Here is a 72,089-nt window from a genome sequence, read left to right on the forward strand (position 1 = left end):
AGAGATTGCGGCACTGCACTCCAGCCTGGGTGACAGAGCGAGACTCCGTCTCAAAAACAAAACAAAACAAAACAAAACAAGAAACAATAAGGTTTAATAGTGTTGAATGTTTTGGGGACTACCAGATTTCACATCCTAACTTAAATTTTCTGACCTGTATGAGCCTCCACGCATTAAGATGGTAACCCCAACTCACTATCATGTTGTTTCTTATTTTTTAATTATTTATTTTATTTTATTTTATTTTATTTTATTTTATTTTATTTTATTTATTTATTTGACAGTGTCTCACTCTGTCTCCCAGGCTGGAGTGCAATGGCATGATCTCAGGTCACTGCAACCTCCACCTCCCGGGTTCAATTAATTCTCTTGCCTCAGCTTCCTCAGTAGCTGGAATTACAGGTGTGCACCAACACGTTCAGCTAATTTTTGTATGTTTAGTAGAGACGGGGTTTCGCCATGTTGGCCAGGATGGTCTCAAACTCCTGACCTCTGGTGATCCACCCACCTCGGCTTCCCAAAGTGCTGGGATTACAGGCATGAGCCACTGCACCCAGCCCATGTTGTTTCTTTAGTGGGTATATCTTAATACCCTAGAAAGGACAGGGAAGGAATAAATCAGTTTCATGATATGAGTTTAATTAAATTTAGGAATAATCTGATCCTGTAATTTGTAAAGTGCTTCTGATGATTAAGAGCAATTGGCATGCTGACTAATATGACAGATCAGTCTTGCGATCCCAATTTAAACTTTATAACTGTAATTTATTTTAGTCACGTTGATTGAAATACATAAAAAACTTTGCTAACTTTGTACATAATACTAAAGCATTTAAGAAAAGTTAAAGTTTTCTACAGTTATGTTGAATGTATTAGGTCTATTATGTTGGAGAAGCTTTGTTTGTTAGTGACAATTAGAAAATTGAGCATGTTAAATTTATAAATGCATTTAAAAATATTTAGTAGAATTTACTTATGTTGATTGAATAATCAAAGACTTCTTTCAACATACTTGTCAAAATTTACCAGATTTTTATGAATAGAATAATACAATTTTTAAATATCTATAATGTTCAGAGAAAAAGCTGACATTTAAGTTTGTCATTATCATTTATTAATTTATTAAAAAAAGTTAGTGAGGGTCTTCCATGACTATTCTGTGTGCTGGAGACAGGGCAGTGACCAAAGTACTTGCTCTCAAATGACTTACATTCTCCTGGAATGACAGACATAAACAGAAAGTGTAATCTGTAGCATGGCAGAAGATGAAAAGTTCAATAGAGAAAGGTAAGTCAAGGCAAGGGGGATGGGGCTTGCTGGACAGATAAGCTGGGGTAAAGGTGGGGTCTGTTGTTTTTATATAAAAGGGTGAGAGATGGCCCCACTGATTGGGTGGCATTTGAAGAGAAACTCTAGGAGTTGAGGAAGGGAACTGACAGAATTAACAGGTATCCAGTGGAAAAGCTTTTCAAGGCAAGGCACCCCAAGGGGACAAGAGGGGCTCCGGGAAGGGAGTCCCTTCACAGAAAGCCACACTGATTTCATCCTTAGAGCACACGCACATGGCATACCCTAGAGAGGGCAGAGCCAGACTACAGCCTTCCAGTGACTCATCTTGTCCTGGCTTCCTAAACGCACAACTCTCCAGAGACTTTGACCCCTCCAACTCCCCAGCAGTTTTTTTCTGAAAAATCTAGATTGCACTTGTGCCTTTCACCCTTCTAAAAACAGATTCTACATTATTGTCACCTTATTATTATTACATGTGTAAGCTTACCTTTCCTAAAGAGTTATAAGAAACTTGTAAGAGAATCTGATCTTAAGGTCGGGAGAGTGGCTCACGCCTGTAATCCCAGCACTTTGGGAGGTCAAGGTGAGTGGATCACCTGAAGTCAGGAGTTTCAGACAAGCCTGGCCAACATGGTGAAACCCCATCTCAACTAAAAATACAAAAATTAGCTGGGCGTGATGGTGGGTGCCTATAATTTCAGCCACTCAGGAGACTGAGGTGGGAGAATCACTTGAACCCAGGAGGTGGAGGTTGCAGTGAGCCAAGATAGTGCCATTGCACTCCAGCCTGGGTGACAAAGTGAGACTCCGTCTCAAAAAAAAAAAAGAAAAAAAAAAAGAATCAGGTCTTAAGTCACTAAATGTATGAGATGGGATAGAATGATCTCTTCAGCAGTAACATTTGCTACAGGATAATGGCTGATACTGATGGAGAACAGGTGAGCCCCAAAATTGGAGCTTAGTACAGTAGGGTTCTTGGCTTTGCCAAGGGAAAGAATTCCAGGGCAAGCAGGTGGTGTTAGACAGCAATCTTTGACTGAATTGTATTGTTACCAGAAAAAGGTGCCAATCCAGACCCCAAGAATAGGTTCTCGGGTCTCATGCAAGAAAGAATTTGGGGTGAGTACATAGAATAAAATGAAAGCAAGTTTATTAAGAAAGTAAAGGAATAAAGAATGGCTACAATAGGCAGAGCAGCAGCACGGACTGCTCAGCTGCTTATACTTATCGTTACTTCTTGATTATATGCTAAACAAGGGGTGGATTATTCATAAGTTTTCTGGGAAAAGGGTGGGCAATTCCTGGAACTGAGGAATTCTCCCCCTTTTAGACCACATAGGGTAACTTCCAGACATTGCCATGGCATCAGTAAACTGTCATGGCACTGGTGGGAGTGTCTTTTAGCACGCTAATGTATTATAATTAGCATATGAGCAGTGAGAATGACCAGAGGTCACTTTTGTCACCATCTTGGTTTTGGTGGGATTTGACCAGCTTCTTTACTGCATACTGTTTTATCAGCAAGGTGTTCGTGACCTGTATCTTGTGCAGACATCCTATCTCATCCTGTGACTAAGAATGCTTTAACCTCCTGGGAATACAGCCCAGTAGGTCTCAGCCTTATTTTACCCAGGCCCTATTCCAGATGGAGTCACTCTGATTCAAATGCCTCTGACAGCACTGCTCCTTGTGAAGCAGGACTAACTCCATAGGCAATACACCTACAGTCAGCAGTCCATGGGCTCTTGGCAACTCTGTACCTTCTTATACCCACTTTCATTTACATGCAAATGAAGGGGTGTATTAATGCAAATTGAGGGGTGGATTACTTCAAACGTTCTAGGAAAAGAATGGTAACTTCCAGGTCATTGCCATGGTAAAGAGTGGTAACTTCCAGTCATTGCCATGGCATTTGTAAACGGTCAGGGTACTGGTGGGAATGTCTAATATTAATGAGCAACGAGGGTGGCTAGGGATCACTTTTGTGTCTGCCTATCCGTTCCCACCCATTTCTTCACTTTATCCTGTTTAGACTAGATCCTATTTTGGTCAGCAGGGTTGACCAGAAAACAAGTCCTGCTGGTCTCCTACCTCAATGCTACTGAAGGGTGCAGTTGTACCACAAGACTTGGCATTTACTCGATTCTAAGGCAATCAGCAAAATACATTCATCATTTTACCCAGCAAATACTAATACTTGCTTTGAACTATGGATGACTGTAGGCTTTGAAAGTTGGTTTATCAACGGCATCTTTAAAGGCGAGGTCACTTTGCTATGTAAATAAAAGCTAAACAGAGTTTTTTAAAATTATTTTTAACTGACAAAGATTGTATATATTAATTATGTACAACATAATGTTTTGAAATATGTATTCATTGTGGAATGGCTGCATTGATCTAATTCACATATGCACTAATTCACATATTTTTGTGGTGAGAACACTGAAAATCTGCTCACTTAGTGATTTTCAAATATATAAGTCATCAACTATAGTCAGTATGTTGTACAATACATCTCTTGGGCTTATTCCAGTTGCCTAACTGAAATTTTGCATCCTTTGACCAATATCTCCCCAACCCCCTCAGTCACTCACCCCCAGGCCCCGGTAGCCACCATTCTATTCTCTGCTTCTATGAGTTTGACTTCTTTAGATTCAACATACAAGTGAGATTATGCAGTATTTATCTCTCTGTGCCCGGCTTATTGCACTAAATATGATGTCCTCCATGTTCATCCATGTTATCACAAATGACAAGATTTCCTTCCTTTTACAGGCTGAATAGTATTCCATTGTGCATATATACCACATTTTCTTCATCCAGTCATTCGTTGATGGATGCTTAGCTTGATTGTATACCATGGCTTCTGTGAAAAATGCTGGAATGAAATTTTTTTAAAGAAAGATTTTCTGCATGAATGTTGTTTATATAACATTCACTAAAACTTATCTTTCTCAACTCTTGATGCTGTCCATTTTTCTCATCATTGGCAGCCGTCTGCACCAATGAATGTGTTTGGGGAAAAGACTGTGGGTTACTCTTACCCTTCTGGGAGTCAGCCATGCCAGGACAGCTCTAAAAACTATTTGTTGCTAGTAAATATTATTTCCTGAACAACAACAACAAAAAATCCCTTTTTTATTTACTGCCCACTTTAGTTTAATGACTTGAACAGTAGATTATAAGTAGTGATTCTGGCAGGCTCTATTCTTATGCTTTTGCCTCAAACTCCCAAACCCTCATTGGCAATGGAGCTTGCTCAAATTGCCCTGACCATTTTTCCTTTTAATTAGAGCTTTCACAGAATGAAATAAATTGTTTTCTAAAGAGGATCATAGGAGGGACAGGAAAGTAAGAAAGACATGTTGCTGCATTAGAAATTAGTAGAACAAATGTCAATGCTCTCTAACCAGCATCTCCATTTGCTGCTGCGTGGACTATAAAATCTTTTAACAGCAGTGGGAAGTGAGTTCAGAATGACTAACCTTTCACCGTGTGTCACTATCGAGGGAGGTTATAGCAGATTCCATTCCCATTAAATGATATTATAGTGACATTCCATGGTCATTAACTAAATGTGCTAAATGTTGTTTTCCAAGACTGAGTTTGAAGGTACAGGAGAGAAGTTATCTTCTCTAGAGATAATTAAATGATATCCAATGATGTAAACTTGCCTGCCATTTGACCAATGGATGCTTGTCAAGTAAACTGAGATCAGGAAATGTTCTCTAGATGAAAAATATGTCCAAAAAAACCCACTCTCTAATCTCCCTTGTTTTTAATTGGCCTGTTTTTTTTTTTCTGACTTGAATTACAGTATAAAGACTTGCCACTAATTTCCATGTATATCTTTTGGTTAAACAGATTAGAGTAGCAAATAATTAGTGACACATTATATCCAAATATGTACATTTTACCAGAATATTTTTGTAGAAACATGTCCCCTTTTACAGATTTAGCATTTTTAAAGTTATTTTTCATAACATTAATATCACCTTTTTTAGATGGGGAGAGGTGAGATTCTATGAAGTAGAATAGCTGATGAATCTGATTACATGTCTTTTGTACTTTTTCCCAATTCCAATCCAACTATAAATGATTTTGCTTGAGTGTGGCGTTGTTAGAACAAAGTCAGGAGGCTCCTAGGGAGTGTTTGCAGAGTGAAAGCTTCTGTCCTTCCATCCATGGGTTGGCACAGAGCTTGCTGTGTATAAGTATAGGGAAAGCAGCACAAGACAGTGACCCCTCTAGGCCTCTTAAGAGTCAGGAGCCTGGCCGCGTGTGGTAACTCACGCCTGTAATCCCAGCACTTTGGGAGGCCAAAGCAGGCAGATCATTTGAGGTCAGGAGTTCGAGACCAGCCTGACAAACATGGTGAAACCCCATCTCTACTGAAAAATACAAAAAAATTAGCTGGGTGTGGTGGCAGTGCCTGTAATCTCAGGTACTCAGGAGGCTGAAGCAGGAGAATCACTTGAACCCAGAAGGAGGAGGTTGCAAGTGAGCTGAGATCACGCCATTGCACTGCAGTCTGGGTGACAGAGCAAGACTCAAGAAAAAAAAAAAAAAAAAAGAGTCAAGAGTCTTCCAGAGGGGAAGAATTTAAGCATGAATTTTGCTGGGAAGAGCTTCACCTAAGAAGATCCATATACTCTATTAGTGCGTTGAATGGTGCTCCATGCCAAAAGATATGTCAATATCCAAATTCCTGGAACCTGTAGATGTTACCTTACTTGGGAAAAAGTCTGTACATATGATTAAGTCAAGGATCTTGAGATAAGAACACGCTGGATTACTCAGGTGGCCCCTAAACTTGCAGACAAGGAGAGACAGAAGAGAAGACACAGACACACAGAGCAGAAGGCAATGTGAAGACAGCAGTAGAGATTGGAGTGATGAGGCCACAAGTTATGGAAGCCAAGGAATACCAACAGCCATGAAAAGCTAGAATAGACAAGGGAGGATTTTCTCCTAGAATCCCAAGGATGTATGACCCTGCTGACACCTTCATTTCAGATATCTGGCCTCTTCTGGAGAATGAGTTTTTATTTCATTAAGCCACCCAGTTTGTGGGAATTGGTTATTGCAGCCCTGGAAACCAATACATATCCCAAAGCAAAGGGCAGCCCAAGAGACCCGTGGCTACAAAGGAGCTGCAAAGATCTGAAACATCAAGTAGTTAAGCTTCCCCCTTAAATCCAAGGCCCTGCAGCTAAGGAAACCAGGGGAGCAGGCAAGGTTGTCCTGGGGCCCCTGCGGGGACCAGAAACTTAACAGCTGGTACATTACCAGCTAAATGGAGAAGAGACTTAAATACCCTCTACTATGCTCTGGGCCCCCAAACTCCACCTCAAAGTACTTGGGGAACTGTGCCCCAAGAGGAAATACAGTGATGTATGGATGTCTTCAGTTGAGTTCTCTGGAAACAGACTCTCAGATGGACAATTGTATTCTGAAGATTTACTGAAGAGAGCTCTTGAGAAACACATTTATGTAAAGGAAAGGAAGCCAGGAAAGGGAAGAGGGAAAATCTCATCCTCAATGTGGTTTCAACTGGCCACATCTTACGGAAGCCCAAACCTGGGCTGACCCTTCGGAGTTGTCCCAGATTGAGGCAAGAGCATCAGACCTTCCTTATACCAGCGAATTCTTGGCCTTGGGCTTCCCATAATTTTGATCAAAGCAATTCTTTGTTGCTGCGTGTAACTCCAGGTGAGGGATGTGGCTGGAAGCCAGCAGCAGCCAAAAGGTGAACATGATGGCCCTAAAGAGAGGATCTGGGTAAAGCATGCAGCATCCAGTAAAACAGACAACAGGAAGCGATAGCACAGGTAAGAAGGCTCAGCAGCCTTAGAGGGGAAGAGCTGCCAGAGCTCTCAACGCAGGGCACTGGGATAGAACAGGACGGTTGGGGCAGGACCTGGCAACTTTAACATAAACATAATGACAAAGTCATTTAAAATGTACAAAATAAAAATAGAAAGACTTTGTACGGCTTAAACTTGGTTTTCAGATTTTAAATTCTGTAGATGAATTGAAGGAGAGTGCATGTGACCCAAAGATCAAATGAAAGAAATGGCTTAAAACATGAAGCAAATATGGAGGAAAAAGAATCCAAACACAGAAATGTTGAGCAAAAATATTAAAGTCTTGGAGGGTAGATCTGACAGGCCTCGCCTGAACACTAGACGTCTTTGAAAAAGAAATGTATAGATAGAAACAAAGCAATAACTAAACAAACAATGTAAGAAAAGTTATCTGAGCATGAAGAGCTTAATCTGCACATAAAAGGCCTCATTAGGCTTTACATGCAATTAGTTTTATTTAAAAAATAAAACCATACATCCAAGACATAGCCTTATAGTATCTCTGAATTCCAAAGATAAAAGAAATAATTCGCAAGCTTCTAGACCAAAAGAGAAAGAATCAGAGGGCATTGAAGTTCATGCTTACAACACTGGAACTTGGAAATTAGTATAAGGACCTGTACATGCTGAAAAAAAAAAAGTTGCAATTTTAAAATGCTATTCCCAGACAGGCATTGTTCTCCAGGGGGAGGGGATCACTTGTAGAAATGAAAAGATGTATGTGACCCACTGATATTGTTTAGCTGTGCCCCCACCCAAATCTTATCTTGAATTGTAGCTTCCATAATCCCCATGTGTCATGGGAGAGACTCAGTGGGAGCTAATTGAATCATGAGTCGGGTTTTTCCCATGCTGTTCTCGTAATAGTGAATAAGTCTCAGGAGATCTGATGGTTTTATAAAAAACAGTTCCCCTGCACATGCTCTCTTGCCTGCTGCCATGTAAGACACGGCTTTGCTTCGCCTTCACCTTCCACCATGATTGTGAGGCCTCCCCAGCCGTGTGGAACTCTGAGTCCATTAAACCTCTTTTTCTTTATAAATTACCCAGCCTTGAGTATTTCTTCATAGCAGTATGAAAATGGACTAATACAGCAAATTGGTACTGGTAGATTGGGGTATTGCTGTTAAGATACCTGAAAATGTGGAAGCAACTTTGGAACTGGGTAACAGGCTGTATTAGCCAGGGTTCTCTACAGGGACAGAACTAATAGAATATATATATAATATATTAATGTATGTAATGTATTATATATAATATATTAATGTATGTAATATATATAATATATATTCTATAGAATATATTTATATGGGGGGGTTATTAAGTATTAACTCACACAGTCACAGTGTCCCACAATAGGCTGTCTGCAAGCTGAGGAGCAAGGAAAGCCAATCTGAATCCCAAAACTGAAGAACTTGAAGTGCAATGTTTGAGGGCAGGAAGGGTCCAGCACAGGAGAGAGATGTAGGCTGGATGGCTAGACCAGTGTAGTCTTTTCACATTTTTCTGCCTGCTTTATATTCTAGCCATGCTGGCAGCTGATTAGACAGTCTGCCTTTCCCAGCCCACTGACTCAAATGTTAAGCTCCTTTGGCAACACCCTCAGAAACACACCCAGGATCAACACTTTGCATCCTTCAATCCAGTCAGGTTGACACTTGTATTAATCATCACACAGGCAGAGGTGTGAACAACTTGGAGGGCTCAGAAATAGACAGAAAGATGTAGGAAAGTTTGGAGCTTCCTAGAGACTTATTGATTGGTTTTGCTAAAAGAAGTCCAGGCTGCAGAGGTCTCAGATGGAGATGAGGAAGTTATTGGGGACTGGAGCAAAGGTGATTCTTGCTATGCTTTAGCAGAGAGGCTGGCAGCATTGTGCCCCTGCCCTAGACATCTGTGGAACTTTGAACTTGAGAGAGATGATTTACAGTATCTGGTGAAAGAAATTTCTAAGCAGCAAAGCATTCAAGACATGACTTGGGTGCTTTTAAAAGCATTCAGTTTTATTCATTCATAAAAATATGGTTTGGAATTGGGACTTATGTTTAAAAGGGAAGCAGAGCATAAAAGTTCCAAAAATTTGCAGCCTGACAATGTGAAAAACCCATTTTCTAAGGAGAAATTCAAGCCAGCTGAAGAAATTTGCATAAGTAACAAGGAGCTAAATATTAATCACCAAGACAATGGGAAAAATGTCTCCAGGGCATGTCAGAGGTCTTCCCTGCAGCCCCTCCCATCACAGGCATGGAGGCCTAGGAGGAAAAAATGGTTTCATGGGATGGGCCCAGGGCCTTGCTGCTTTGTGCAGCCTCGAGACTTGGTGCCCTGCATCCCAACCATGGCTAAAATGGAAAAAATACTGCTTAGGCTGTTGCTTCAGAGGGTAAAAGCCCCAAGCCTTGGCAGCTTACATGTGATGTTAGGCCTGCGAGTGCTCAAGAATTGAGATTTGGGAACCTCTGCCTAGATTGCAGAGGATGTATGGAAGTGCCTGGGTATCCAGGCAGAGGTGTGCTGCAGGGGCACAGCCCTCATGGAGAACCTCTGCTAGGCCAGTGTGGAAGGGAAAAATGGTGTCAGAGCCCCCACACGGCCACTGCCTAGTGGAGGTGTGAGAAGAAGGCCACAGTCCTCCAGACCCCAGAATGGTAGATCAACCTACAGCTTCCACTATGCACCCAGAAAAGCCATAGACACTCAACACCAGCCTGTAAAAGCAGCTGGGAGTGGGGGCTGTGCCCTGCGAAACTGCAGGGGCAGAGCTGCCCAAGACCATGGGAATCAACCTCTTGCATCTGCATTACCTGGATCTGAGACATGGAGTCAAAGGAGATCATTTTGGAGCTTTAAGATTTGACTGCCCCACAAGATTTCAGACTTTCATAGGGGCTGTAGCCCCTTCATTTTGATCAATTTCTTCCATTTGGAATGGGCGTATTTACCCAATGCCTGTACCCCCATTGTATCTAGGAAGTAACTAACTTGCTTTGATTTTACAGGCTCATAGGCAGAAGGGGTTTGCCTCAGATGAGACTTTGAACTTTGGACTTTTGAGTTAATGCTGAAATGAGTTAAGACTTTGAGGGATTGTCAGGAAGGCATGATTGGTTTTGAAATGTGAGGACATGAGATTTGGGAGGGGCCAAGGGTGGAATGATATGGTTTGGCTGTGTCCCCACTCAAATCTCATACTGAAGTATAGTTCCCATAATTCCCACGTGTTATGGGAGGAACGGGGTGGGAAGTGACTGAATCATGAGGGTGGATTTTTCCTGTGCTGTTTTCATGATAGTGAATAAGTCTCATGAGGTCTAATGGTTTTATAAAGGGCAGTTCTCCTACACATGCACTCTTGCCTGCCACCATGTAAAATGTACCTTTGCTCCTCCTTCATGTTGCACCATGATTGTGAGGCCTCCCAGCCATGTGGAACTATGAGTCTTTATAAACTCTCTTTTTTTCTTTATAAATTACCAAGTCTTGGGTATTTCTTCATAGCAGTATGAAAATGGACTGATACACCCACATACTCCATCTGTGGAAAATACCTCTAAAAGTATTTTAATCAAAAAAACAAGTGAATTAGAACAGCGGCCTTCAGATGGCGAAGACGATAAGTGACAAAAACCTACACTTGTGTATAGTTAAATCCAAACAGGGAGTAATAGAATGACAGGCGGTTTGTAATACTTATTAATTAGGGTTCTTAAGCTAGGCATGCTGCAAAGGGAAGCCTCCAAATCATCAGGGACTGAACACATTGAACTACGTATTTCAAACCTAGCAGTTGTGGGGCCAGGGTTATGGTGTGGAGAAAAAGGAAGTAAAACTATTCTAAAGTTTCATGTTTCCAAGGAAGCAGATATGGAAACGATCTGGGAAGCGAGTACCCAGGAGGAATAAAAGTTGATATTTTGTTTTTATGTAGTACTAAGATCTAATAGCAAGTGTGTTGAATATGGGAAGGTAGCAATCAGTGGAAAGGAAATGTATCATAAACTTCCAATTTAACAAGGAGAAAAAAAAAAGAAAGGAGTGAATAATTTGACCAATAAGCAAAAATGAGGAAAAAAAAACTAAGAGAAAGCACTGAATGAAAATAACCAGTTGATGTAAAATAAAACGGGAAGTATAATACTAAGAGTCACTAACTAAAGGTAGGAGAGCAAATTTCACCCATAAAAAGACAGAGATTGTTGAAATGAGTCACACACGGAGAGCAGTCCATGACAAACACACTGTGTGAGGTCCCTTTCACTTGCTCTTGCAGGTCTGTCTATTTCTTTCTCCACCCTGTGATCTGCTCTGAGTAGCTGGCCTGTAGGGGTCCCTTTTCTCCTGGTTTCCACTTAGGTTCAGCCAGTGAGGATCACTGAGGGAGAGACAAGGAGGAGGGAGGAGAATGAGATTCTTCCTTATGTGAACAGCCTGGACCGGCTGTGTTCCCCAGTGAAAATCCCTTGCTCCTCCCAAGATAATTGACTATACTCAAGTCTCTCTCTTTCCAGATTCCAGTAACCTCTCTCTCCCCTTGTCCCTCTGGCCTTAGGGGTGGTAACAGCTCCAATTCTCCTAGCACCAGGTCTGCACACTATCCTTGTGATTCCCTTACACCTACACTTCATAAAGAGTTTGCCATCTGTTTTCCTATCTGGAATTATCCTATTTTGAGAGTGCCATCTGTTTTCTGTTGGGACTTGGCTGATAATTGGTTCCAGAAGTGGCCCCAGGAAAGAAGTTTTCAAAATGAGATTCTGGAATTGGGTTGGATGTATATGCAAGGAGTGAATGTTCCATTTTACTTGTTGAGTAAACACAGAATATGAGTAACCTGTGATATTCAGTCATTCAAATTATCACTGGTGGACAGAGCAAGATAAAATACAGGGAGTGTAAGGAGAGGGAAGGGTGCTGGGAGTTCATCAGCCTGTGACACTGATTTCTTGTGGCGAAATTGAAATAATAAATATTACGAAGACACCTGGCATCTTCTTAGGCCTATGAAGAGAGTGCATAGAGAAGAAAAGAAATTAAATACCATGAGCACACAATCGAGGACATGCATGGAAAATCAGAAGTCTCCATGTCAGCATTAAAGGATCCTTTCCTTCTCCTGTGACCTTAGGGGAGGTGAGGCCCAGGGTATGAGGGTGAAGGTACAGCTCCAAGTGGACGCTCAACCCCACCACACCTCTTAGGCTATGGTAAAGACACTAGTGAGGAAAACTGGGAACCTGAGACCTGGGTTGAGGACATTTGAGCAGACATAGATACACCTAAGAATTTGGAATATTATTCCTTTGAACTTGTCTTTGCATGAAGAGGATGCCTCTCTCCCTCCCCAATATCAAAGAACTGGCTTTTACCTGCATAAAAGCCTTTCAGTTTCTGCACATGGGGCAGGCCTTATAACACGATGTCTATTCTCTCAGCACCCACATCTAGGATGAACAACTTGTCCCAGTTTGCTCATGACTTTCTTAGTCTTAGCACTGAAAATCCTAGGCCCAAGGGACTCCCTCAATTGCTGAAAGCTGGAACAATAGTCACCCTACTCATAGCAACATCTCTCATTGCTTCTAGCTCCATAAAGCTAGTTAGAGTCCTCCCAGCCCAGATGTAGAGGTGAAAGGCTTGCTCCAGAAAAGACAGTTTACTGTTCAAGAAAGCAACAAATTTTTGCTAATGTGAATCAGCAGAAGCCTAGGGGACGTGTGTGGTAGTGGATCCCAAGAGTGTTAAGCCAAAAGGAAACACAAATTGAATTTGGATCCTGCAGAATTTCCTGACATAGATGTTATCACCCAGATCTGGGGATTTTGTGGGTTGATTCACACTAAAGCCCCACATTGCAAATGCATTAATAGTTGCTAGGTTGCCTAATCAAACCTTGAATGTGATGAAGAACTTGAAATGCCACTGCATTCCTAGTATGTGGTAGGAAGGAGTCTAGAGGCCTGGAAAAATGGGTTATGTTAGAGGAGCCTATTTTATATGACTTCCTCGGTCTCCCCAGCCCATCATACCTCTAGGAGGGCCCGTGGACACTCTCTTCACCTTTCTGATTACATAAGCACAGAAAATTATTTAGTAGGGCACTTAATAGGTTATTAACATGAGTTCCCTGGAGTGGGATGGATTAAAAGAATAGAGGAAGAGCAGAGGTTAAGCAAAACAAACAAAACAATCACCATCTACAGCAACAAAAAGCATATGATCTTATGTTTGTAAAAGAGTATGTGGATGTTTACAAACATAAAAGAATGTTATTTCGAATTTTCTTATTCTAATTTGTATCTTTTGGCTGTTTACAGAGAACATGTGTTTTGTAATCAGAAAAAAAAATGTTTTACTGTGTTAGTTTTTTTAGACAGAAGAGATATGAGAGAAGAAGATGGGGAGAGCAGTGTAAGACATCACAAATATTATTAGGTAAGTTTTAAGAAGACAAGGTTTTTGTAGGTGATGATTCGGGGATTGCCTGAGAGGACAAGCCAGGGAAATTTATGGAGATAAAGGAAGGAGAAGACAGCAATAAATGGAGTCTAGGCATGGGGAGATGATGAGTTGATAGGACACCCCCATGGGAAATACCCAATTCTAGGGGAAAGGGGGTTGTTGGTATAATAGATAACTTTGGCAGCCTAAGAGCTCCATAATATCCTCTCTTTCATTATTAGGGGTTAGGGCATGAGGACTGACACAGAGGAGAGAAATGTAGAATCCTATGTTAGATAAATATCTGAACCAAAAAGAAAAGGGAAAGCAAGGAAAGGAGACCCTTGGAGTCAGCCAACCATGTTAGTCCTGCACTTGGTCAAAAAGGAAAAGGACATGCTTAAGAAGCCCATAGAACTCTTACAAACTCTGTTGGACCTCTGAAAATGAAACACCAGTCATAGTGCTGGGTTGTAGAATTTCCATGCTGATATATCTGGGTCCGGAGGATTCAAAGGTTGAGAGAAAACAAGTTTGGTGGAACTTGTAGCAGAAGCCACAGTGGTTCACCTGGGGACACCCATAACACAGATATTTAAAGCATGAACAGTTTCAGTTTAAAAAGTTATGGAGAGAGATGGTCCTGTGGAAACAAACCTAAGGCTGAGGGCAAAGTGCTTCCCGGAAGTTGTTTTCACAAGCTTTAAAAATTCCGAAGCAAAGACTAATGCTCATAGACACGTAGCACGGAACTCACAGGCCTTGGGACCTGGCTGGAGATGTAGTAAGGAAGGAGAACAGGAGGTCAGAAGAGTAAAAGCAGCAATTCCACGCATGCTTCAATTTCCCAACCACTAACTATGAAGAATCCTCCGCACAAGAAAGGATGGGAGATTTGTCAACAAAAATTGACAAAACTAAGTTCAGCACTCAGGTGCTGAGAATAATATTCAAAGGAAAATAGAAATTGCAGGGTCCACAAAGTCCATGATGGAGCCTAAAGGAAGAAAGGACACTCTAAATAAGACATAGTGACTCAGACCAGCACCATAGCAGATTTTGCAAGATAGAAACATCTTGAATACTACCTCCTCCAAAATACCAAAATAGGGGATGGAAGGTGCTGGAATTACTTGATGGGAGATTTCTCGACACTATTTTAAGTTTGTTGGCTTTGGAGTTTGTACACCCAACACAAGAATCTGACTGGCATCTTGGAACCTGAGATTTCAATTCTTTTCTTTTCTTTTCTTTTTTTTCTTTTTAACTTTTCTTTGTCTGTACTCCTTTTTCAATAGATCATTCAGTCTTTACTGGAACCAGGTACTAAGTTCCAGAAACATAATTTCATGGCAGGTAATTGCTAGAGGGCAAGGGTGATTCTTGTCAATTTCCTTAGACTTTTATGGTGGATCAGGATCTGTGATCCCTTATAAGTCCCATTGACCCTCCAACATTATGAATGTAGGACGTATGAGAATCTTTGGTTTATTTTGCTTTAGATTAAATTTTTACTCAATTTGGTGGAAGATAGTAAATGTTACAAATGCTGGAAAAGGAATCCTGACTTAACCTAGACATTACAAAGGAAGCAGCTGGGAATGAACAGAAAATAAAAATTCAGAGGACAAAAATTTCCATTTGTTTATTTCTGTGAGATTTAATTTGAAACTTTAATTTCTCCTTAAAAAGTGGGAAGGTGGTCATATCTGGTCATATTCAAGGCTTTTGTTTTGCTTTCTTTTGCTCTGTTGTTCAATATTTTAGTCACTGAATTATTTGGATAGCTTTGGTATTCTTTGGTACCCATTTCATAACTCCTTTAGGGGATTCAGGTGAATTATATTGGACAGCGTGACAAAGAATAACAGATTCACTGAACACAAAATAATCACCTTTATGGTTGATACTATTTGTTTTTATTTATTATCAGTTAGCTTCACTTTCAGGGTTGGCTCATGTGTTATCATATATTGCATTTTTCCTACTATATTACATTCTCTTTATGGCAAGAATATGTTTTGTGTGTGTGTGTGGTTTTGTAACCCTAAAATGTATCACAGTACCATCCACTAAACAGTGGTCAGTAGGTAAAATGAAGAGCCTGGAGTGCCTGAGACAATGCTTGGCACATGGCGAGTGCTTCAACACAGTAGACTGGACGGGTCTTCTGTTGATGATGATGAGCCCAAGCAGCAGTGATGATGATAGTAGCTGGTGACAGACACAGCTGGGAAAATAAGATTCAGCTGGAAAAACAGTCCAATGAGTAGTCAGCTAGAGACACAGACATACTGTTTGCTTATGGTTGAACGATATTTCCAGCATCTGAGCAGGAACCTTACCTCCCACTCTTCATATGCCTTCTCTTTCCATCATTTGTCACACACAGGAGGCACAGGCTTCAGACTTACCTGCCATGCTTAATTCACTTAAACGCTAGGATGAGGCTCCAGCATCTTGCTGTACCCACTGGCAAATAGAGACTCGGGGGGAGAGGGGAGGAGAGGGAATTTTGGCAGTATTTCACTTAAAAATGTGCAGAGAGCTTTATAATATTTTTCTTGGCCCTGCCACTCAGTAGTTGCCTTTAAATTTACTTTATGTGAAACCAGAGAAACCTTACCCTGAATAACCATTTCAGGTAAAGTTCAAGCTCACAGTTTTGTCTTACCTAAACAGTCTGTCCACAAACCCTCCCCCAAACTATTGGTCAAACTACCACCTGTGTTTCTGACCCTTCGAAGCCTCTTTTTCTTTTTCCCCCATGTACATATCTAATATATATGATAGATATCATGTATATCTGCAAATATAAGGTGATTATCCAATGTCCCAATGAGAATATTGAAGAAAATAAAATGTTGGTCAATTAAAATGTTAGTGATATAGGTGAAAAAATAAAATCCCTATGCCCAATAATTAATTAGGTACTATGATATTTAAAAATACATACTATATAAAATAATCTTTTAATTTGAAAATTTATTCTTTCAAATTTATGTTTAGCGAGAAATGTTTTTCAGATTTTTCCCACGCATCAAAGTCTTCCTCATCATTAAACCACTTCTCTTGAGTCATCAAACGTGGTTTCCCAGAAAACAGCATTTCTGCTTCCTTTTTGAGATAAAGTACCCTTTTAAGCTGTGTCTAATGATGACACTTATATTTTTGCCGCAGGCCACAAGTTCCAATTTTCGTAGCATAAGGACAGTTTTTTGTTTATTTTCCCACTCACCCTTGAGTGGTTTATGTGTGGTCTCTGAAATATATTCACTTACTATTTGACTTTTAAAAATAATACTCTATATAAATGGCTTGATTGAAAAAAAATCTGATACCCCCAGGAATAATTACTGGATCTGTTTAAATTTCTTTGCGTCTTTTTTTTTTTTCAAATAAATTATATCAAGTCCTCCACTATAAAGATCCAAAATTAGCTGTTTCGGGTTTATGTGTCTTTCCCAAATTGTATGTTGCTGTTCAAATTAAAGTGATTGAGAAAGCAAATACAGTATTGGAGAATTTGTGAGGATTTGAAAATAACACAACCCCATCTTTTTTAACTGATAATTTTTTTGGGGAAAATAAAAACGATGCTTTATATTCATTGATATGTATATGTAAGTTTCATTTACATAAAACCTAAGACATATCTATCACAAGGGAATTAGCTCTTATTTAGTCAGGGATGTTGGCTTCTAAGACAGACACTTTACTCATATCAAGAAAACATATACAGAGACTTAGTGGGTCATATACACAAAGGACAAGAATGAAGTGGGTTCAGTACTGATCAAATCCAAGGACTAAAAGAAAGTGGTACTCACTTTTCCTTTTCCTCTCACTCTTGACTAGTCTCTTTGGCAACTCATCTCTCTTACCTCTACTTTTCTATATATTGGGGTTATTTTTCTCTTCTTTCATCAAGTTCTTTGTGACGAGGGAAAACACACAGAACAAGCAACGGTAGCCTTACACCATCCTCAATTAGCAACTGCAGAGAAAGGAAAAAAGGCAAAGCTGTTTCTCCAAACGCTTGACATATAAAAAGTCCCAAAAGAGGACCTGAGATTCCTTGTCCATTTCTTGGACTCTTAGCCTTATCTGATCTTGTGAGTTATTTTAACTGACCTTGCCTAGATGGATCATCTGCCTCTAAAGCTGGTATTGTGCAACCGCTGGCTCCTCAAGAAGGTTTCCTGAAGTAAGGGGGAGTAAGCTTTACGGAAAAGACTGGGAAGGGAATTCCGAACCTACCCAAACCACAGAAGTCTACTGTGAACATTTTAGCATTTTAGATTTTTTTAAAAGCAAACTAAGCAAAAGATAAGATATTTTAAATACAGTATTTGGAAATTGCTTTATCTTTTAAATAATTAATACACTACTTAATGCACTTCTTTTTTTTTTTTTTTTGAGACAGAGTCTTGCTCTGTTACCCAGGCTGGAGTGCAGTGGCACAATCTCAGCTCACTGCAACCTCCACCTCCCGGGTTCAAGCAATTCTCCTGCCTCAGCCTCCCAAGTAGCTGGGATTACAGGCATGCACCACCACACCTGGCTAATTTTTGTATTTTTAGTAGAGATGGGGTTTCACCATGCTGGCCAGACTGGTGTCAAACTCCTGACCTCATGATCCGCCTGCCTCGGCCTCCCAAAGTGCTGTGTCTACGTCTGAGCTTGCAGACCAGGAAAGACCAAGTAATCCGTCATTCACTTTGTTCTATTTAACCATTTCTATTGTCATCATATGTGATTATGTGATTTTTTTTTTTTTTTTTTGAGACGGTGTCTCGCTCTGTTGTCCAGGCTGGAGTGCAGTGGTGCGATCTTGGCTCACTGTAAGTTCCACCTCCCAGGTTCACTCCATTCTCCTGCCTCAGCCTCCCAAGTAGCTGGGAGTACAGGCACCTGCCACCACGACCGGCTAATTTTTTGTGTTTTTAGTAGAGACGGGGTTTCACCGTGTTAGCCAGGATGGTCTCCATCTCCTGACCTCGTGGTCTGCCCACCTTGGCCTCCCAAAGTGCTGGGATTACAGGCGTGAGCCACTGCGCCTGGCCCATATGTGATTTTTAAAAACTTTTCTGTTGTCCTATTATTCTTTACAGCCTGTAAGAGATGCAAAATCCACAAGTTCTCAGAATCTAGAGCAGGAACTAAGTCATAATCAATATTTTAGCATACCTGTAATCAAAGCTTTGGATTTTCCTTAATCTATGAATGATTATGCTTCACAATGAAATATCTTTCTTTCCTCCTGCTCTTTGCAAAAGGCTTCTAACAGCCTCCCTCACCTACCTTCGACTGCTTTTCCCAGCTGCAGGGGATTAAACAAGTTACGAGATTTTCCTAGCAGTAAACTTTCTGAACAAATAGAACAGTACCTAACAGTTTTCCATTGTTGTATTAGGGAATTTTTCAAAGCTTTAATTTTTTTTTTTTTTAGTTCTTTTCCATTAGGTTTTAATTGGGAAAGTTTTATAAGCAAAATTAAGCAGGAAAATTAGATTTTCACTTATAAAATTTCCAATTAGAAAAGCTTAATTAAACAATCCGGCTCTTGCCTCCTTCTTTCCCTTTACATGATCTGGGTGCAGGTATTCCAAAAAGGAGATGGGAGGGCTTAAAAAATCAGAAGATGTAAAATTTCAACATCTGCAACAGTGCTAATTGTGTAAAATGAGTATAGTGCAATTTTTTTATGAGTTCCAAATTCCAGCTACTACTCAGTCAGTTGGGACAGTGGGATGAGCAACTCTCTTGTTCCTGAAAGTTACAAAAGAAAACCTTTGTTTCAAGTAGAAAATCTGAAAGAAAACCTCAGCTTTCCAAGAAAAGAAATTGCTTTAAAAGTGTCAAAATCAGGAGGCCGAGGCGGGTGGATTGCTTGAGCTCAGGAGTTCGAGACCAGCCTGGGCAACAGGGTGAAACCCCATCTGTACTTAAAAAATACAAAAAAATTAGCCTGGTGTGGTGGCGGGTGCCTGTAATCCCAGCTACTCAAGAGACTGAGGCAGGAGAATTGCTTGAACCTGGGAGGCGGAGGTTGCAGTGAACCGAGATCAGGCCACCACACTCAATCCTGGGCGACAGAGTGAGACTCCATCTCAAAAAAAAAAAAAAAAAAGGAAAGAAAAGTGTCAAAGTCAAAATAAAAACGAAGAGATGAATCTCTATATTTAATATTTTATTTAAGAAGAATGAATTGCAGTTCAGGATATACACACCCACTAGGTGTCTTCACTATGTCCAAACAACAAAGAGAAGGTTGGGTATTATAAAAGAGACACGTTCTGTCTTGCTCTTTGAGAAAGTTTATTGGCACTAGTAAGGACTTGGGGAGCTGGCAAGTTTGGTTGGTGCGTGACAGCAGTGGGTAAAGTTAGTTTTAGAGTTGTAGCAGCTTCAGAAGTCATTAGGTAAAACTGGTTTCAGGTTGCAGCAGGTGGTTTCAGCAGCCAGGCTTGCAGAGAATGACACTTCGGGAGCAATGTTATGTGTCCTGAGTGCTTTTGCCTCTTGGTTTCTCGATTGTTTTAGTTGGGTGTGACAATAATGACTCAATTCATATGATCAACTGTCACAGAAGCTACTTTGAAAAGCTTACAGCTATCAGAAATTCCACCATGCTGATCACCTCACATCCTTTTTGTTGTTCACTCTGCCTAGAATTCTCTTCTCTCAGGTGCTCACATAACCAAGGTTGCCAGATTTTGCAAATAAAAATGCAGGATGCTCAGTTACATTTGAATTTCAGATAAACAACAAGTACATTTTTGCTATGCATGCTATATACTGACACTAAAAATTATTTGTTGTTTATCTGAAATTCAATTGTAGCTGAGTATCTGCATGAGTTTTCTGAAGCTGTCATAACCAAGTACCACAGACTGGAGGGCCTCAACAACAGAAATTTATTTTCTCACCATTCTGGAGGCTGGAAGTCCATTGTCAAGGAGTTGGCAGGTTTGGTTTCTCCTGAGGTCTCTCTCCTGGGCTTGTTGACGGCCGCCTTCTTGCTGTGTCCTCACATGGTTTTTTTCTCTGTGTTTTTCTCTGCACATGTTTTTCTCTGCACATTCCTCCCTGGTGTCTCTTTCTCTTCTTCAAAAGCCACCAGTCTTATTGTATTAGGGTCCCACCTTTGTGACTTTATTTAATATTAATCGCCTCGTGGAAGGACCTATCTTTAAATAGGGTCACTTGGAAGTTAGGGCTTCAATACATGATTGTTGCCAGGGGATACACAATTCAGTCCATAACAGCCAACTTATTTTATCAGGTAACCGTGCAGAAGGCTTGTGTCTTCCCCTTCATGAGATCACAACTCAGAAGCCGTCTTCTCAGGGCTGCCTTCCCAGGCCCCCTATTTAAAATTACAACCCCCCCCCCCACCCAGCCCCATCCCTCCTTCCCTCCTTTCCGGATTCATTTTCTCCTCCCAGTTACCACCCTTGGTTTTACTTGGTTATGGCTTCTCTCCTCCCACTTGAAGGTTAGCTTCCTGAGGGCAGGTAGTTTTATGTAAACTTTTTTTCTACTGTATATGCAAACCAGTACCTACTACATGGTACTGAAACTGGTTTGGATCTGTGTCTCCACCCAAATCTCCTTCCAAATCCCCAATGTTGAAGTGGCGCCTGGTGGGAGGTGATTGCATTATGGGAGCAGTTTCTCATGGTTTAACATTACCCACCTTGGTGTTGTCACAGCAAGAGTGAGTTATCGTGAGTTCTGGTTGTTTAAAAGTGTGTAGCACCTCCCCCCATCTCCTACTCTTCCTCTGGCCATATAGGAGGTGCCTGCTTCCCCTTCACCTCTGCCACGATTGTAAGTTTCCTGAGGCCTCTCCAGAAGCAGAAGCTGCTATGCTTCCTGTACTGTCTGCAGAACAGTAAGCCAATTAAACCTCTTTTCTTTATAAATTACCCAGTCTCATGTATGTCTTTATAACAATGCAAGAATGAACTAATACAGGCACTGATCAATGTTTCTTCAATAAATCAACAGGCAACAAGTGGGAAGGAGGAAACCACTGTCTATGGCTCTCGCAGTTAACAGGCCCATGGAGAAGAGCAAAATTTTGGTAAGAAGATTTGATAAGAAGATTCCAGAGCTGCCTCTATATCCAGATCATTGTGCTGTGAAATACTTGAGCAGTTATCTAACTTTCATGGACCTGGGCCACTCGCTAATAATACAAGCTCCTGGGCCTCATCCTCAAGCAGCTGACTCAATTAGACAAGGGCTGGAGATAGAAATCTGCATATTCAACCAACATCTCAGATGATCCTGATATGTGGACAATTCACTGGAAAAGATAATTCTAAAATCAGCTCCAAAACCAGTTTGGATCAGACAAAAGGAATATAAGAATTGAGGAAGAAGGTACTTCTTGAATTACAAAACCTTTGGTTCACTAAAACTTTTTAATGGTTGCTTATGCCCAGAGCTTGTTACTGAAACTCTACTCGAAATCATTAATCTGGATTTCTATTGCAACTTTGCTTGGGTTGCTGCCCTCGTTTTCCCAAGCTTTATTCCTGGGGCCCAACCTTAGATCCTATGCTGAGGAGCCACATCTGGACCTGGAAGTAGATAGGATGGGTCTTCACCTGTAGGCTGAGCTATGAGGGGCTAGGGCCTGCATTAGGGGCCAGGAGAGGTTATCCAATGAAGGAAGTCCCTGAAAGTGGACACAGAGCAAACCAACATCCAAGGGGACCATACATGAGCGTGCTTGGGAGCCTCAGGGCAAAGCCAGGAGAGCCATTGAGGCAGGGCGGTGAGCAGAAAGGGAAGGAGCTATCAGCGACCTGGATCTGGCTGACATGTCCCAGGCTCTGAAGCTGTGGTCTGCCTCACTCCACACCAGGAAGTCCGTATCCCTCTGCATCGGTTTCTTTGCTTGACACAGCACTCCTGCCTGTCGAGTTGCAGGATTCAGCCTTATCTCATCTTACTTTGGGCAAGACTGGAAGCCCTGGCTCCCGACACGTGCCAGCGTAGCCTTTGCCCATTTCTCTGACTTAACGTCATCTTTCTTCTTTACTCCTTTGTATTAGTGTACTCCTCTCTTTTAGTCCATATCTCAGGTCTGCCCAGCCCTGGTACACTTTGACATGGATTTGTTTTCTGAGAAGTTCTTTACTTTTCAACAAGATGACTGTGTTGAAGAAGGACAAAAAGACATTCCTCTCTGATTTAGTCTAACCTGCTGGTAGTAGATCTTATAAAACTGTGGGCAAGCACTTTGGGAGGCCGAGGCGGGCGGATCACGAGGTCAGGAGATCGAGACCACAGTGAAACCCCGTCTCTACTAAAAATAAAAAAATTAGCCGGGCGTGGTGGCGGGCGCCTGTAGTCCCAGCTACTCGGAGAGGCTGAGGCAGGAGAATGGCGTGAACCCGGGAGGCGGAGCTTGCAGTGAGCCGAGATTGCGCCACTGCACTCCAGCCTGGGCGACAGAGCAAGACTCCGTCTCAAAAAAAAAAAAAAAAAAAAAAACTGTGGGCAAACAATTTAAAGTCTCCACATTTCTCCAGAAAATACAAATGCTTTCATATACAACCCTGGATCATTTCTTTCTTGTAACATTTCCAATCATGCTTTTTTATTTTAATTAAACTCTGCCACTTATCAAAAAGAATTTATACCAGCTTCCTAATCATTTTTGGAATACCTGTCTTCCTAATAGATGTCTAACCTGAGATACTTGCATAAATATTATATTTTCTTCTCCACCGTTATTCTATTTGGAATAAGTCAAGAATAATATTTTAATTTCGTGTATTAAATTGTTTCTTGCCATATTCTGTTTTTTTTTTCAGCTGGCACTAAATTAAGTCTGCAATTTGTGAAAACTTTTTTAAAGTAGTAATTCAAAATTCACATATATTATAAAACTAACCAAGTTTTTTAAAAATTCAAAATCGTGTTCAGTCTCACTTCAAAAGTGGCACTAGTAAATGCTCAAGAACTATTTGTTGAATTAATAAAATGAAGGAAATGAAAGTATCAGGAGGTTAACCACTCAACCACTAAATTGCTTTATGATTTGGGGTTAGTTGGGTAACTTTGAGCCTCTGTTATTGCTCTCACAATATCTTATAAGCATCAAGTGCCATAAATATTCAGGAAATGCCTTGAAAACATTAAGTTGCAAATATAAGTAGTAGTATTTTTTGCAGAAGCAGAGAGACTAGTTTCTACACTTGTGCTAATAGCTGGCCTCTCTGTCCCTCTTTTTCTTGCTACATGTGAGATTACCTTCGAATCTACATATCAGCCACAATGACAATCTTGGCATGAGGTTTTGCAGGAATGCCAAGTGACATGGGTCCAAGGGTCCTGGAGCTAATGAGAAATGGCTGTTGAGGACGAAGAGATGCAATTCTGTTGACCACAGTGTTCTTCTTCTGATGTCAAAACTCCCATTCCTGTTACTTCCACAAGATCACTGTTTGCTCATCCGGATCAAGGCAGCAAACATGCCCTAAAAGCAACCTGTGTCCACTTGAAAAAGATGGACGCATCCTGCCTCACCTCTGTCTGTGAACGGCAAACTGGAAAGGAACCGACCTGAGGTCTTTTCTTTCATGCTGGGCTGCACACACTGTTTCTGTGTTCCCTGTTATGGGCAAGCTATGATGGAAGGCTGAAAAACCTCACCATGGCGTGTTCAGTCATTCAACCACGCACAAACAATTAGCTACTGTGTGATGTGTGTCTTTCTGTTTTTTTTTTTTTTTAAAAATCCATTTTGTGTGGATTCAGATTCCACTGTCAATTTTCAGTGGTGATATAGAAATCTGCACATATGACTATAATATTTAAAAAACGAATATCAGAAACAGAAAGCCTATTAGATGCTAACTTTGAAGAGAGGGTCCAAGGGGAAAAATAGGGGTGATGCTTTGGAGAGAAAAAAGTTACAGATAATGAGAAAAAGCTGAGAAGAGAGATCCCTTTTTCTTGCTGTATCAGTTAGCTATGCTGCCTAACAAATCATCCCAAAACCCAGTGACTTAAAACAGTGAGCATTTATTATTTCTTGCTACTTTGCTCATCAGCTGGGCACACCTGCCAGTTTGTGCCAGGCTTACTCATGCAGATCAGGTAAGGCCAGGTTTAGGCCATTGAGAGGCAGATGTAGGGTGGCCTCACACGTCTGTGGTTGGTTGGCTGTTCCTGGGGCAACAGACAGACTAGGCCATGTGTCTCCCAACACCCAGCAGGCTAACCCAGGCTTGTATATATGACTGTAGATTTCCAAATGAGTAGAAGCATACAAGGTCTTTGGAAGCCAGTGATTGGGTTCAGAACATGCTACCCCACAATATAGCGCCTTAGAATTTGAGAAAATAGCAGAAGTAAGCAGGTCGCTCTCACCTTCCTCTCAATGCTTCTCCCTTGAAGCTGACCTTCTCCTGAAGTAGATCATAAAACCTTCGTTCCAGAGGTGCCCTCCCTATACCTGGAGGAAAGAAACATACTTATCCTTGAGGACATGAAGAAATCAAGAAGGATCTAAACAAACAGGCTTTGCTAAGTTTTCCCCCGTTTATTACTATCAGGTCATACCCCCATTGTCCAATCATACTTCTGCACAATTGTTTACTCTTTATCAAAGCTAAACATAAAAATAGTTTTTTCTCTTTCTTTGAATCTTCATTTCTGAAGCCTCCCATGTAATGTAAAACTTCATTAAATTGTTACGCTTTTCTCTTGATGATCTGTTTTTTGTTATAATGTGTCTCAACCACAATCCTAGCAATGGATGAGAAAATAAATCTTCTTTCCTACAATGGCCATGGTACAGTATCACCTCTGCTGCAAGCAACTGGCCAAAGCAAATCATAAGGCAGGCCACATTCAAGGGATAGGATATCAATTCTGTGCCCTCCTGGGAGGAGCTCTGTAGTCTCTTTGCATAGGATATGGATTCAGGGAGGCCTGGAAAATTGTTCCCTTGGCCGCAGTCAATATACTACGCTTGCCTTTCATGAACTTGTGAAAGTCCTACATGAGTGTGGATGTGTTTTTGGTAGAGTGCACAAAACTGGAGGTAAGGGTTCCTGTGTCACCCTTGGATTCCCGAAAGGCATGTGAAGCAGACTGTGGCAGAAGCCTCTGGAAAATCCCCCCAATATTAAAAATCCCATAACCTTCACTTGTCCATAATTAAGCCTAGTGCTCAAATGTCAGCCAACAGATATTTATTGAGCATCCAGCCATGTCTGGCACTGGAGGGTGTAGGGATGAACCACAAGGACACAGTTCCTGACTTCAAGCTAACAGAGAAAGCAGACCGTAAATGATTCCATGTGTGTTAAGTAAAGCACAGGGCCTGCCACTTCTCCAGCACTAACCCTCAGCATTTCTGTCTCAGATAGATGTACTCGCATTTTCTCACTGCATTTCCTTGCTGTTTGGGCCTCTGGGCCTCTCTACAGACTGGTTCCTTTGCTGGAAGTGTTCTCTCTCTACTGACAGCTTACAGCTTATCTTCACCCCTCCAGCTGAGCTCCCACCCACCCCTCAGGCTCCAGCTTCGATATCACTTCTTCTGGGAGGTCCTCCTTTTATCTGCTGTGAACTCCAGGATTCTCTGTCATCACAGTGTAAGTCTTATCTTGTCTCTCCCTGTAACCCTGCCTCTCTCTCCCAGGAGTCTCAGACTATGCCCCAGTGACATAAGAATCATTTAGAGCTGAAGACTTCTGGGAATCAACAGCTGCAGGAAGAGGCCTTTCTGAACACCCTTTATCTCCCTAAAAGCAAAGCCTCTCCAAAGAATTCATTTGTCATAAATTCCCTCCCCAGGAGTTTCACAACCAGAGAAAACGGACTCTTATCACTAGAGATGAGAAGTCACGTCAGCTCCTGAATAAGAAATCACCTAAACAGACATTGTCATAAAACAACCAGAACTCCCATATATTCTCCTAAGGGCCCATTTATTTTTCCTAAAGTCATGTGGACTCCCAGAATTGCCCCTCTGCCCTTCTTCATCCCCTATTAAGATGCTATTTAAGCCCCACATTTCCAACTCATCTCTGACTCACATTTTTTGGCGAAACCCTGTGTGTGCCTGTGTAATTATATCTGGGATTTCTTCCCCCTTTTGCTAAACTGTCTTTTGTCAGTTTAATTGTCAGTTTAATCCTCCAAAAACTGAACCTAAGAAGGTAGAGGACAAGTCTTTTTTGTCCCTGACACTCTAAAACTGATGCAAGGGAGATTCTCTTTCTGTCCACTATAATATTTCCGAAATCTATCATAGGGTCTAGAGAAGAGGTGGGCTCAGTAAACGTGGATTGAATTCTCGGATTACAATAGCTACTTGACTGGCCTTTCTAAATTTCAGTTCTTACTCTCTACAGAGAAAGGAAAGTGAGCATAGTTTTTGTTTATTTTCTCCAAATGCTTTAAAATGACACATCCTCTAAGCCAAGAGTTGGCAAACTACAGACCCACATGCCAGATCCAGGCCACCACCTTTTTTTGTAAATAAAGTTTTATTGGAACACAGCCCTGCCCATTCAATTATGTATCTTCTAGGGCTGCTATTGTGCTACTGAGGCCATATGGTCCACCCAGCCTGCAGTATTTGCTGTTTGTCTTTTTGCAGAAAAAGTGTGAGCAGAGAGGAAGAGTGTCCAGGGACTACAGGAATTTAATCAACTTGAGCAATCAGACTGTTTTACATCCTCCCAGCTGACAGCCTGTTTTTCCCCAAATTCTGTGTGGAATGCGGTCACATCGTCTATTGAAACCAGCTCCTGACAGACCCCAACAACTTATAGATGAACCTAAGAAGTGAACTATCCTCAGTTCCATGCTAAATTCTCCGCCGTGGGAGGGGCTAGAGCTTCATTAGCATAACGTGAGACCCATGTTGCTGGCAGGATGACTCCCTACATCTGCACAAATGGGGACTGTCCTCTATATGTGATGACGCACCCTTTCCTCTCTCACTCCCATAAAACCCTCCTGTCACTTCCCTTGGGGAGACACCGCTTTCGAGAACACTTGTAGTGCTCTCCTTACTTGTGACAAGTAATAAAACTCCTATTGATTAAAATCTGCATTCTCATGTTACTCGCCAGGCAAATAAACCCTGTTTTTTCTTGAGTGACAAACTTTTAACAGACTTCTGATCTAACTAGCTTCTATCTGAAGGGATCTTCATTCAGCAAACATTTTGTAAGTGACTACTCTGTTTCTCACACTGTTAGGCATTGAGAACACAACGATAAATGCAACCCTTGCCTGAAAAAATTGATATGCATAACATGCCATTTGAGGAGCCAGAAAATTTCCAGATTTTGAAAAGTCCCTTTATAATATTTACAGACAAATTTTAAACTGGTAGTTATTAAATTCTCTGTCAGAGAGTTGGTAAATGGTGAAATGTCAAGAGAAACAAACCAAACAAAGGATTTTTATGCTTGAAAATGTGGAAAAAAGAATGAAAGACAGAACTGAGCTAATTCTAGGTTCTAAGGTTTTATTGTAAAGGGTACAGCCTGGGTGCGGTGGCTCACGCCTATAATCCCAGCACTTTGGGAGGCCGAGGCAGGTAGATCACGAGGTCAAGAGATCGAGACCATCCTGGCCAACATGGTGAAATCCCATCTCTACTGAACATACAAAAATTAGCTGGGCGTGGTGGCATGCACTTGTAGTCCCAGAGTCCCAGTTACTTGGGAGGCTGAGGCAAGAGAATTGCTTGAACCTGGGAGACAGAGGGTGTAGTGAGCTGAGATTGCACCACTGTACTCCAGCCTGGCGACAGAGCAAGACTCTGTCTCAAAAAAAAAAAAAAAAAAAAAGATACAAGAGGAAATAGTAAAATGAAAAGGATAAAAGACGAAGGAAAAAATGTAAAGAAACCAGCTGGAGGAGGGGTATTGATCTGAAGGTCTTGAGGCAGGAGTAAGGACTCACTGTCCATGGGCGTCGGGCGGGAAACCTAAATGAATAAGGCAGACAGGGTGTAGGGAAAGCCAGTGTGCCTCTTGGCCATCTTTCATTCTCCCACTTTTTATGGAGACATAAGTGTAGGAAGATACTTCTCTACAAGAAGAAAAGGAAATTAATTCCAAGACAATGATAATGGAGAGTTATACAGCCTCAGGGGTGGGGGGAACTGGAGCCCAGGAGAAACGGGGGCACATGCCCCTCCAAAGAGGGTGGCTGTTCCTCAGAGTCTGCTGATCCCAGTCTCCTGAGAAAATAGGAAGACACGACTAGTTTTGTGCCATCTTCCTAGTTTCCAAGTGAAGCTAGGGATCCACTTCTTTCTGTGAAATATCTTTTTTAAATATTGGCTTGAGCTTCCTAAGAGCCATAATGAAGGGAAAACAGGTCCCAAATGTGAGCAAACATTGAGGCTCCAATAGAAAGGACCTTGTTGGTCAGGAGTTCGAGACCACCCTGGCCAAGATGGTGAAAGCCAGTCTCTACTAAAAATACGAAAATTAGCTAGGCGTGGTGGTTTACACCTGTAGTCCCAGCTACTCTGGAGGCTGAGGCAGAAGAATTGCTTGAACCTGGGGGGTGGAGGTTGCAGTGAGCCAAGATTGAGCCACTGCACTCCAGCCTGGGCGACAGAGAGAGACTGTCTCAAAGAAGAAAATTAAAAAAAAGAAAAAAGAAAAAAGAAAGGACCTTGTTATGTATAAGACAGTGTATGTACAATATTATTTACAATTATTTCAACAATAGAAGTTTTTTCAGAAGAAGTGGTAGCTACTCAGACATGGCAATCTCTGGTATTTATTTACACTGATGGGAGAAAGAGATTTGCTTTGAAGTGACTTGACTGGCTTGATTGGCAAAGCTGTAGAGACTGATAATGTTGTACTTGTTATCTTCACTCTGCAATTCTTCAGCCTGGGCCCTCATTTCAACAGGCACCGATACAGGTCCCAGCTGGAGATCAGCTAATTATGTCCAAAGACATTAACTGATAATGGCTTTAAAGCCTTACATTTGCAAGAGTTATTTAAATTTTAAATAAGAACTCAAAGATGGAAACTCCATCTTCTTTCTTACCAATCCTTTTACCAAGAACCAAAGCATTATTAAACAACAAAGCATGAAACAAATGAATTGAAAGCCCTCAATAGATCATAGATGACACGGCACATTTTAGATTTCAAGTGGCATCAATTAATTAATTTAATAAAAATGAAGCTTATCTTTAGTTCTGGAGGTTATTAGGAGTCCCTCTTGGTACTCTTTATGACATTCCAGCATCCTTAAGGAAATAAATCTAATTAATGGGAATAAATGAGAAATTTCAAGAGAAAAAGAAAGTGTGTTTTTTATTTTTTTTCTTTTTCTTTTTTTTTTTTTTTTTTTTAGCTAGGACCACTGGATCTGTTTACTGGAAAGATTCTATTTTAATGTTGGCCACTCACACAGCTGAACTTGATTATGAAGAGAGAAATTGTTTGGTTCATTAGGCTTTAATTATAGAGATGAATTATTATGGATAAAAGAGGAAGCCACAGAATTATGGAGATTGAATTCCAGTTCAATAAACAACTTCAAATATCTTGACTGGAGACATAAACTAGTCATGTTCTTTTTTTCCCAGTTTAATTTGATGTCTGTTGACAAATGATATTGGAATGTCCCTGGAAAAAAAATCTTCATATTTACAGTGTGTTAGAAGCTATCATTTAAATTACACTTCCTTCCCTAATTATATTTTCTGATGGTGTATGGAGATAGATAGGTGTTGCTTCCACATCAATTTACTTTGTATAATAATGACAAAATGTTGCATTTCTGTTTTGCCACTATTCATGTCATCAGATTGCATTTATAATAGCTCAAAAGCCCTCCATTGGAACCCCGATGTATAAAAAGACAGGCTAAAAACCCTGAGCTTGAGATTTAAGGACTTTCAGAATCACATCCAACTCAAATACTTAATATTATCACTCAGTATTTTGTTGTAAAGGTGCAAAGCTTCTGCTGTAACAAGCGTTCTATTCACCATCTCACAAATAGTCCTTACATATTCCTGCTTCTGAGATTTTAGGCACATCTCTTCCTAGTCTGAATTTGCCCTTTTAAATTCTACTTACCTAATGCCTAAATGTCAGGCCCAGTTAAAAATTATGCTTCCTTTGGCCTTCTGAGCATAGGACTCAGTGGATGTTGATACCACTCTCTGATTTTATAAAATACTTAATATCTATAACATTCTTCTTAAAGCCTCATACATTCTTGATAGTCTTTTACTCTGAAGTCAGTCAGATTTTCAGCTCCAGACACATAATTTCTTATTACCTTAACATGATAGTTCTATCAAAACATTGTTTAAAAAAGTAATACCTATATGGCAATAGAAAATCTGAAAGTTGTCTATTTGATGATATCAAAGAACTATTCTGAAACTCTTAAGTGTGATAGTATTATGGTGGTTATGTGGTTGGGTTTTTTTTAAGAACTTCTTTTGTAGTAGTTATGCATAAAGTAATGTAATGTCTAGAATTTGCTTAAAATTAATATGGGAGAGAGGTAATTTAGGGTATAGACAATATGTAGGGGAAGAAAAATATCTTTCTGCTATTCCTAGGTTTGTGGCTAAAGCCACTTGAACAAAAGACAGATTAACAAAAGAAAGCATACAAATGTATTTAACGTACATTTTATGTGACATGGGGGCCTCCATAAGGGAGTGAAGACCAGACAAACCTGAGCTAGGCTTGTTGAAGAATAGAGAGTCGTGGAGAAATAAGACTCTCCGTGAGAGTAGGATCCAATGGTAATAAACTGAGGGGACTTAGTAGGGCCTGTTTGTTCAGATTTTTTCCGTGTCCCTATATGTTCAGAGAGAAAGATGCTCATTTCCTCCAGGTATATGGAGGGCACCTCTCACATTTGGGTCTTGTGATCTACTTCCAGAGAAGGTCACAAAATCCTTCCTAGGTTCTATAAGTTGCTTCAGGGGAGAAGAGCAAGGGAAGGTCAGAAGGATGTTCCTGCTTCAGCTGTTTTCTCACTTTATGCCAAAGTGCAGTATATTGGGGGAGCGTGTTCTGAACCCCATCAGCAACGAGAATGACCAATCGTCATTGATAGTTGTTGAATTTCAGGATTATGGGAGTTGATATACTATGCTATCTACTTTTATTATATATGTTTAACTTCCCTTCCTTCCTCCCTCCCTCCCTTCTTTTTCTTTCTTCCTTTCTTTCTTTCTTTCTTTCTTTCTTTCTTTCTTTCTTTCTTTCTTTCTTTCTCTTTCTTTTTTTCTTTCTTTCCTTCTCTTTCTTTCTTTTTCTTTCTTTCTCTCTCTTTCTTTCTCTCTCTTTCTCTTTGTTTTTCTTTCTTTCTCTCTCTTTCTTTCTTTCTCTCTCTCTCTTTCTTTCTTTCTCTCCTTTCTTTTTTTTTTTTTTCCACAGTCTCACTCTGTTGCCCAGGCTGGAGTGCAGTGGCACAATCTCAGCTCACTGCAACCTCTGCCTACCAGGTTCAAGCGATTCTCCTGCCTCAGCCTCCTGAGTAGCTGGGATGACAGGGGTGCACCACCATGACTGACTGATTTTTGTATTTTTGGTAGATATGGGTTTCACCCTGTTGGCCAGGCTGGCCTTGAACTCCTGGCCTCAATTGATGCACCCGCCTCTGCTTCTCAAAGTGCTGGGATTGCAGGTGTGAGCCATTGTGCCTGGCCTAATTTTTCACCATATAAAAAGTTTTCATTTTGGGAGGCCTAGATGGGTGGATCACTTGAGCCCGAGAGTTTGAGACCAGCCTGGGCAACATGATGAAGCCTCATTTCTACCAAAAATAAAAATTAGCAGGGCATGGTGGCACATTCCTGTAGCCCCAGCTACTCGGGAGGCTGAGACGAGGGATGGCTTAAGCCCAGGAGGTGGAGGTTGCAGCGAGCTGAAATTGCACTGTGGTATTCCAGCTTGGGTGACAGAGCCAGATTGTGCCTCAAAAAAAAAAAAAAAAAAAAAAAAGGTTGTCTTTTTTTTTTTTTTGGTGATTTAATAAAACAAAATAATAGGCCAGGCACAGTGGCTCATTCCAGCACTTTGGGAGGCTGAGTTGAGAGGATTATTTCAGGGCCAGGAGTTTCGAGACCAGCTTGGGCAACATAGCAAGTCATAAATTAAACAGATATGGTAGCACATGCATATAGTTCCAGGTACTTGGGAGGAAGGGGAGGGAGGATCATTTGAGCCCAGGAGGTAGAGGCTGCAGTGAGCTGAGATTGTGCCACTGCACTCCAGCCTGGGTGACAGTGACCCTGTCTCTAAATAAACAATAATAATAAAACAAGGACTCTTAGAGGCAGCATGAGAGTCCTGGGAGAAGGTACTACTCTCAAAACGGAACAGCCACTTGGTCTTGGGTAAGTCACTTCGCCTTTCTGAAGCTTCAGTTTCACTCTCTCAAGATGTTCCAGCGAATGCCCCAACCTCAGCCACTTTCAGCTCTAAAGTGCTGTGAATGTAGGCATTTAGGAGTCAAAGATAGATTTTTTTGAAAATGAGAGAATATATAAACTCTCCAGAGTGATCACTTTAACACCAACCAAGTATAGTCCCTCTCGGGAGGGAAATAAAACACACATAAACTCAACAGGGGAGAAGGGGAAGAAAGGTGGAATGAGGCCACAAGATAATGAAACTTCCATTCCAGGGTTTGTTTTGAGAGCAGTGACTTGGTAAGAAAATGTCCTCTCCTAAGATCTGCAAGCCTTAAAGGCCCAGAGGGACTTGGAGTTTCAGCCTCAGTTCAGCCCAGATTGGGTTTACAAAGTCACTCTGGACACATGGTTGGTTTGAATCAGGGAATTGAAATAAATATGAAATCACAGAGTGTGAAAAAGACCAAGGAAAATAGGTTAGGCAGGTGAAGGCCAATCCAACCAGAACCGGGCTGTATTTTATGGTAGGAAAGTGCCGGGTCTAAACATTCTGTAGTCTATTCCAGCATATTTTCGCTCAGTGACCAAGATCTAAATATTCTGTAGTTTATTCCAGCGTATTTTCTTCATGTGCAATTGAAATTTTTCCTTTCAACAGGGGTCCTGGGGTCCATGTCTCATTACCGAGTCCTCTGTAGGTAGAGAGAATAAATAATGTTTCATCAAAAGCCCTTCAAATAGTTGAAGGCAGAGAACAAGTTATCTTGAGCCTTGCTATGGTTAACTAGCCTCTTCAAGAAAGGCAATTCACACAGATAAACTGGAGTGGGGAGAAAAGCACTTAAAACTTCTCTGGATGATCAGAATGGAGGTATTTGCATTTTACTGAGCACAAGTGTCAGACATCTGGGGGCAGTGATACTCTACTTGTTAGCCTGGTTGACTTTCATTGATCCCAAGCCTTGATTATTACAACAGGTGGCTCCTTTGATATGTGAGTTATTACTGCAATGTGTTGCTGAAGCTGGATATCATATACTAAGATTATGGGAAAACAAAGCAAAATAAAATCCATTCTTTTAACTTTGAATATGTCAGCAACTAATAGGAGAAGAAACAACTCTAATTTGTTGAGTACTTGCAGTTATGCCAAAGGCCTTTCAAAAACTGTTTGTATTATAATCACCTCAATAAAAAAGATATTTCTCTATATAACAATTGAGGAAATGTAGAGTGACAGAGTTGGAATTCAGAACAGATGACACCTAAAGCTATTTCCACGCTTAGTAGTTTCTCTACCTCGGCTGCACATTAGAATCACCTGAGGAGGTTCAAAGAAGGCTGAGGCCCTACCCCTCTGAGATTTTAACTCAATTTGCTTTGGGTGAGGCATCGGTACTTTTTTTATTTTTTATTTTTCTGGAGATGGAGTCTAGCTCGGTCACCTAGGCTGGAGTGCAGTAGTGCAATCTCGGTTCACTGCAACCTCCGCCTCCCAGGATCAAACAATTCTCCTGCCTCAGCCTCCCAAGTGGCCAGGATTACTACTAGTTTTTTATTTTGTTTTATTTTATTACGAGTAGCTAGGTGGCATACACCACCATGGCCAGCTAATTATATTTGTATTTTTGTAGAGACAGGGTTTCACCATGATGGCTAGGCTGGTCTCGAACTCCTGACCTCAGGTGATCCGCCTGCCTCAGCCTCCCAAAGTGCTGGGATTACAGGCATGAGCCACTGTGCCCGGTGGCATCAGTATTTTGTATTTGGGGGTTGCCCAACACACATTGAGAGAATCATCTGCCAGTAGGAAGTCGCTTTCTCTCTCTTCCCCTTGGTCCGAATAACAAGGAGCTTGGTCTGATATATCTGTAAGGTAAAGAAGCAGTTTAGTGGATAAGCATGCAGGCTCTAGAAGCCACCTGCTGGGGTTCAAGTCCCCTCTCTGCCACTTGCTAGCCTTCTGGGACTCTGTTAACATGCCTCCAAAATAGGGTTACGACCAGTACCTATCACATACAGTTGTGTTGGGAGAATAAGTGTAAAGTGTTTAAAGTTACTGCTATTATCAGTGGTTGGCCCATCTCACTATGAGCCATCCAAGAGCCCAGACTCAGACGTCTTCTTCATGCGCTCTTTGAAGACAGAATTTCACTGCTGATATTCTTCTGCTTCCCTGGGTCTAACCTGTCGCCTCCCACTTCCCTGATCTTCACTGTTTTCCTATTTCCCGATTGTAATCTTTGCCTAAAACTTTGATTCCAGCAAGCTCAGGGGTTCATTATTCTATTGTACCTACTTCTCATCAGTTTTAAATTTTCCATTTTAAATAGCTAAAATTGTTTTAATAAAATAAAATAATAAAATGAGCCTAAACTGTCTCTTCTATCTAGTGCATGCACCATCTGGTTTCCAAAATGTTTACCAGTGGCTTCTGTCTCACATTTATTATTGTATGTTATTATTAATAAATCCATTATGAGACCTCATTGTTTATCTGCATGAATGCCTATTCACCTGGATATACCATTTAATCATTCAGAATAACCCTTCTGGGGAATGTGTTGCTTTTTCTAACATTAACACGCAATCTTTAGTCTATGTCCCAAGAATGCAGACTGCTAAGTTTAAACGTATTTGCTATATATCACTGTTCCTGTCTTAGATAGTCAGGCACTTTTCGCTAAGGGTCTCATTATCTACAAGGCTTTGATTGTTTATTGTGTTGTTATCTTGAGGAGTATTATCAGCCTCCTCTCTGGATGCCTTGGTAACATGCATAATGAGAATGATGGTGGATACTTCAGGTTTAGAGTAATAACACTTAACAACTCTTAGAACGGTATAATATTTAATCTATAGGAATCTTAATGATCTTCTAGGCCAACCCCTCATTTTGCAGATATGGAAACTGAGGCCCCAAAAGTGGCTGCACTTGCCTGAAGTCCCACAGCTACTGAAGAGCACAAACTCTTTCTTACTCTCAGACATCTTTCCTAGTCAATATCTGTGATGAAAGAGAATGTAGTGAGGGCAGAGTGGAGGGCAGAGTGGAGAGCAGAGTGAGGATCATGTGAGTGTGGGGGAATTGCTTTCAAAAAGTAAAAGTTGCAACTGGCCTAGCTTCAACAAATTTCTTCGGTTGGTTCTCAAACCTTACAGTGCATCAGAATTACCTGGAGGGCTTATTAAAACACAGATTGCTGGGACCTTGCCCCAGAGTCTCTGATTCAGATAGCCATGGAGCGTGAGCATTTGCATTTTTAACAAAGGGACTACCCTTTGAGAACCAGAGTCTTAGGTGGGTACAACAGAACTCATGTTCCTGACTCCCAATTATTATAATTGTTGTTGTTAATCATTACTGTTATTATTCTCAAGTCCAGTGCTCTTCCCAACACATGGCTGTGCTTCCTTGCAAGGTGGTTTATGTTGGCATCCGCACACCAGGTTTTCTCCCTCTTCTCCTTTTCACTGTTATCCTTCTTCCTCTGTCATCACTGAGGCTCCTGTTATCTGTCTAATGATGAATAACGCTCTGCTTGAGTGACATAGACGAGCTACCATGCTAGAGTGGTCGCTCTATGTACTCAAGCACTGTTGGTGGCTACAACCTCAATGAGGTCATTTCAGCTCTGCAATGTGGTGGGAGAGGTAGGCAATCATTTGCATTTACAATCTCCAGGCAAGAGAAGCCAAGAGAATGCTTTCATATTCTTGATAAGTTATTTTTTCTGACTCACTCATAACTCCAGTCGTGACTCAGTATCAAAGGAGTAATGCTTGAATGGCTTATGCAGAGTTGTTAGAACACTGATCACAAGCCAGATACCAGATACCAGGACTGCTTTCCCTTGATAATAGCTTCTGAACCTCTTTCCCTTATAATAATGACTCAGGTCGAAATGCCTCGTGCAACTGATACATGTGTTGACTACATAGCATAAGAAATTCTATGCTGAAAATAAGAGGCATATTGCTATCCACGTTATATATGCTAATGCACGTGGGATTGTGTTCCCACTAATAGTGAATCATGCATTTCAATTTGAGCCAGTATTTTATGATGTCTGTCCATAGGAAATATGATAACATGTTCCAGAAGTTGTGAAAGGACCTTTCTTTTATCCATTGCTACAAAAATTGTTGCAGAAACACATGCCGAGCAGATGAGAAAGGGACAGATTCAATCTCCTGAGGAAAAACATGCTGCATTCAAACCCATTGATAAGAAAAACTTCAGTCTCTAAAGCCATAAATACTTAAGGATTCCTAATACCTGGATAATCTGGTTCTTCTACAGTGCCTTGACTTCTCAACTTTCCTTATTGAGGAATGGTTCAGTCTTGTTTGATTTTTATTTTTAATATATTGCTCCCATTACAATTTATAATTGTAACAAAGCATTACATCTATGGTGTTACGTTAAGAAGATGAAGAAAAAAGACGATGCCTTTATGAATTGAGTAAAATAGTTGCTCTTGGGACCTGGATAAGTTATCAGCTCACGAACAGTTATACTAAACATTGTTCTAACTGGGATGTTAGTGTATTTGCCTGTATTCTAAGGTGGACATTCAGGAGGACAATCAGACAACATATTCCTTTGTGTTGCTTTCAGAGAGAGGACAAGGTGGTGATTAGACCATGGAGCATTTCAAACTGAAGACTGCATGAAATCTGCTGGGCTGTGATCCAATTAATAACAAAGCAATTCAACATAATTGACCCCCAAATAGTAAAGCCATTTCATTGATTCTATTTTCACTCAACTAAGTTGCACCTTACTAGGTCTTTGCCGTGGTTGCAATGTACTTGAACAAATAAATGAGAACACAGGTAAGATCTATGCAGGTGTGGGGTCTGAAACAGAGGATGCCCAGGGACAGCAGGAGGGGTCGCTCAAAACAGAGCTCCTTCCCTCCTTTCCCTGCCAAGCCAAGGCTATTACCATGTAGTACATTGTATCATTCTGTCATTTTTCAGTTCTCTAATTTTTTCCAGCTGTGAGCCAATCAGATTGCTGACACCCCTTTCATGTCTCTTGCAGCATTATCTAGGGATTCATTATTTAAGAAGCCATTTTACCCACGTGTGTATGTGTGTACACACAGAGAATAAAGTCCCTCTTGTACTGTTGGTATGATGTCAGGGGCAGTTTCTCACTCCCTTCTACAAAGCTTTCCTTCTTCTGATGCAGCAATTAGTCGACTATTAATAAAAAGACATTAGGTTATGCTTATTTATTTTTAAAGAATGACATCATTCCCGGCCTTAATATGTAGCAATGGAGCAATTCACAGGTCTTTCCATTTATTACATCATGGAAGCTGATTGAACTTGGCAATTACCTTGCTGTTTTCACAACAGAGTTACGGAGGCGCTGAAAAGGGACTTGGTTGCAAGGGGCTGAATAAACATATATGTGGCTGTATGTCCTCTTATTTAGTTAAGTGAGTTTGTGCCCAGTGAAAAGTACCCACAGAGCCTAGTTTAGAGTATAGATATCCTCAATTTATTCCATAGCAAATCTACAACTCTCAGTCTGAGAGGTTTCGAATAAAGTCGTGTTAATCTTTAATTAGTTTGCTGGCCATCAGAGACTATCAGAAAACAAGGGCTGCTAACTAAAAGCTACAAACCTCCCATTTCTAAATTGAGCCATTATAGGAGCATACCAGCTGAAACACTCATAGATTCATAGAATTTTGAAAATGAAAAGGAGTTTGAGGTTCAACTTTAGACATAGGGGAATTGAATCCTAAATTTCTGAGGAGCTTGATTAATTCTGCACAGTTAGCAAGTGGGAACACTGGTTTTATTTCCACGATGTGATAATACCCCCTCTTAAACATGCTACCGCTCTAGAATATGGCAGATTCTCTTTCCATAAGTAGAACTTATGATATTTTACTTCAATTTACCTGGTTCTTTGTATTGATTTTTTTTTTTTACAAAAATAATCATCTTGTTGCAAGAATACTCAAGCCATAAGGATGCTTCCCATGTTGAATGACTTTATACCATAATTCAAGACTCAATGCCAGGACGGTTCAAATCATTGATGCTCGTGAACAACTGGAATCATGACACCTCCCTCTTTCCAAAAGACTTCACAATTTAAGGACACCGATTAGTCTTCAGCAACAAAATCAATTTTTTTCCTCAACTTTCATTATGGTCAAGCCCAAAGCAGTGGTTTTATCAATAAAGGATTTGATTATGTCAGTCATTAAGAAGATAATCAGATCTATTATTACTCAGTGATGGAACTGCCAAAGGCCTAACTAATTGAATATAAGGACATGGCCTTTGACCAAAGCCAGTCAAGGGAAACTTCTTTTTCCACACTCACAGCTTCTGCTTATAATAAGGCCTCGGCATGACAGATAATGAAAAGACTCAGAAACTGACCATTGAAGTTACCAATATGTATGTGTTTCCAGAATCAAGATTCAGATTTACAACAAAGATGAGACTATTTATCCAAGGTTGTAAGCAATTAGGCTCCATCCATGAATACACTTAAAAGATTGTCATCCAACTCAAGATATGGGTTTCAAAGGTTTGCAGAGTTTTGAATACTTCTGCGTGTTTTCAGGACGGAAGACCATTGTGAAATGACAGCACAGAAATATGACTGTTTCGTGTGAGGATATTTCTTTGGTTGTTTTTTTTTTTTTTTTTTTTTTGTCTTGCTCTGTCACCCAGGCTGGAGTGCAGTGGCGAGATCTCGGCTCACTGCAAGCTCCGCCTCCTGGGTTCACACCATTCTCCTGCCTCAGCCTCCCGAGTAGCTGGGACAACAGGCGCCAACCACCACGCCCAGCTAATTTTTTGTATTTTGTAGTAGAGACGGGGTTTCACCATGTTAGTCAGGATGGTCTCGATCTCCTGACCTCGTGATCCACCTGCCTTGGCCTCCTAAAGTGCTGGGATTACAAGCGTGAGCCACCGCGCTTGGCCGAGGATATTTATTCTGACATTTATAGTGATTGTCCCATCCATAGGAGAGTTAAGTACAGCACCTCCCATGAAGTGGACCATCAGGTGTGTTTACCAACAAAAAATGGACTGTGTTACTCAGCCCCAGACTCTGGGAAGAAAACTCCAGGAAGAAAATATAATTAGTTGGACAATATGATTGGTGCAGCAACACGAATGCCATAAATACACACCAGCCTTACCACTGTAGGGGCAGAAAAGTGTGAAGCCTTCCTTCACCCATCACAGGGGTCATAGTTGACACTCCTATAATAAGAGACAAGGTAACAAGAGAAATGCATAATAATCTTATTTTATCAAAGTCTTACTTGACACAGAGCTTTTTGAACCGAAGACCCAAAGACCTAGAGAAAACTATCTATTTTTATGCTTAGGTTCAATGAAGAATGCACAGCCATATAGAAATCTGGTTGGACAAAAGGGTATGATCTCATGGTAATAGATTGGGGACAGGATGGACCCAGCAAGGTTCATCTGTTCAGATTCTTCTTGGTCTCTCAATGTTGTGTCCCTTCCCCAAGATACAGGACAGGACCCCTCTGGAATTAGGCCTTCAAGGGAGATGACAGAAAGGAAGAGTGACATTTCTGGGTTTTATGACTTGCTTTGGGGAGAAGAGTTCAAGTTTCTTTTCTTTTTCTTTTTTTTTTTTTTTTGAGACAGAGTCTTGCTCTGTCGCCCACGCTGGAGTGCTGTGGTGCAATCTCGGCTTACTGCAGCCTCCGCCTCCCGGATTCAAGCAATTCTCCTGCCTCAACCTCCTGAATAGCTGGGATTATAGGCACGCGCCCCCATGTCCGGCTAATTTTTTGTATTTTTAGTAGAGTCGGGGTTTCACCATGTTGATCAGGCTGGTCTCAAACTCCTGACCTTGTGATCCACCAGCCTCGGCCTCCCAAAGTGCTGGGATTACAGACGTGAGCCACCATGCTCAGTGAAGAGTTCTAGTTTACTTAATGTGCCTTGGGAAGAGGAATTCTGGATTCTATGACTTGCTCCAGGGGAGAATGAGGGACAGGAGAGGGGAGGGAAGAAGAATATCAGAGAAACCTCGCTTCTGAGACCTTCCAGTCCTCTTTTTCAAAGTACTCAGTGGGTCAAGTTGCCGTAGTTTGAGATATCATGTTCTGAGCCACAGCCCCACAGATTCCAGCATAGGATCCTAACAGTTCCTATACTATATGCATGGCCAATGACACCAGGTATTGGACAATTTATGTATCCACTAGACTTTGTTACTTAATGAGAGGCACCCCCAGCATCGACATTGCTGGAAGCGTGCCAAAGAAACAGAGTCTTGGGCTCCCACCAAGGCCCACTAAATGAGAATCTACACTCAAACAAGATCCCTAGGTGACTCATTTGCAAATTAAAGTTTGAGAAACAATGTTTTACAGAAGTAGTTACCACAACTTGGACACACGTTGGAATAATGGAGAGTTTTAGAAAAGACAAATGCCTGAGTCTGACCCCTAGATATTCTGATTTAATTAATATGAGGGTACAACTTGGGCCCTGGGATTTTAATGTGTAGCAGTTTGCCAACCTCTCCTCTAGAGCAGTTTCTCAAGCTTCATTGATAAAAATCTCCAGGAAATGCATGTTATAGTTTCAAATTCTCAGGATTCCTCCTGGACTCATGATTTCAGTATCTCCAAGAGCCAGGTTTTGGAGGCTGCATGTTTACCAGCACCCTAGGTGACTCTTCATCAGGAACGTTTGGAAAACACTGTTTCAGAGTAGTTCAAAGACATAGAACCCAGAAAAGAAGGAGTATCTATCAAAGCGATGTGCTTCTTGACTCTCCTAATACATGGCATTACTTTGTGGGTCATCATAGAAATGCTCATTCGTGAGGCACAATTATGAATTTATTGTGCTTGATTCACTAATGAATCATGTTGACTAGTAATCTCTATATTTTAGAACAGGATCTTTAAATTCATCATTTACTCATTCATTCATTCCAAAAATATTTATTGAAGGCTGTAAGTACCAGACCATGTTCTAATTACAGTAGACCCTTGAACAACATGGGCGTTAGGGGTACTGACCCCCACACCATTAAAAACCCACATGTAACTTTTGACTCCTCCAAAACTTAACTACTAATAGCCTACTGTTGACTAAAAGCCTTACCAATCAACACATGTTTTGTGTGTTATGTGTATCATATGCTGTATTGTTAAAATAAAGTAAGTTAGAGAAAAGAAAATGTTATTAAGAAAAGAGAAAATATATTTACTATTCATTAAGGAGGCATGGATCATCATAAAGGTCTTTATCCTTGTTGTCTTCACTTTGAGTAGGCGGACGAGGAGGAGAAAAAGGGGGCTTGGTCTTGCCGTCCCATTGATGGCAAAGGTGGAAGGAAATTTGCAATAAGCAGGCTCATGTAGGTCAAATCCATGTTGCTCAAGGGTCAATGGTACCGAGGATACAATGCTGAACGAATAGAAGTCCCTACTACCTGGCATCTCTATTCTAATAAGAGACTAAATAGTAAAAAAAAAAAAAAGTAGTACACAGGATAACCTAGTTATATATTTGAGGTGTTGCGAAAGAATAAAACTCATTAAATAGTAGAAACTGGCTAAGAGTAAAGAGTAGTCTGCGTTAGACAGGCTAAAGGGGCTTAGACTTATTAATAAACTATGAGAACCTCTTAAAAAAAAAAACTCAAAAAAGTGTGCTCCAGACAGAGGAATAGCAAGTGCAAAAGGCCTGAGCTGGAGCAAGCTCAGCGTGTTCTAAGAATAGAATATCAGTGTAGTGGTTTCATAGAGAACAGGAATGTTTCAAGGTGAGGTTGCAGAAACAAGCATGGAATCAAGTCATGCAGGATCTTGTGGGCCCTGATAAAGGGGCTGGGTTTGACTCTAAGAAGAGTTGAAAGTCATTGGAAGATTTTGACAGGGAAGTGATATATTTTGGAGGCTTTTTGGAGAATGAACTTTGGTGGTCAGAGTGGAAGCCTATCGGGCAGCTATTATAGTTGTCCAGGTAAGAGATGAAGGTTTTTTGGCATGGAGAAAGTTCACCCATTCCCCAGTGTATGTTCTATTGAATTATTTCTATCAGTTGATTTTCTTCCCGTTTAAGGAAAAATAAAAAGAAAAACAGATTTTTTTCCCCGTGGTTTTTCTATGTTTTATAGAAGTCTGTTTTTGTCTTTGTACATCCAACCAGAACAAGTGAATTCTTACCAATTTTGGGGTGAGACTGGGGGAGGACTGTTCACCCATTCCTGATGAGCCTTTTACTAAGGTTTAGGTAAAGATTTTTATTCATAAATCTCTAGAGTATTTGCTTTTCATGACTTTTTTTCTAACTTTGGTTTTGAAGCCCCTTTAATGCACTTTGTCAATTGTGCAATGCTTTCCATGTGAGTGGAAGGAGAACTCATACCATTTCGAGTGGTTAAGTGCCTTTAAATGATTTAAAATGCTGGGAAGATATTTAAGTCTTTGGCAGGGAGATTTGGAGAGCATGTTATTTCCAGCTGTGGGTTAGGTCCATATTTGGACGGAGAAATTCTTAGCATCAAGAATATCACAGAATACATCCAGGTGTTTTTAAGAGCTGCAAAAATGTCACAGCTAAGAAGAATCTTTCATTGTTCCTTCAAGATATCACACTGCCACACTCCTTTCTCAAAGAAAATGAATACCATGAATCGTGCTTCTGAAAGCGCTCTTGGATTCATTCCAGGAGGCTAGGAGGAAAGAGGGCTTTGGAGAACATTAAAAGCAGGAAACTGGAGCAGGAGAGTGTGGGCACTTGCGAAGGTGCTAAAGATGAACAGGACTTAGCTTTGTAAAGAAAGTGGTTGGGGGTAGGTGGTAGAAAATTCCATTCTGGAAGAGTAAGAGTTATAAAGAATGGGAATTGGGAGGGGAACTTGAAAAGTAATAAAGCATTACATTTATGGTGTTAGCTTAAGAAGAAGAAAAAAGACTATGTCTTTATGAATTGAGTACAATAGTTGCTCTTGGGACCTGGATAAGTTATCAGTTCACAAACAGTTATACTAAACATTGTTCTAACTGAGATGTTAGTATATTTGCCTGTATTTTAAGGTTGACATTCAGGAGGACAATCAGACAACATATTCCTTTGTGTTGCTTTCAGAGAGAGGACAAGGTGGTGATTAGACCATGGAGCATTTCAAACTGAAGACTGCATGAAATCTGCTGGGCTGTGATCCAATTAATAGCAAAGCAATTCAACATAATTGATCCCCAAATAGTTGACTCAGTGACACATGGATAGAGCTTTGACAACTTAGCAGTGAGATCAGGAAAGGAAATTAATATGTGATTTAAGTAAATTCAGGAATCTGGTAGTTTAATGGACTTAGACACTTTCACCCTTTGTTATTGAATTGAATCTGGCCCAGTTAGGAGTTATTGAAAAATTGATTGTAATAAACTGGCGTCTGTGATATGCTTCTTCCTGGATCACCTGGGGGAAATGATTCAACAACAACACAGGCACACACTCACACACTTAACTTACACAGACCCACCTTGTGTTTCTTCCTAGCAGGGTGGGTGTAAAGTGTGATAAATGGTGAAAAGGTTTGGAACCAAAAGTAGGACTTATGAATGCCAGAAAAACCAGGGTTGGACATAGTTCAAGCAACACATTTTTAATTAAAAGAAAAAATTGGTCTTAAGCTTGTTTCTTCTAGATTCAAGTCTCACATTTAACCTAACATTTTCATGGCTGCTGTAAGGACTTGGGTTTGTTGCTAAATTCTCCCTTGAAATACCTGTTTGTTCATTGGGTTTTAGACTCTGTGCTGCTGTGACTCTTCCCCCACCACTTTATCTATGCATGTGCGGGTATATGTGTCACGATATAATATATGTGAAGACAGCAGTTTTAAATTTTTCATTAGTTTGTTAGTGCAGAAGGAATACATAATTATAAAACTTTAAACCATTAAGTGAAATAACTCAGAAACAGAAAATCAAATACGGCATGTTCTCACTTATAAGGAGGAGCTAAATAATGTGAACACATGGACACATAGAGCAGTATAATAGACACTGGAGACTCAGAAAGGTGGGATAGTGGATAGTGGGAGGGGTTGGTGAGAGACAAGAAATTACCTAATGGGTACAATGTACACTATGTGGATGATAGTTACACTGAAAGCCCAAATTTCTCCAGTGCGCAATATAACCATGTAAGAAAACTGCACTTGCACCCAACAATCTATTTTTTTAAATTTTAAATGTAAATAAAATAAAATTAAATTTCAAATTATATGAAAGTATTTGAAGCAAAAGGTAAAAGAATATTTTAAATTTAAATAGACATTGTCAAATAGTCTTACACACAAAGCTTGTGCCAATTTATACTCTCGCAAACAGCATATGAGAAATCCCTTTTTTTTATTCCTTTGCATAGTTTGTATAATAGTTTAGTATGTGTGTCTCAGTGTAAACTTGAGGGTTTATGAATATGGAGTTCGGGGTTTGTTTTCATTTCACAAAATGATGTTGCTTACTGTTCTCCAGGCTCCCTGTCTGCTTCATATTCCTCTCAAACAGCAAGCTCCAGCCAGGGCCAGGTCTATATCCTTACTCCTTCCTTGGCCTGGGAGACTTCCTTGATTCTTCTGAGTTGTCATCTTTTCATCTTCCAAGCCTTAGCTCAAACAAAACTTTCCCTACAGAATTTCCCTCTCCACTGTTATAGAGAAATCCCAATTCACTCCAAAGTAACCATCGGTATCACACTTCTCTATTTATTTCCCTAAAAGAATGTATCAGAATCTGAAATACCCTTGACCATGTATTTATTTGTTTTATCTCTCTCTGTCTTAGTCCATTCTGACACTGCTAATAAAGACATACCTGAGATTGGATAATTTGTAAAGGCAAGAGGTTTAATTTTCTCACAGTTCTGCAGAGCTGGGGGGGCCTCAGGAAAATTACAAACATGATGGAAGGGGAAGCAAACATGTCCTTCTTCACATGGTGGCAGAAAGGAGAAGAATGAGTGTCCAGTGAAGGGGGAAGCCTCTTACAAAGCCACCAGATCTCATGAGAACTCACTATCACAAGAACAGGATGGGAGAAATCACCCTCATGATTTAATTATCTCCACCTGGTCCCTCTCATGACACGTGGGGATTATAGGAACCACAATTCAAGATGAGATTTGGGTAGGGACACAGCCAAACCATATCATTCCATCCCTGGCTCCTCCCAAATCTTATGTCTTCACAATTCAAAACATAACATACCCTTCCAACAGAAGGCTTAACTCATTCCAGCATTAACTCAAAAGTCCAAGTCCAAAGTCTTATCTGAGACAAGGCAAGTCCCTTCTCTCTATGAGACTATAAAATCAAAAGCAAGTTAGTTTCTTCCTAGATACAATGGAGGTGCAGGTATTGGGTAAATACACCCATTCCAAATGGGAGAAACTGACAAAACAAAGGAGCTACAGGACCCATGCAAGTCTGAAATCCAATAGGGCAGTCATTAAATCTTAAAGTTCTAAAATGATTTCCTTTGACTCCATGTCTCACATCCAGCTCATGCTGATGCAACAGGTGGGTTATTATGGTCTTGGGTAGCTCCATCCCTGTGGCTTTGCAGGGTACAGCCCTCCTCTAGTCTGCTTTCATGAGCTGGTGTTCAGTGCCTGTGCCTTTTCCAGGCACATGGGTGCAAGCTGCAGGTGGATCTACCATTCTGGGATCTAGAGGACTGTGGCCTTCTTCTCACAGCTCCACTAGTCAGTGCCCCAGTGGGGACTCTGCACTGGGGCTCCAACCCCACATTTCCCTTCCACACTGCGCTAGTGGAGGTTCTTCTTGAGGGCTCTGCCCCTGCAGCCAACTTCTGCCTAGACATCCAGGTGTTTCCATACATCCTCTTAAATCTAATGAAGGTTCCATAACCTCAATTATTGACTTCTGTGCACTTGCTCAACACTATGTGGAAGCTACCAAGTCTTGGGGATTGCACCCTCTGAAGCCATGGCCTGAGCTGTACCTTGGCCCCTTTTAGCCATGGCTGGAGAAGCTGGGACACAGGGCACCAAGTCCCTAGGCTTAAGACAGCAGAAGAACCCTGGGCCTGGCCCAGGAAACCATTTTCTTCTCCTATGCCTCAGGGCTTGTGAGGGGAGGGGCTGTCATGAAGGTCTTTAACATGCCCTAGGGACATTTTTCCCACTGTCTTAGTGTTAACATTTGGCTCCTTGTTACTTATGCAAATTTCTCCAGCCAGCTTGTATTCCTGCCCAGAAAATGGGGTTTTCTGTTCTATCACATTGTCAGGCTGCAAATTTTCCAAACTTTTATGCTGTGTTTCCTCTTGAATGCTTTGTTGCTTACTTCCACCAGACACCCTAAATCATCCCTCTCAAATTTAAAGTTCCATAGATCTCTAGGGCAGGGACAAAATGCCACCACTCTCTTTGCATAGCAAGAGTAAGCTTTACTCCAGTTCCCAACAAGTTCCTCATCTCCATCTGAGACCACCTGAACCTGGACTTCATTGTCCATTTCACTATCAGCATTTTGGTCAAAGTCAGTCAATAAGTCTCTAGGAAGTTCAAAACTTTCCCACATTTTCCTGACTTCTGAGCCCTCCGAGTCTCTAGGAAGTTCCAAACTTTACCACACTTTCCTGTCTTCTTCTGAGCCCTCCAAACTGTTTCAACCTCTGCCTGTTACTGAGTTCCAAAGTTATTCCCACATTTTTGGGTATCCTTAGAGCAGCACCCCACTTCTGGTACCAATTTACTATATTAGTCCTTTCTCAACATGCTGCTAATAAAGACACACCCAAGACTGGGTAATTTATAAAGGAAAGAACTTTAATTGACTTACAGTTCTGCAGGGCTGGGGAGGCCTCAAGAAACTTACAATCATGGAGGGAGGGGAAGTCAAACACATCCTTATTCACATAGCAGCAGGAAGGAGAAGAATGAGTGCCCAGTGAAGGGGAAGCCCCTTATAAAATCATCAGATCTCGGCGGATCACGAGGTGAGGAGATCGAGACCATCCTGGCTAACATGGTGAAACCCGTCTCTACTAAAAAATACAAAAAATTAGCCAGGCGTGCTGGTGGGTGCCTGTAGTCCCAGCTCCTTGGGAGGCTGAGGCAGGAGAATGGTGTGAACCCAGGAGGTGGAACTTGCAGTGTGCCGAGATCACACCACTGCATTCCAGCATGGGTGACAGAGTGAGACTCCATGTCAAAAAAAAAAAAAAATCATCAGATCTCAGGAGAACTAACTCACTATCACAAGAACAAGATGGGGGAAACTGCCCCCATGATTCAATTATCTCCACCTGGTCCCTTGCACAACACATGGGGATTGTAGGAATTACAATTCAACACAAGATTTGAGTGGAGACACAGCCAAACCATATCACTGGTGGAGCACCAGTGTCTTGAGATCAGAGATTTGTGTGTCTTTTACTGTACTCTTTCTCCAACCTGGCCTAGTGGCTGTCAGATAATAAAGTTGAATTTGTTGTATTGATGGATTAACAGCTCCTCCATGGTCCTGGATGGATTAACAGGCCCTGAATAGAGAGGAGGGAGGTAGATAGACATGATGTCTGACATCTCCACTGATGTTACAGCTTCACACCCAATGGTTCTTTTAAGATAAACATGATATTCCCCATTAAACTGGTGAACTGTAAATAAACAAGAGAGGGCTTTTTTTCTCCAGGTTCTCCTTTTGAGATGAAACTGTAGAAAATCTACCACATTTGAAATTATTGCTCATGTTTTTCTATTTAGTTAAACTTATTTTCCAAATTATAATTTGGGTCATAAATACCAAAATAAGTTGCTTGGTTTTTTTGGGAAAACAGTATATTAATTTATCTGATTTTTGATTTTTTCTACTTCTAAGAAAAAACAGGAGACATTCACGGCAATGTGATATGACAGGAGATTGTCCTGTTGGTAGTGATGGTTTGTTTTTTTCTGGATTGCCCACCCATTGTAGAGCATTCAGAGAATTCTGAAAGTATAAAGAAGGAATTGTAATCCTTAAATTACCTTTTATTGTCAAAATAAGCATTTTTTTCTTGAGCTGGATTTCTCAAAAGCAAACACTGAGAGAATTGGCATGCAAATTATTTATTTTGGAAGTAACCTCAAGATCACCTGTAGGAGAGTGGGGAAGTAAGAGGAGGAAGGAAGGTATTCAATAGAAAGTGTGTTAAAGAGCAGATCACCATCATAAGCAATGGGCTTAATCCTGCTGGGGATGTCTGTGAGGCTATATAATATAGACCTCTGAGTTGTCCCACCTCAGTTACAAGTAAATTGATGTATTCATATGCTATTTCCAGCCCATGATTGGTTGAAGGCTGCTGCTAGGGATGTTAACTTGCTGGGCACCCACTCGTGTCTTCTGGTCCTGCTCCAAGCACAGACTGAGGAAGTTACCATGGCCAAAGAAAGCCCTTAGGCTGAGACTCAGGGGAAGGTACATTAAAAACAGAGCATGCACCAGAACAGTGTGTGGTACAGAGGCACAGGAGGGCATGGACAGTGCCTCCCACACAATCATTAGAGACTGGCTGGCATAGACCCAATCTACCACCAAGTTCTACCGTCCCCTACAAACAGGCAGTGCTTAATGGATACAGCAGTAACAGAAACACTAGTTTAGGAAAATCAAATTCAAGACTGAACATACGAACAAGTCACCTTTAGTGGTTGTGGCAGTGACCCAAGGCTCCAAACATGCTTGCATCAGTTGACTTGGTCTCTTGTGTTCCTATCATTCACCAGGAGGAGAACGTGCACCCAGGTAGTTACTGGTCCAAGGAGAGTGTGAAGTGGGGCAAACCTGAATCCAACCCACATGCAGAAGCCCAGCCCAGCTAAATGCCACCTAGAGTAGAATCACCTTAGTCTGCAGATCTGTGAGCAAGAAAAATAAATGCTTATCATTGTCAGTCACTACTTCTCAGGATTGTTTGTTATGCAGCATTATTGCAACAATAGCTGACTGACACAATAATCCAGGGAACAGATTTAATAGAGTAATGAGAACAATAGTTTAAATTTTTAATTGCAATCTTCACAGACATAGAGTGGATATTACAGACCTTTTTAAAAAGGAAGAGAGAATCAATGAGACAGCTTGTGAATTATAAATGCTATCATTAAAATTAAAATCTCAGAAATGAGGACTAAATGGTATCATGGATACAGACAAAGAAGAATAAATTCATGAGTTATTAGATAGAGCCTAAAACTTGACCTGATGTTTAGCACAAAGAAAGAAAAAGAGAATTATAAATCTTGATAAATGATGGATAGATCCGAGAAAGGAGGAAAGCAAATGTGGGAAGTAGTGATGGGAAAAAATATCCAAGAATTAAGAGCTCATCAAATATTTGAGAAGGAATGAATGAAAAAGGGCCATCACTGAGATACATTGTGGCAAATTTTTATTACAGTAATAAAATTTGAGAGCGAGAAAAGGATACCTATGAGGGAAAAAAACTGAATTAACACCAATGCTCTCATCAGCAATGTTGGATTTAAAAATTAAAATTAAAAAAAGGTTTGATAAATTGGAAACAGAGGGAAATTTTACTAACTCACTAAATGGTAACCCTAGGAACCTATAGCAAACATCATACTTAATGGTGAAACAATTAAATTATTCTTTTTATAGTTTGTCAATTTTAATTTTTCAATTTCAAATATGTCATACATAACTTTTCCAGCTAAATTGATATAGATCTATACAAAGAGTGTGAAGCGTTGCATACTATTTCATTCTATACCTGATGTGCTCTAATGTATTTAATCAGTCCCTCTTTTGTAGGGGATTGATGATGTCTAATTTATAATTGAAAAATGTGCAGGATAGTTGAAAATTCCTCTACCCTCTCTAAATCTGATTGGATATTGCCGATATCTTTAATCTTGACTAAATTAATGACAAAAAAATACATCTTCTGGGTTTATTAAAGTATTCTTTTACAAGTACTACTCTGCAGTGTATATGCTGTGGAAATTTGAAAAATACAAGTACTACTCAGCTCAAGAGGCTAAGATGGAAGGATCGCTTGAGTCTGGGAGGCGAAAGTTGCAGTGAGCCAAGTTCATGACACTGCACGCCAGTCTAGGCAACAAACTTCTCTCAAAACAAGCAAACAAAAGAAAGTGCTACTAAAGCTAAAGATCCTCTTATATTTTTTCATTCAATATGAATGACTGGTGAATATGTGCACCAGGTCTTTCCTGAGCAATCGGAATACATCACTGAACCAAATGCAATTCACTGCCTTCAAGAACCCCGTGTCTTTCTTCTTTTACCAGCTGTCTGTTAATCTACTCAGCTGGTCTTCTTGCTCCTTTTGATTTTTTACAAACCATTCATGCATTAGAGTAGTAATCCTTTGTCATGTGTGTTACAAAAACTTTTAGCATGCTGTTTATGTTTTAGCTCTTTAGAGTTCTTTTGTGGAATCTCAGGGAAGTTTTGACTTTATGTACACACGTTTTTTATGTTTCCCTATTTTTCTTTCTATTTATCCCAGGACTGAAGAAGTAGTCCCCTACATTTTCTTCTAATATTTTTATAATTATTGAGCTTTTAACTGAAACTTTTAACTTACCAAGTCATATGTAAAACAGATTTATTCCCTGCCTGGGCATGACTTAAGAATCATATATACCATGTATAATCTAGAGTGCATTGTTTGGTAATGAAAGAGTGCTTTCACATATTAAAGGTTATGCTTTTACTCCTGCATCAGATTCTCCTGTGTTAAAACATGGTGATGTCATCAGAACAGTATCAAATCACCCAAGTCAAAATGTTCTTCTTGGAAGCAGTTAATGCCTTTAGAATAAGGTCCAAAATCCTTAACATGGCTTACACAGCCTTTCACCACAGGCCTCCCTAGCCTCTCTCCAGCGCAGCTCACCCTCCTCTTCCTGGCCCCTGCACCTACTTCAGTCGCAGCTCCCTGCACGTGTCATGCCCTCTCCCCTAGAGCCCTCCTGCCTGACCTGGTTGCTTCTCACTTAGCTAACTTCTATTTATCCCTCAGGTGTAAGTTTCCACGTTCCCTGCTCAAGGAAAGGCTGACAGTCAGTTTATAAGTATTTCTTGGGCCACCTACTAAATGCCAGATCAATGATCACCCTCATTCCTCAACCAAGGCTGAAGAGGTATTAATCCTATGTACGGCATATCAGCCATCACAACAACTTACAACAGCCTCGTGGCTTGATGGTAACAAATTGCTAGGTAGCAAGCATCTTGAGGGTAAGGACCTTGTCTTTTTCACTAGCGTTGCAGCAGCTGACATAAAAATCCAAGTGAATACGGACAAAACAGTAAACCAATGAGAGCCAGGAGGAAAGTATGATACAATTTCATTTCCTGGAAAGTGAATAGGGCAAGAGAAAATATGCTTGTTGTTCAAATACCTGTGCCATGGGTGGCTTTGAAAGAACACTGACTTTGAAGTCAGGAGAACTTGCTTCAACTTGTGGTGGCATCCAGTCCCAACCCTATGACCCTGGATGAGTAAACTTTTTCAGCTCTGGTTTCCTCATCTATTAATCAGCATAACGCCTATGCTACCCAAATCTCAGGGTTATTACATTTCCTGAGCTCTTATGATGTGCCACACATTGCAATTATTTCATTAATTTTATTACCTTGCTTAATCTTCATGCTGCATGGTGGAGATATTATTATTCTCACCAATAAGTTGGAGAGTCTAAAGACACTGAGCCCACATGAAGAAATTACAGAGGGTTACTTAGTGTAGGAAGAGTGCTTAGAGTTTATTTAGTGTCGTCTGAACCTTGGAGAGGTTAAATGAGCTAACCAAGTTCACACAGCTTCAAAATGGTAGAGCTGAGATTCTGACCCAGGACTGCTCGACACCTGAGCAAGAGCACTTAATCACTGCTTAAGGCTCACTCATGTCAGAACAAGAGAGTTTGTAAGTGGACAGGCTTTGTAAACTGTCAAGCACAAGGGAAATGCTGGTGATGAGGAGCAAGTCATTTGTACAACAAGGAAGGCAGCGGTATCATCTGGACGTATGTTTGCCTTCAGGGAGGGATGAATGCCTGGGATTTCAGATCTGATCAAAGTTCAATGTGTCTGGCCCAAGGTTATTTTTGATTCAAGGCCACTGTGTCCTGGTTTCTATCAACACTGAAATAAACACCGCTTTGCAATCTGCGCCTTTTATTAATGGTGTGACTCACTTAATGAGGGCTTTGCTGACTCACATCAATCTTCCTTGTAGAAGAGGCCCATCAAGGAATTGTAGACAGCTGTCAGCCTGGATCTACTCTGTGTCAGTGTTTGGCAAGTTCAGCCACCCTGCAAACACCTTCTTGCTTCAGAAGAGGGGAAAGAGTGAAGCTTCAAGGCTCAAGATCAGCATAACACACACACACACACACAGACACACATTTAAAAGCCTATTTTATTGGGTTTATCTGGATATTGTTGTTGTTGTTTTAAGTTCCAGGCAGCCAAGCAGCCGTGGATGGATTACTCTTAAAACCTGATCATAAAATATTGTCCACATGGGCAAAGGCACTAATCAAAACTGTGAAAGGAAAGGTTTGAATTAAGGAAAAAGTTCAATGAGACACAAGGGATTTTTTCATTGCAGTTTCTCCAATTTTGTATCCCAGGCTGACCTGTAAAGGAACAAAATATTCTGCCTTGATGACAACATGTGACTTAGTGTAGTCCGTATTACAGAATGGCCACAGCTTGAAGATGGCAGCATGGTTTCCCCAGAGTCTGGAGCAGAACTTGTAGTTTTGTCTACACACAATGACCCATTGACCATTTTTTCCTGAGGAATTGCTTTTTTTTGTTATGTGAAAAAGCCTTGCCCAATCTGCTAGTTCTTAGGTCTGTTTTTTGTCACTATCCACACAGAGTTCTTGGAAAACAATATGGGCTAACCTCAAGTTTGGTTGTGAATTTCTTCCATAATAACCCACACGTCTTGTTTTACATGTAAGTTGCTTGCTGTGTCCTTCTCTCCTTGCCCTCCCTATGAGTCACCCACTTAGGTTGGGAGCGTCTAGATAATGATGCCCCTTCCAGGACCAGCATCCATCCCTTTTCCACCCACACAGTCCTGCCTGGACTGAAGAAGGAAACCTAAAAACATGGAAAGTTTTCATAAGCATTGCAATAAAAGGAATGGTGCTATTTAAATGTGAGATTATACAATAGATATAACATAGAGTAACACATAAGAATTGCCTGGGCAGCACTGTAACTCACCTTTCCAGGATGGCAACTCTGACCTCATAAGAAACATGTAGGGAGTCACCTTGTAGATTCTATTGTTTTTGGGTTGAGGGATGCTGGAAGTGCTGGGATGCTGAGAGGCTCAAAGAGATTGCTTCATTTAGAGGACTCTCTGGCTACCAGGCAGAGGTGGAACTGCAGGGCATCTGTGTGGTTCTGAGTTGGGGGTTTCCACAAAACAGTCATTCTCCTCCTCCCCACCCCTGCCTCTAGGCATAAGGAGTGGCAGTGCCTGAGAAGACATGTGGAATTCACAACTGGCCTTGCCAGAACACCTGGGCCAGAAGCCAGGCACCAGCAAAGGCAATGGAGGCAGGATAGAGGATTCTATCCAAAGCAAGATTCCATATTGCACCAGGCAGTGGCACTATAGCAGCTGGCCAGATAGAGAGAAGAACTGCAGAGAGGAATTCATCCTGCCAGAATGCATCACCCACCCTATCTCGCTATTCGGCTTCTGAACTGGTAACCAGACACCCAGATTAAGAGCTGAGAGGAAGACTGTGGAAAGGAAGGGGACAAATATAAGACATGGACACTGTTGAGGGATTCAAAGAAAATGAAAAGAAAGGAAATAGTGCACTCAATAAGTAGAGAAGGAATTAGGGAAAATGGTCAGAAACAGTCAGAATGTGGGTGTGTTGGCTGCCATTACCAGTTTTAACAACACCCACAAGGGAGAGATGACCTCCAATTTACAATGGGATGGGCTGCAAGCCCTTGGAAGGGAATACAGCTTTTCCAGGAGAAACATTTTCTGCTTGTAGTCTTCAATTTTAGTAGACTGAGAGTTTAGTAACCCTTACAGGGCTAAAAACAAACAAACAAACAAACAAAAGCCAATTTCTTCTAAACTCCAAACTGAAGCAGTTTTAAGTAATGACTTGAAGTCCTGGAATTAGCAAGATACATAAGACTCTGGTCCCAAATCTCTGCTCAAAAATCTTTCATTATGGGATCCTTAGCAGATGACATGTTCTAGCCTGGTAGGAATGGTAAGATTACCCAGGATTATCCCCAAAGCCTGTTGTTTTAGACAACTTCAAGGTCACTATTGAGAGGACGGTTGCATAGAACACAGAGTTCGGTTTGGAAACTATATGGAAACAAGATCTTTAGCAGTAGTTACTTACACATGCAACTGATGGGAAGCAAATAAACAGGAAATCTACTAAATTATTAAGGGAATTATATCCAAATAAATCACAAGCTAACCCTCAAAAGCCAGTAATCATTCAACCCCTAAGCAACTCCCAGGCCCTCAAAACTGCACCAGCAGGAAGAGAGCGAATAAAGTGCACAGCCCCTAGAAAGATCAACCTTTCCAAAGCCCACCCCAGATGTGACCACCAAGGACAATAAGCAAGGAGCAGAGGCTGAGGCTGCAGGATGGGACCACCAAGCCATCGACTGGCCTGCCAGGTAGGAGAGTCTTTGCTATGGCTACTTCATGGCATGGCTCATTGCTATAGATCCAGTTGGAAGGAAGAACAGAATTAGGATCACACAGTAGGCACTGCTCAGTAACTATTGTGTGTTTCCAATTCTTTTTCTCCAAGAATACATTTTTGTTTTGGTCATCATATTTCTCCTTCACTGATATAGATTAGATATGGAAGGACAGGAAATGTGTGTTTGGGGTTAGACACTGATTGATGAGGAGCCATAGCAGACATGGAGAAGATTGCACATCATCCCGCAATCATGGAGTTTGAGTTGAGTGCTCTAACTAGATAGGACTTGGGACTGTCTCCCTGTGGAAGAAGAATATGCCAAATGAATGGAACAAATGCACCTGGATATTCAGGTGGTCAAAAGGGCAGAATGACAGAGACAGCTAATTGACCTCAATATCTATTTTCTTCTATCCCAGAAATAAATGTCTAGCTGAACAGATGGCTAGTCAGAGTGAAGAAGATGCTTCATGGCCTCCCTCGCATTGTAAATAAGTTCTAGCCAATTGTATGTAAGCCAACATGATATATGCACCTTCTAGGAAGATTCCTTAATAGGAAGGTCCAACCTCTTCTTTGGGCTTTCTTCCTTCATGGTGGATGGAAGAAGATGTGACAGACGGTGCTGCAGCAGCCATTTTGTTACTTATGAAAGCGAAAACAAGATGGGCATCCTGATGACTGTGAAACTAAACTTCCACAGCAGCTCCAGACTGCCTAATGATTTTTTTATGAAAGAAAAAGTCAACCGAATTTGTAAAAGTCATTATTTTTTTCCCCTTGGCCCTTACAAACTTAATATAACTATAATACATGTATAACCTAAAATTACCCAAAGAAATATTCCAATCAACTAGTAGATGGATCACAGTAAAGAGTCCTCTCATAGAAAACTATGATATGGAAGAATTGAGAGAAGGTGAGAAAACTATTAAAGTAAAATATAAAGTCTAAATAATTCCCCAGATAAGGCTATAAAAGTAATTAATGAATAAAAAGTTTCATGATGTAATGATTATCATTTAAAAAGTTAAAGGATGTATTCAATCTTACTGATCATTACAATATTACTGCTGACTTACCATGCTCCAGGCACTGTTGTAAATGCATCCTGTGCATTATGTCATTTTATTTTCATAATAACCCTATGATACTATCATGCCCACTTTTGAGATGGGGCAGCTGAGGCACAGGGAAGGTAAATCCTTTGATCACTGCCCTATGTTATCTGTCGACCAAAACCTAGGAGATGGCAGAGCAAAGTAAGAAGTTAAATAAGAGTGTTAATTTCTTCATTTTATATGAAGAGGACTCATGAGTGTTTTGCACTTGTTATTGCCAATTAGGTTATCGATGGCAATGAAGCAAAACAGAATGTCTTTGTTCTAAGTCACTAGAGGAAAAGGTGTTTATGAAAAAGAATAACAGCCCATACAACAAAAAATTAAAAGTAAAGGAAAAATAAGAGAACATTAAAAATAAAGTACAAAACAACAGAAACAAAAGAAAAAAATAACACTCATTACATTAAATGTATAGTTGGCCCTCTGCATCTACAGGTTTCACAAATTCAACCAACCTCATATTTAAAATATTCACGCATGAACAATAAAGAATAATACAATAATTAAAAAGATAAATAAAAATACAGTATAAGAAAAATTTACATAGCATTTACATTATATTAGATACTATAAATAATGTAAAAATGATTTTAAGGACACAGTAGGATGTGCATGAGTGATATGCAAATACTATGCCATTTTTTATAAGGGATTTGAGCATGCTTGGATTTTGGCATCCTGGGGGTCCTGGAACCAATCCCCCACTGGTATAGAGGATTGAGAGTAAATGCTTAAACTACTCTATTGAAGGGTGAAGTCCTACAACTTTAGGCAAAATATAAGATACAACAGTGAAATCAATCTACTGTAAATAAGGACCAGAAACTAACCCACTTATTTAGTATATGCTAAAAGAGATATTTTAAGTCAATTGAAACATGACTATATTAGTCCATTTTCACACTGCTAACAAAGCCATACCTGAAACTGGGCAATTTACAAAAGAAAGAGGTTTACTGGACTTACAGTTCCACATGGCTAGAGAGGCCTCACAATCATGGTGGAAGGCAAGGAGGAGCAAGTCACATCTTACGTGGATGGCAGCTGGCAAAAAGAGAGCTTGTGCAGGGAAACTCCCATTTTTAAAACCATCAGATCTCATGAGACTCATTCACTATCACGAGAACAGTGCAGGAAAGACTTGCCCCCATAATTCAGTCACCTCCCATTGGATTCCTCCTATGACATGTGGGAATTGTGAGAGTTACAATTCAAGATGAGATTTGGGTGGGGACACAGCCAAACCATATCAATGATGTAATTCGCCAAATGGTAGCTTATCTACCATTAACCGCAAGAATTAAGTTCCCTACATCAAAATGAAGCCAAAGTGAATCATAGGTAAAAATATTTAAAAAGCAACCTAAAAAAATCATAAAAGTATCTTTAAATAATTTAGAGCAAGTATGGTCTTTATATACATGTAAGAGTGAAGATAAAAGCATAAATGAAAAGATATGTGATACAATAGAACCATTTACAAAAACACACAATAAGCAAATCGAGATAGAAGAAATTGGGGCAAAAATAGCAATACTGAAGGCAGGAAAATAGTAAACTAAAGATATATAACACCCAAAATCAATAAAAGACAAGCAACAAACTAAAATAAAAAGAGAAAAGAGTTTGAACATACAATTTACAAAATAACCATATTTTTTAAAATTTTTTTTACAGTTTTTTAAATAGAGACAAGATCTCACTATGTTGCCTAGGCTGGTCTCAAACTCCTGGGCTCAAGCAATACTCCCACCTTAGCCTCCCTAAGTGCTGGGATTACAGGAGTGAGCCACTGCTCCCAGCTAGTAACCATATTTAAAGCATGATACTGCTCAAAATCTAATAGCAGTTTTCATTAATAACCATAAAAAGAAATACTTTTTCAATGTTGACAAAGATACGGGAAAAAATACATCTATATAGTGTTTCTAAGGGTGTAAGTTAGTTCAACTCTGGGAAAGTGTTTTGGCAAAATATACAAATGTATCAAACCTTTAAAAATGCTCACCTGTTTTTACCCCAAAATTTTGCTTCTAAACATTTGTATTTTTAAAATAATTGGACTAAAGATTTAACTATAAGAATGTTTGGTCAGGAGTTTGAGACCAGCCTGGCCAACACAGTGAAACTCCGTCTCTACTAAAAATACAAAAATTAGCCAGGTGTGGTGGCACCTGCCTGTAGTCCTAGCTACTTGGGAGGCTGAAGCAGGATAATCACTTGAACCTGGGAGGCGGAGGTTGCAGTGAGCTGAGACCATGCCATTGCACTCCAGCCTGGGTGACAGAGTGAGACTCTGTCTCAAAAAAATAAAAAATAAAAAATAAAAAAAATATATATATATACTTTTATATACATAAGTATAATATATATATATACTTATATATATATAAGTATAATATATATATACTTTTATATATATAAGTATAATATATATATATGTATAACATATATATATATTTTCCCTGAATTGTAAATAGTGATTACCTCTGGGTTGAATGATCAAATTATGGACAATATACTGCAATTTATTTTCTTTTGTGCTTTCCCATGTATTTTGATTTTTCTGTGTGTATTTTTTCATAATATGAGTATATATTAAGTATTAGATTAATAAGGATTTTAAATATTCTATTTAGCTCTTAAAAATCAAAATGAAGGTCTTTTATGTCCCAAAATGAATTAATCATCTTAGTCTCCTAAGTTCATGTTTTCTTTAATATTTTATCTTGGAACCCGCAAGCCAGAAAGCTGAGGATTATGCTCACCTCCACCTCTGCCTGGGCACCTCAAGATCTCCTAAGACCCACATTCCATTCATTTCACTTCCATTCACATCTGACATCCTTCTCACCATACCCTTGGTATATAATAAGCTGATTTGTGGTTGGAAAGATCCCTTAGCTGATGCTGTCTGTTCCAGTAACTGCTTAGATAGTTTCTGTCTTCCTTTCACACCAAGGGTGGACCTACCAGCTCAGCATTTCACCTGCAGCTTCCCACTACCAGCTGTGTCATGGTAATCTGTCAAGCCTCAGAGCCACAGAATTTTAGAATGAAAAAGAACATACAGATTGTCTTGCTCTGCCCCTAAATTCTCTCAAAAGAAGAAACTGGAGGTTAGAGATGCAAAGCGACTCCCCAACCTCACAGCTAATTCCTGTCGGGAGCCCAGTCTCCGCTAGTCTTCACCACCTCAAACCTCAAATTCATTCATTTCTTAGTAGAAGCCAGGGATTCTCATCTGGCCTCTTGCAGCTCTAACAACAAAGGGGTTTGCACAATAAAAACACTGGTAAGATTTGGGGTGCAAACTCTGGCTTTTAGCTGAACTTGCTACGTGGCTGCAGCTGAGCCATAAAGCAATCTGGTCTTGGCTGCCCTCTTAACTCAAATTTGCAAAGTAAAGTAGTAAAGTATAACAGAAGCTTCCTTTGATTTAAGGCTGCTGGGGGAGAGAGGCTTGAGTTAGGAACAGAGATCCGAGTTGTTTATTTAAATAAATGAATGGAACTTTAACAGAACAGCTAATAAACAAATCCACAAGGTCATGCCAGGCTCCCTGGGACCCGAGGTGTTGGGTCTGAAATCCAGCCAAAGAGACCAAGGCATCACTTTGGCCTCCCAGAGGTCTCCAGTGGTCTCCAGGGTCCCAGTGGGGCCTTGGGTTTGGAATGGCTTCTGAGAAGCCAGGCCTGGGGCGGGGGGGGTGCTGGTAGTAAGGGGGAGCTTTATTTTACCTACCCTCTAGAAGGAGGCGCAGCCCAGGGACACTGCCAGCTGGGAAAACCAGCGCTCCACAGCACTGAGGTCCACCCAGCTCCTCTTCTCAGACCACAGATTGGAATTTTAATTTTTTAACCCTTTAGATATGATTTATAATTTAGGTTTGCATATTGACGTCCTATTGGCAAGCTGACCTTCGAATGATTCCCGGGCCTATCAAGGAACTTTCTCCTTGAAACCTCTATCCCCACTCCCCTTCTATGTAGAAGCATCTTCCTTCTTTTCTCTCCCCCTTATATTTCAAGATCCTGTCCAGAAGCAATGTCCTTCATGTTGTCTTTGCTTAAGAACCCAAAGTGAACTTTGTCTCTTCTGCTTCCCTGAAGGATGTGGTTGGCCCTTGGGACTCTGGCTGCCATTGTAATGAGCTTCCTTATATGGTAGAGATCTAGGCACACTTTTCTTTTCCCTGTATGCTTTGCCCTTAATAAATGTTCAGTAAAAAGATACAATCAAACAAAGAAAACCTAAGCATGTGGCAGAGAGCAGTCGTCATCAAAGAGGCCACGAGGGAGGTAGAGATGTGTTACCACTTTCTGGGACATTATGGTCTGTCTACACTCACAAAATGAGTGCTAGATGTTGCTTTGTTTTGTTTTTGGCAAGATAGGTGCACTTCAGGGCTTTCTTCCACTGCTTCTGCCTTTCAAAGCAAGCTGGGGAGCCCTGGCTGACGTAACAACTGCTTATGACTTTCCCTTGCGGTATTTTTTACTAAAGCAATTTTACTAATAGGCTGTTTACAGTCATTTTCCTTTCACAGCTGGCCCCGGAGTGAAATGAAAACAAAAAAAATGATACCCAGGGGTTTATCAATTTTTCTTCCTTATAAACTGTTGGTGCGTCTCAGCAGGAGAAGTTCACAATCCCCAATTTATAACTGTGTCCAGCAGGATTTGTCTTCCCAGATTGACTCACAACATGGAAAAAGCCCAGATCCCTCCAGGGGAGCTGGTGCCCCTTGCTGAGCCTGGCAGCCTCACTGCTGGGTCTGTGATGTGGCCAGGGGGCTGCGGCTCGCAGGGCATCAGAGCTGTGCCGGGAGAAATGGAGACACTGTCCCAAAGTGGCTTTATGAAGATTCCAAATGGGCAGAGGGGCTTTATTCCTCCTGCATATATTTACTTAAGTTTCTTTTTAATATTTCCAAGGGAAAAAAAAAAACAACAAAACCCATGATCATGACATTTAGCATGCAAGAAGTAGGGGATAGCCCAACAGCAGTACCTAAAATCCCAAGCTAGAATAAGACAGTGAAGGGACAGAGACACAGACAAGCAGGAAGGAAAAAACTAAGAGGCAACAACTCAGATTTCTTCACTGATCAAATGGGGAAGAAAGATATAGCCAAATCTCATTTGGGTGGCACGTGGGAGGAGCTACCCAGATAAGCCATTGCTTTAAGGTTATGGTGAGTGGAAAGGAAGGAGTTTGTGCAAAGGATCATTTCATCCTTTCCATATACACTTGGTTAAATAATCAAGCCCATAGTTGTGATTCCCTTTAAGGGTACTTTTTTCATTCATTTAATGTTTTATTCACTTACTCATTCATCCAAACTGAGAGTCAACTAAAAGCTGGATAAGTCATAAAACAATCTCAGCTTCATGTAGCTTTCAATCTAGTGGTAGACACAGACTTAAATAAATTATTCTACTAATGAGCTGTATAATACAGCTCAGTTTACCTAGCCTAAGTAAGAAGAACATCCCTGCTGAGGTTCCATAGAATCTGAAACCTAAATGATGAAACGAGCCAGAAAAAAGAGATAGAAACACAGATGATACATGGAAAAACGAAAATGTGAAAAATTCTAAGCTTGAAAGAAGCTTGTTGAGTTTGAAAAACAGTGAAAAGGCCAAAACAATCAGAGGATATAAGCAAAGGAAAAGGTGGCTCCGGAGTTAGCAAAGGATGGATCATCAGTGTCCTGTTGTCCACACCAAGGCTAAGGAAGGTTCTCCTAAAAATGAGAGAAGCTATTGGAAAGTTTTAAAGGATGGAAAGACATGATCAGCTATGCATATTAGGAAGATTATTCTACTTGATCTATGGAAAATGAATCAAAGGGAAAAAAAAGACCAGTAGAAGTTTAGTATGGCCTTCTAGGTAAGGAAGTGGTGGTTTGTTTTGGGATCCCAGCTTGGGCTAAGGTGATCGCAATGGGGATGAAGAGGACGGAGATTCAAGATGGTTTGTGCTTTTTTTTTTTTGGAAATAGAATTGACAAGACTTGCTGATAGAAGGGATACACTTCTTCTGGCATGAGTAACCAAGTAGATGAAGGTGTTACTTCCTCTAATCAGCACCTATTTCCCACTTCCCCAAACTCACTTGGAGCTGACAAGTTACATGAAGCTTCTGTCTCTCCAGTCTCACCTTCAACCCACCATTCACCTCTCTATGATCACCCCTAATCCCAGCCTCTCCACTTATCAGCGCTGTGTCTTTGGCAACATATTTAGTCCCATGAGCTTCAGAGTCCTCATCTGTAAAATGTGGGACAGTCAAAAGAATTAAATGAGTTCGTATCTGTAGAGCTCCTGGAACACAGAAGGCATTCAATAAATGCATGTTTATTTCCTCCCTGCTTCCCCTTCTTAGCCCTGCCCTTCGAGATCTTGAGTTTGGTACTTCATGTTCCCAAATATAATCTTTTAGCTAGCTCCTTCTCTCATTCTCCATCCCACACAAATTTGTTCTTCCACCTCATCCAGATAAATATTCACGTATTAACTCCATCCATCTAGTTAATTCCATTTGACATGTCTGTTCTACTCAGCTTTCAATACTTGTTTTTGACCTCACAGTTATTTACAATCTGTGTGTACAATGACCTCCCTGTTCCCTGGTGGGAGACACAGTAAAGTGGCTGAAGTTGGGGACACAGGTTGTGTGCTTAGGAAATAAAAAGATGTTGTGGGTCAAAGGCAGGGCAGACAAGGATGCTGTCTGGTGCTGGAGTCAATTCAGAAGCTAAAAACCAGAGCCAGGCAAGCTGTTAGGTGAGTGGAGGCAGACACAACCTGCCAGAGATAAGGGGTCTTGAAATAAAAGCAAAGGCCTGCCTCAGACAGGAAACCTCTCATTCCCTCCTCTATCACTGTTGCATCTGGATCCAACCATGGCCTTCCCCCTCAGCCTTGCTAACTGCATTCCCGGGATCATGGACTCATACCTGTAGACTCTGCTGACATTAGCACACCAGACAGTAGGTTTCATGCAGGCATGCGGTCTGGCTTCTAATAGAGACATCCAACCTGCACTTGCTTGCCTCTGAGAGCGCCAATGTCTCCTCTCCTTCCCAGCATTAAAAATATTTTAAATTAAGCAGGAAGTTGAAACTAGTTTATCTCTCAGAGTCCTTCCAGTTCACGGAGTTTTTGTGTTCAACAGAATGAGCTTGATTTTACTTCATTTGAAATATATTTATTGAATAAATAGTAGTTGCACATGGTAAAATAAAAACAGCCTAAAGGAGTGTATGCTAAACGCCTTCACTTACCTTCCTCATATGCAATTGCTGTAACAAGTTATGTGTGTGTGTGTATGTATGTATGAGTGTGAATGTTTCCAGAAATATTTTAACCATTTAAAAGCATAAGTTTTAACCATTTAAAAAGCACCTATCCCTTTCACTTGTATCTTCAATCATGAAGCCCCCACTGCTTTGGTCTGATTGTGTCCCCACAAAACTCATATGTTGAAATCCTAACCATCACAGTTACAATATCAGGAAGTGACGCCTTTAGGAAGGTGTTTAGGTCATAAGCGCAGAGTTTTCATGAATGTGATCAGTGCCCTTATAAAAGAGGCTCAAGAAAGATCTCTCATTCCTTCCACCACATGAGGCTATAGTGAGAAGATGTCCATCTCTGAAGAATGGGCCATCACTAGACACTGAGTTTGCTGGTACCTTGATCTTGGACTTTCTAATCTCCAGAACAGTTGTTTATAAGAATCTAGTTTATGGAATTGTGTTAAAGTAGCCTAAACAGACTAAGACACCCACTCTTTCCCAATCCCCATTTATAGAATAAATCTATTGTTCTTTTGTGTTCTCATCAGGCTAAGTATAGACTTCTATTATAGTGTCTATAATACTTTTCTGCCTCTATGTCTTACTTCCCATATGAAAAAATATGAACAAAATAATAAAATTAACCCAAAGAAAGTAAAAGGCAGAAATTATAAGGATAGTAGCAGGAGTTAATGATATAGAAAACAGCCCCCCAAAAATGTTCTCACTAATCTGCAAAACCAAAGTCTGTTCCTTGTAAAGACCAATGGACTAGATAAGGCTTTGGTAGGTCTGACTAAGGGGAAAAGAAAGATAAAAGTAAGACATACGGAAAAAAAAAAAAAGAAAAAAAAAGGTGGTATTATGCCAGCTATACAGGAGGCTTATGAATTGTGAGGCTATCTTGCAACACTTTATGCCAACAAATTTGAAACTCTAGGTGAAATAAATTACTTCCTTCCTAGGAAAACAGAAATTATTCAAGAAAAAGTATAAAGCCTGAATATATTAATAACCATACAAAAAGCCAAGAAAGTAATCACAGATTTGCCACTAAAGACTCTGGACCCATGAGTCTGTTCAAGGAACAGATAATTTCATGTCATATAGCATATTCTACAGCATAACAAAAGATAGAAAATTTCTCCACTAAATCTATAAAATAGTACATTTTTAAAAGTAGGCTAGTATCATATACATAGATTGAAAAGTTTTAAATGAATTCACATATCAAATCCAACCATTTGATAATAGAATGTCTTCATCTTCTAAAGCATAGTTACCAAATCCTACAGCAAACATCTTGCTTAATGGTGAAATATCAGAGGAAGTCTTACCACTTAGGAACTAGACAAGGATTTCCATTATCATTGCCACTGGTTATATTAGCCAATGCAATAAGACAAGAAAAAAAAGAGTTTTAACTATTGCAAAGGTTGGCCTCGACTGTCTAATTTTTACAATTCTCTACCAAGGAAATCTAAAAGAAGTCATTTTAAAAAAAACTATTATAAAATAAAACTATTATAATAAATAAGATAACTCAACAAAATGGCCAAATAGAAAAACAACACACCAAAACCATTTTTTTGTATTCAGGAAAATAAAAAATATAGAGAATAGTAATAAAACAAGTATGTACATATCCTTACAATGTGCAAGATATAGCTCTGAGTGTTTTACACAGGTTAACCAATTTTGTCCTTACAGCCACCCTAGGAGTAAAGTGTCATTATTGTCACCATGTTCAGATGGGAGGAACTAAATCATAGCAAAGTAAAGCAATTTGCCTGGGATCATGCAGCAAATAAGTGGCAGAGCCATGGTATGAACTGAGGGAGTCTGGTCACAGGTTTCATGCTGTGGAAATGAATGCAGAATGAAGACCTTATTATAAGTTTTCTGAAAAATACAAGAAGAATTTCTGTCAGATTAGCAAAAATGTTTCAAATTATATAAAATCAAGTGATGTGATCATTGAAGGATTCAGAGTCTCCTCTGTGCTGTTACTTGAACTATAAACAGATGAAACTTTTCTGAAGGCAATTTATAGTATCTGCCAAAATTGAAAATAAATTAGAAATTTTATACTAAATACATCTTTGTGTATAAGATTACTTATTACAAAATTGTTGAAAATAGCATTAAATAGACCACAAGAAATGTCCATCAATAGGGTAGTCTTGAAATAGAACATTCTGGCCGGGCGCAGTGGCTCATACTTGTAATCCCAGCACTTTGGGAGGCCGAGGCAGGCGGATCATGAGGTCAGGAGATCGAGACCACGGTGAAACCCCGTCTCTACTAAAAACACAAAAAATTAGCCAGGCGTGGTGGCAGGCACCTGTAGTCCCAGCTACTTGGAGAGGCTGAGGCAGGAGAATGGCGTGAACCTGGGAGGCGGAGCTTGCAGTGAGCCGAGATTGCGCCACTGCACTCCAGCCTGGGCGACAGAGCGAGACTCCGTCTCAAAAAAAAAAAAAAAAAAAAAAGAAATAGAACATTCTATATCTTTGCTATAAAATATTATGGAGCTGTGAAAAGGAATATGACATGGAAAAATCACCACGACATATTTTCAGATGAACAAAGCAAACTATAGGACAATATGCATACTAGGGCCCTAACTGTGTTTTTTAAAGATGTAATATATACCAGTATGTGTAAGTGTGCACAGCAAAGGGACTGAGAACCATGATCCAACCTGTTGACAGCAATGACTTCTGGGAAAATGACTGAGATAGTGACAGAGATAAATGGGGGCTGTCAGGGTTTTTGTTAAACAATTTTATATTGTTTGAATCTCACATAAAAGGGATATATTTATAAATTTAAATGTTTGTTATTAAAAAGAAAAAACAGTAGAAAATGAAATATTACTTTCAAAACCAGAGTAAAAAAATGTTGGCAGGGCGGGGGCAGAGGGGAATCCTTTGACTAAAGAATGCATGCAAGCACAAATGCAAATTTTCCTAACTTTTTGTAAAAGGAGTGAGAGTCTTCTGTATTATGAGTCACTAATGAAAAAAAAAAAAGGATTGAGTGTCTTGGAGATAAGATAGTTTGGGGCTGGGCGTGGTGGCTAACATCTACAATGCCAGAACTTTGGGAGGCTGAGGCAGGCGGATCACGAGGTCAGGAGATCAAGACCATCCTGGCCAACATGGTGAAACCCTGTCTCTACTAAAAATACAAAAATTAGCTGGGTGTGGTGGCACGTGCCTGTTATCTTAGCTACTCGGAAGGCTGAGGGAGGAGAATCACTTGAACCAGGGAATCAGAGGTTGCAATGAGCTGAGATTGCACCACTCCAGCCTGGAGACAGAGCAAGACTCCGTCTCAAAAAGAAAAAAAAGAAAAAGAAAAAAGATAATTTGGAAACGGTCATTCCTCTGACCACTTCTACCAATACTTAATAAGGGGAACAAATTCTGTCCTACCTTATTCTCACACAAAAGAATGTGAGAAGCCCTGGAAAGAGAATTAACTGGCCCATCTTATAAGAATGGGGAACAGAGTCAGCTTCATATTAGTCAGCAAAATGAATAAGAATTGTAGACTTGTGAATGAAGAGCCCTCTAGCCTTCCTCTAGAGAAGTGATTCAAATAAAAATTTAAAAAAGAAGAAAGAGAAGTGATTCAATGCTCTGCCTCAGAAGATATTGGAAAGCTGAAAGTATAAGACTATGTGTTTGTGTTGGCGGGGAGAGACTGGCATTCCAGGAGACTGGTCATTTTAAATATAGCATCACTCATAGCTTGTCAAAAGAGCTGCAGAAAATGCTATCTCGGCTTCCAGGCTTCAGCAACACAGTGCCATGTCAGGTCAGGGGACAACAGTTAGTATTTAGGAGGAGGCAATGGTGGCAGTGAAAAAAGCAGAAGACAAAGAAATGAGTGCATAGCTTGATGGTTAGTGGTGTGGGCTCTGGGAACATTTGCCTGGTGCTTAACCCTGGCTCCACAACCCAAAAGTTCTGTGACCTTGGGCAAATTGTATAATTTTTACCCAGTTTACTTACTTGTAAAATGGTGATAAAACAATAGTAATTATTTTTGTATAGTTTTTTTGTGCGTAATAGATGAAATAATCTTGTAAAACCCTTAGCAGAATGTCTGGAACATAGTAAATATTCAACATATATTAGGTATTATTAATAATAACACTGTGTACAAAAATAGGAAGAATAAAGAAGACCTACTACTTGATAACACAACGGGGTGATTATAGTCAATGATAACTTAATTGTGCATTAAAAAAATAACTAAAAGGGTATAATTTGATTATTTGTAACAAACGGTAAATTCTTAAAAGGATGGATACCCCATTCTCCATTACACATTGCATGCCTATATCAAAACATCTCATGTGCCCCCTAAATATATAAACCTATTGTATATCCATAAAAATTAAAAATAAAAATTTAAAATAATAATATGACCACTTTGGCTGGGCACGGTGGCTCATGCTTGTAATCCCAGAACTTTGGGAGGCTGAGGCAGGCGGATCGCAAGGTCAGGAGATCGAGATCATCCTGGCCAACATGGTGAAACCCTGTCACTACTAAAAATACAAAAATTAGCTGGGCGTGGTGGCACGCACCTGTAGTCCCAGCTACTTGGGGAGGCTGAGGCACGAGAGAATCGCTTGAACTCAGGAGGCAGAGGTTGCAGTGAGCTGAGATCGTGCCACTGTACTCTAGCCTGGCAACAGAGCGAGACTCCGTCTCCAAAAAAAAAAAAAAAAAAAGAATGTGACCACTTTAAGGACTAGAAATGACACCACTTTTGGAATTTGGTCTCTAACTTTTGGTCATTTTTGCTTATTTGTAGGGCATATTCCAGTGCTCCTGGAGAAGTACATGGGTATTGGGGTGACCTGGAAGACGCTTGCCAGCTGGGCACAACCTCATGTTGTGGTGTCCAGTCCAGTAGCCACTGGTGGCAGGGGTTACTGAGAAACTGATCTGTGGCTGGTCCAATGTGAGATGTGCTGTTGGCATCAAATACGCTCTGGATAGTGAAGGCTTCACATGAAAGAAAAGACTGTAAAACATCTCAACAATTTTCATATTGTTTACATGTTGAAATGATAATATGTTAGATATATTGTGCTAAATAGAATATATTACTAAAATTACTTTTGTCTGCCTCATTTTAAATTGTTTAAGTGGCTACCAGAAAGCATTTGATTATGTTTTCATTGGACGGCACTGGGCTGATGCCCTGTCAAATCCTCTAGGTCTTGTTATATCCTGTCCTGCTATACCTATATTTCCTATTAAATGCATCTTCAGCATTTTTGAAACATTTTTGTATACATTTCCTTACGTTTCTGGGAAGGTAGGTGAGAAGACATTATTTTCTGCATTACAAAGATAGAGAAACTGAAAATTAATGTGATTCATCCAAAGACTTTCTCCAAGTAACATACACCCATGTGGAAAAAAATTAATTAGAACAGAAGGCCTCATCATAGAAAGTAGCAGTCTTCTGCTACCTCCCTGTTCCCTTCCTTGGAGGCAAACTCTATACCTGTATGCATACTTTTTTTGTAGGGCTATTGGTTTTCTCAGTGTTACCCACATAGCTCCTATTGACTCTGAACATTTTATTTCAAGATATTTTACGGTATAACACCTGCCTTCACCAGAACAACTCATAGTCCATCAAAATGGTGGCAGATTTCAGAATGCCTCAGTTATCTGAGCATAGTCTCCAACTTATAACAAGAACTTAGGATTATTTTCAGAATAAAAGTGGAATAATTATTGATAAAGTAACAAGTATTCAACAACAGGTCTCTTTTTCCCTAGTGAGATCTTTTGTGGGCACCATAGCTGCCCTAAGGTTTGCAGCACAGGGTAATAGAAGTATGAACGTCCCTGTTAGAATCAGGATTTTCCCAACTTTTTGAACAAGGGATTCTTTTTGAGAAAAAAAAATACGGCCTCTCTAAAGTCCAGCATCAATATGTCAAAGGTAAAAAGAACCAAAGATCATATATAGCACCTATAATATTAACTATAGGAAAGATTAACTTGTGAGTGGACAAGCTTTTTCTGTAAAGAGCTAGATAGTAAGTATTTTAGGTTTTGTGGGCCAAACAGTGCCTGTTGCAACTACTCAGCTCTACTGTTGTTGCACAAACATGGGCATAGATAATACATAAATGAATGGGCATGGCTGTCTTCCAATAAAACTTTATTTACCAAAACAGTCAGAGGGCCAGTTTTGTCCAACAACAGTAGTTTGCAAACCCTTGGATGAAAGTTTCCAGTGAAACCACATCCAAATGACAACATACCTATAAAATTTGCACAAGAAAAGGAAATGCATATTAACATTCAGTGGCATTCTTCATAAACTCCAGTAACACAGGAATATCATGGAAGAAGGAATGCAGGATAAACCAAGATTGAGAGAAGATGCCTGGATTTTTATGATGCAATGTTGATAGTGTGATGGCAGCATTGGTGAGGGGCATCATGGTAGGATTGACTTGAGATGTTTGGTGGAGAAGGGAGACAAAGGGTAACTAGAGGAGGCTGACAAGCCTGAGGTAAGTTTTTTTTTGCCCTCCACCATGGAGAAGACGTGTATATGTTTAACAGGAATGATTAAACCATCAGGGAAGCTAGAGACCAAGGTATTGTAAAGAGGTGGAAAGGTTTGCCTGCACAAGGAGAAGTATCATTTTTTATTTTAAGAGAGGAATGAGAGTTGAGTTGTCCCCAGTCCCTCAGTTACAATTTGTTTCTATTTTTAATGCTTTCATGGCACACTGATCTTCGCCATTTCTCTCCTATATCACCTTCAGCCTTGCATCTTCATCTGTATGTTGGCCTTTCCTTCTTGAGGGAAAGGGACCATGTCAATCATCTTTCCATCTTTGTATTTGGTGACCTCCAAAGAAGGTGCTCAATATCATTTTCACTTGAATTACAGATGAGAAACAAGGAAGCATCACATTGTAGACTGTATTACAGTATCAGGCCTATAGGGCTGCTTTATTCCCAGGACTTATATTTAGGTTAAATTAAAAGCTGTCTTAACTTAAGAAGTCACCTGGCAAGATGCTGGCCTACCAAGTGACCAGATGAGCATGAAATAGAGCAGACAGCAGTTATTCGTTCTGAGCATCTGCAGTCAAAGTATAAATGGAGATGGCTGATTTTCCCGAATAGAGTTGGGTTTGTGTTCCAGATAAATGGCCAGGCAAGGTGAAGTTTGATGATGAATGAATTGGGATTAGCATTGCAAGTGTGATGGAGAAAAGCTTTCAATTCCCAACACTTAAAATCATTACTCTTGGTGAACATCTGCCACAATTAATCAATTCTCTCCTGTGTTTGCTCAGGGAACGTTGTTTGGACCTCAGTTTGAGCACTGATTTGAGTCTACCTTCTTGATGTATAGATACATAAAGTCTGTCTTTCCACTGGCCTGTGATCCCTTTGAGAACAGGGATTATTTTAATTAATGTTTGTATCACAGTGGAAACTCTGAAATTTCCCTATAGCACCACACACACACACGCACACACACACACACACATATGTCCGTGTGTGTGCTATATAGAAATACATACATTTTGATATGGAATATAATGTATGTATATAGAAATACATACATTTCTATATGGAATATAGAAATAAATATAACCAGTGCTATATAGAAATACACACACACGTGGTTAGGGGAGGGGCAATCTATGGTTTAGGGAGTGGCTAGATGTTATAAGAAAAGTGTCTGGCCTGTGTTTGCATTACAGACTCATTTTTACTTAGATTTTATGTTTTTTTTAGGTAGCTTTAGGTGGTAGATGATGGAAGAGTAGTAAATCTCTGGTGAGGCATCAGTGCACCAGA

The sequence above is a fragment of the Hylobates moloch genome, unplaced genomic scaffold (genome assembly GCF_009828535.3).
Source record: "Hylobates moloch isolate HMO894 unplaced genomic scaffold, HMol_V3 SCAFFOLD_19, whole genome shotgun sequence".
In the NCBI taxonomy this organism is placed as follows: Eukaryota; Metazoa; Chordata; class Mammalia; order Primates; family Hylobatidae; genus Hylobates; species Hylobates moloch.